Genomic DNA, 72,089 nt, shown 5'->3' with positions numbered 1-72,089 from the left:
GGGGGGTTTATCGGAATAAGGGGGCTCCCAGATCCCGGCCCCCCACCCTATGTGAATGAATATGGGGTATACCCATTCACCTAAGGGGAAAAAAGTGTAAATAAAAAAAAAAAACTACACAGGTTTTTAAAGTAATTTATTAGGCAGCTCCGGGGGTCTTCTTCGGACTTCGGGAGTCTCTTCTGACTTCTTTGCTCTCTTTGGCCTCTTCTCTCGGTGTCCGGTTCACCGGGCCACCGCTAGCAAAAGAGCTGGAAGAAGATAGAGGAGGAGCCGGCAGAAGAACCGGAGAGCGGGAGAAGAGGTCGGAGAGCGGGAGAAGAGGCCGGACATCGGGAGAAGAGGCCAAAGAGAGCAGAGAAGTCGGAAGAGACCCCCGAAGTCCGAAGACCACAGGAGCTGCCTAATAAATGACTCTAAAAACCTGTGTAGTTTTTTTTTATTGACACTTTTTTTCCCTCAGGTGAATGGGTAGGGGTACGGTGTACCCCATACTCATTCACATAGGGTGGGGGGCTTGGATCTGGGGGCCCCCTTATTAAAGGGGGCTCCCGGATTCCGATATGCCCCCCCGCCCACAGGCCTTTACAAACAATGACCAGGGTTGTTGGGAAGAGACCCTTGTCCTCATCAACATGGGGACAAGGTGCGTTGGGGTGGGGGGGGGAGCAGGGCGCTCCCCTTCCCAAAAGCACCCACCCTCCCATGATGAGGGCATGCGGCCTGGTACGGTTCAGGAGGGGGTGCGCTCGCTCGCTCGTCCCCACCTCCTTTCCTGACCAGCCAGCTGCATGCTCGGATAGGGGTCTGGTATGGATTTTGGGGGGGCCCCATGCTGTATTTTCAGCATAGGGGGGTTCCCCTTAAAATCCATACCAGACCTAAGGGCCTTGAGGGGAACCCATGCCGTTTTTTATTTAAAATTTGGCGTGGAGTTCCCCCTCAAGAGCTGATTATTCTGTGATTGGCCACAGCCAAAGTTACCTGGCCTGGGGGCGACTTGAAGTTGCGTTGTAAGTCTCCCCAAGTTGCGCTGTGATTCATACTCAATTCGTGTCCAAGTTGCCACCCAAAGTCGTGTTGCCCCTGTGTGAATGGAGTCTTACAAAAGATAAGATTAATAAAAAAATTATATATTAATATAAGTTCTGACAAACTCCAAGCATTAATTATGCAATAATGGGCTGCCATCAGTCAGCCCAGTTGATTGACAGCATGCCAGGACGAGGTCTTGAAAAAGAAGGGTCAACACTGCAAATATTGACTCTGCATAAACTTCATGTAATCGTCAATAAAGGTCTTTGACACTTATGAAATGCTTGTAATTATACTTCAGTATACCATAGTAACACTTGACAAAAAGACACTGAAACAGCAGACTTTGTGAAAATTAATAATTGTGTCATTCTCAAAACCTTTAGCCACAGCTGTAGATGAGATACATATAGAGTGATATATTTGGAAAATGTCTTTCTTTTAAGTTTGTTGATTATGCCTAAGGCCCGTTTCACACTGGGCCGGTTTTCAGGGGCTACAGCGCTAAAAATAGCGCATGTGTAGCGCTTGAAAAAATCGGCCCCTTTCACTCCAGTGTTGGCAGGACGGTGAAAAAAGTCCTGCTAGCCACATCTTTGTGGGCGGTTTTAACCTTTTTTCAGCCGCTAGCAGGGGTTAAAACTGCCCGCTAGCAGCCGCATACCACCGCTAAAATGACGGTAAAGATTTACCGCCGACGCCCGCACCGCCCCAGTGTGAAAGGGGCCTTACAGCTAGTGAAAACTCTAATTTAGGATCTCAGAAATTGAGATTACAGAAGACCAATAAAAAATAAAGGGTTTTTAACAGAAATGTTGGCTCAGTGAAAAGTATGTCCATGTACCGTCATCATCATTGTGGAAAATTTTGCATTTCATTGGAAACAAAGGCCCCAGAGTCTGGAGGAAGAGTAGAGAGGCACAGAATCCAGGTTGCATGAGGTCCTGTGTGAAGTTTCCACAGTCAGTGATGATTTGGAGAGCCATGTCATCTGCTGGTGTTGATCCACTGTGTTTTATCAAGTTCAAAGTCAGCGCAGACCTTTACCAGGATATTCAAGAGCACTTCATGCTTCCCTCTGGTGAATAGCTTTATGGAGATGTCGATTTCATTTTCCAGTAGGATCTGGCACCTGCACACACTGCCAAAAATACTGATACTTGGTTTAATGATCATGGTATCACTGTGCTTGATAGGCCAGCACACTCGCCTGACCTAAACTCCATAGAGCAGGGATATGCAATTAGCGGACCTCCAGCTGTTGCAAAACTACAAGTCTCATCACGCCTCTGGGTGTCATGCTTGTGGCTGTTAGAGTCTTGCTATGCTTCATGGGACTTGTAATTTTGCAACAGCTGGAGATCCGCTAAATATCCTTGCCATAGAGAATAGGTGGGGTATTGTCAAGAGGAAAATGAGACATCCCAGATCTAACAATGCAGACGAGTTGAAGGCTACTATCAAAGCAACCTGGGCTTCCATAACACCCCAGCAGTGCCACAGGCTGATCTCCACTGTACTGCCCTCTCCCATTATACTGCCCTCCACTGCCCCCTCCCATTATACTGCCCTCCACTAACCCCCTCCCATTATACTGCCCTCCACTAACCCCCTCCCATTATACTGCCCTCCTCTAATCCCCCTCCCATTATACCACCCTCCACTAATCCCCCTCCCATTATAACGCTCTCCACTTCCCCTCTCCCATTATACTGCCCTCCACTAACCCTCCTCCCATTATACTGCCCTCCACTACCACCCCTCCCACCATACTACCCTTCGCTACCACCCCTCCCATCATACTGTCCTTCGCTACCAACCCTCCCACTATACTGCCCTCCACTACTACCCCTCCCATCATACTGCCCTACACTACCACCCCTCCCATCATACTGCTCTCCACTAATCCCGTCCTATTATACTGTCCTCTCCTGCCCCCCTTCCATTTACATTTTACTGCCCTCCACTGCCCCCTCCCATCATACTGCCCTCCGCTACCACCCCCTCCTATCATACTGCCCCCCTTCCATTATACTGTCCTCCACTGCCACCCCTCCCATTTACATTATACTGCCCTCCACTACCCCCTCCCCTTATACTGCCCTCCACTGGCACCCCTCCAATTTACATTATACTGCCCTCCCTCCCATTTACATTATACTGCCCTCCACTACCCACTTTCCTCCACTGCCACCCTCTCATCATACTGCCCTCCACTGCCACCCCTCCCATCATACTGCCCTCAACTGTCCCACTCCCATAATACTGCCGCCCGCTACCCCCTTCCCATCATACTGCCCTCCACTAACCCCCTCCCATCATACTGCCCTCCAATAACCCCTCCCATCATAATGCCCTCCAATAACCCCTCCCATCATACTGCCCTCCACTAACCCCTTCCCATCATACTGCTCTCCATTACCACCTCCTCCCATTATACTGCCCTTCACTACCACCTAATCCTATCATACTGCCCTCCACTGCCACCCCTCCCATGATACTGCCCTCCACTGCCACCCCTCCCATCATACTGCCCTCCACTACCCCCCCTCCCATCATACTGCCTTCCACCCCATCATACTGCCCTCCACTGCCTCCCCTCACATTATACTGCCCTCCACTGCCACCAACTCCCATCAAAAACTGTAAACAATTAAAATTGTAAAATAAAATATAATGGTAAAAAATAAAATAAAAATTAAAAACTACTGATCCCATCCACTGCTCTACTGATTATGTCCACTGCTCTACTGACCACGTCCGCTGCCCTACTGACCACGACCACTGCTCTACTGACCATGTCCACTGCTCTACTGACGACATCCACTACCCTACTGACCACTTTCACTGCCATATTGATGACGTCCACTGCCCTACTGACCACTTCCACTGCTCTACTGACCATGTCCACTGCCCTACTGACTGACACCATTCACAGTCCACACTGACACCACTGGCGGAACTACCACTAAAGGTTGCACTTGCAACTGGGCCCTGGCCTTATGCCACCATGGCGGGGCCAAAGACTGCAAAACATGTGAAAGGGATCCGCTGTGGGACCATGAAGAGTGGTGAGATCAGTGGGAAGGGCTCTGGGCTCGGAAGGAATGGCCCAGGCCAGAGGTTAGGGGGCCTTCATGGTTTCTTGCACCAGGGCCCTGAAGGTTCTTATTACGCCTCTGCTACACCCTGTATAAAGCTCTTCCCAGAACTCCGTATATAGCTCATCTCATAACCCCACACCCCGTATATAGCTCATCTCAGAACCCTGCACTTTGTACATAGCTGATCCCAGAACCCTGCACTGTGTACCTATCTCACCCCAGAACCCTGCACTCTGTACACAGCTCACCCCAGAACCCTACACTCTGTACATAGCACATGCCAGAACCCTGCACTGTGTACTTATCTCATGCCAGTACCCTGCACTGTGTACTTATGTCATCCCAGAACCCTGCACTCTGTAGGCAGCTCATCCCAGAACCCTGCACCCTGTATATAGCTCATCCCAGAACCCTAAACCCTGTACATAGCTCATCCCTGAACTCGGCACTTTGTACATAGCTCATCCCAGAACACGGCACTCTGTACATAGCTCATCCCAGAACCGTACACTCTGCATGCAGCTCATCTCAGAACCCTGCACATAGCTCATGCCAGAACCCTGCACTCTGTACATAGCTGATCCCAGAACCCTGCACGGTGTACTTATCTCATTCCAAAACCCTGTACTCTGTACGCAGCTCATCCCAGAACCCCTCACCCTGTATATAGCTTATCCCAGAACCCTGCACCCTGTATATAGCTCATCCCAGTACCCTGCACCCTGTTTATAGCTTATCCCAGAACCCTGTATATACCTAATCTCAGAATCCTGCACCCTGTACATAGCCCATCCCAGAACCCTGCACTCTGTACATAGCTCATCCCCGAACTCTGCTCTCAGTATATAGCTCATCCCCGAACTCTGCTCTCTGTACATAGCTCATCCCCGAACTCTGCTCTCTGTACATAGCTCATCCCCGAACTCTGCTCTCAGTATATAGCTCATCCCCGAACTCTGCTCTCTGTACATAGCACATCCCAGTACCCTGTATATAGCTCATCCAAGATCCCTGCACTCTGTACATAGCTCATGCCAGAACCCTACACTCTGTACATAGCGCATGCCAGAACTCTGCACTCTGTACATAGCTCATCCCAGAACCCTGAACTCTGTACATAGCTCACCCCAGAACCCTGCACTCTATACATAGCTCATCCCATAATCCTGAACTCTCTACATAGGTCATCCCATAACCCTGAACTCTGTACATAGCTCATCCCAGAACCCTGCACTCTGTACACAGCTCATCCTACAACCCTGCACTCTGTACATAGCTCATCCTACAACCCTGAACTCTGTATATAGCTCATCCTATAACCCTGCACTCTGTACATAGCTCATCCCCGAACTCTGCTCTCAGTATATAGCTCATCCCCGAACTCTGCTCTCTGTACATAGCTCATCCCCGAACTCTGCTCTCTGTACATAGCTCATCCCCGAACTCTGCTCTCAGTATATAGCTCATCCCCGAACTCTGCTCTCTGTACATAGCACATCCCAGTACCCTGTATATAGCTCATCCAAGATCCCTGCACTCTGTACATAGCTCATGCCAGAACCCTACACTCTGTACATAGCGCATGCCAGAACTCTGCACTCTGTACATAGCTCATCCCAGAACCCTGAACTCTGTACATAGCTCACCCCAGAACCCTGCACTCTATACATAGCTCATCCCATAATCCTGAACTCTCTACATAGCTCATCCCATAACCCTGAACTCTGTACATAGCTCATCCCAGAACCCTGCACTCTGTACACAGCTCATCCTACAACCCTGCACTCTGTACATAGCTCATCCTACAACCCTGAACTCTGTATATAGCTCATCCTATAACCCTGCACTCTGTATATATTTTATCCTACAACCCTGCACTCTGTGCATAGCTAATCTCAGAACCCTGCACTCTGTACGTATTGCACTCCAAACACTGCATGCTTTTACCCTCTTTTTAAAATTAATGTGCTGGGGTTTATATGGATCCATGAGACCCTTGCTTGTGGAACAATAAAAGCATATTTTATAGGTACAAGGAAGCCCAAGTTTTGTTTTATGATGTCCATTAAGCTCCTCCCACTGTCAGACATTTGACCATGCCCACATTTGCCGCAGCGCACTATGCAAGGTTACTTCCTTCCTCAAGTGTCCCTCATTCTGAAGTTCAAAGGTTGGGAGGTATGGAATTTTATGTGATAGGCCAAACCAAAGTGATACATAGTTGTGAAGTGAAAAGAAAATTATAAATGTTTTTCACATTTTTTTACAAATAAACATGTGAAAAGTGTGGCATGTATTTGTATTCAGCAACCCTGAGTCAATACTTTGTAGAACCACCTTTTACTGCAATTACAGCTGCAAGTCTTTTTGGAGATGTCTCTACCAGCTTTGCACATCTAGAGAGTGACGTTTTTGCCCATTCTTTGCAAAATAGCTCAAGCTCTGTCAGATTAGATGAAGAGCATCTGTGAACAGCAATTTTCAAGTCTTGCCACAGATTCTCAATTGGATTTAGGTCAGGACTTTGACTGGGCCATTCTAACACATTAATATGCTTTTATCGAAACCATTCCATTGTAGCTCTGGCTGTATGTTTAGGGTCGTTGTCCTGCTGGATGGTGAACCTTCGCCCCAGTCTCAATTCTTTTGCAGACTAACAGGTTTGCTCCTAAGATTGTATTTGGCTCTAGGGCTGAAACGATTAATCGATATTATCGATAATAATCGATAATGAAAATCGTTGTCAACGATTTTCATTATCGATTAGTTGGTCCGCACCATGCGATCCACGGAGCGGGCCACGGCCTTAGGAAAGGCCGCTGCTTCGGCCTAGCTCCGGAGCTGGCGGCCATCTTGGTACACTCGGCGGCGGCGAGCTGCGCGCTGGGGGTGGCGTTCAGCCTGTGTCAGCCCAAGTGAAGGAATTCTGGAGGGGTCACGCTGGATGCCTTGCCTGCCCTCATTCAAAACTTATTTTATGCAGGTACCACTACGTTAATTATTACCTAATCTAACCTAATAACTAACTACTATCTATTAGATAGTAGTTAGTTATTATCTAATCCTATCTAAGCCTTTCCACTTGCCCGGCACAGCCACAGTTGATTTAAATAAAAGGTACAACACTATCTCTCCCCCCCAATAAAATGCAGCTTATTACAAGCATAAAAACATAGCATATCACTGACGATTTGCGCCAATAGGCATCCCGGGACTCCTCACGGCGGTCTGTTTGAAGGAACTTTGATCGGTGGTGAGCTTGGCGCAAATCATCAATGATATGCTGACTATGTTTTTATGCTTGTAATAAGCTGCATTTTATTGGGGGGGGGGGGGGGAGATAGTGTTATACCTTTTATTTAAATAAACAATGTGGCTGTGGGGGGCGGGGATAGTGTTATTTTTTTTGCTGATCCGAAAATTGATCCGATCCGTCACTCTGATCCGAGGAACGATCCGATCCATGAGTTTTTTGATCCGTTGCACCCCTAGTCTGCACCTTCCCCCCTGCCGGTCCGTTAGAATCCTGTTTATCCTCCCGTGTCCTACGCATGCACCACGTCCATGACCACGCAGCTACGCCTGCTTGCATTCTCCACCCAGCTGACATCCCGCCAGCAACGTGCCTGTGCTGCTTTCAGCTCCTCCTCCCCCCTCTACCCAGCAGCCTTCTGATAGACCCGCCGCAGAGCGCAGGAGCGTTAAGCCCTCGCCGGGCCGCTTTCCAGCGCTGCCGTCATTGGAGGTTGTGCTCTGCACATGCGTGCATCCATCTCCCGGCTTCGGGGTGCCCTTTGCTCCATTTGGAGGAGTCGGCCGAGTCACGTGTGGCGGGTCCGGACTGAGACTTCGCCCCACACCACCCCGGCACACTGAGGAGGAGCCGCTGTCACCATGAAGGGGTGAGAAAACCCGAGACACCGGAGGGGGGAGGGGAGCACTGAGAGGAGGGGGGCATTGACACCATGTGAGAGGGGAGGAATGTGTCATCTATACTGGGGGGACACGTGTGTGTGTGTGTATATATTTCTCCCCTTTTTCCGTTTATTTTTTATCCGATTAATCGAAAAAATAATCGGCCGATTAATCGATTATGGAAATAATCGTTAGTTGCAGCCCTATTTGGCTCTATCCATCTTTACATCAACTCTGACCAGCTTCCCTGTCCCTGCTGAAGAAAAGCATCCCCACAACATGATGCTGCCACCACCATGTTTCAGCATGGGGATGGTGTGTTCAGGGTGATGTGCAGTGTTAGTTTTCCGCCACACATAGCATTTTGCTTTTAGGCCAAAAAGTTACATTTTGGTCTAATATGACCAGAGCACCTTCTTCCATGTTTGCTGAGTCCCCCACATGGCCTCTCACAAACAGTAAACAGGACTTCTTATGGCTTTGTTTCAACAATAGCTTTATTCTTGCCACTCTACCATAAATTCCAGATTTGTGAAGTGCACAACTAATATTTGTGCTGTGGACAGATTCTCCCACCTGAGGTATGGATCTCTGCAGGTCCTCCAAAGTTACCATGGGTTTCTTGGCTTCTCGGATTAATTCTCTCCTTGCCCAGCCTGTCAATTTAGGTGGACAGCCATGTCTTGGTAGGTTTGCAGTTGTACCATACTCATTCCATTTTCGTAAAATGGGTTGAACAGTGCTCTGTGAAAAGTTTTTTTTATAGCCTAACCCTGCTTTAAACGTCTCCACAACTTCATCCCTGACCGGTCTGGTGTGTTCCTTGAAATTAATAGAATGGTGTAGAAACGGCGCTAAACCTCTGGTGGGTAAAGGTATGTGGTTTATTAGGTAATATACTTAATGTAAATAAATTGTAACTGAGTGCTGGGAAATAAAGACTGTAGCAAAATCCCTTGACAGTATCCTAATATGAAGAAATAAAGAATTATCCGAGGTGGGAAAAATAAATATGAAAATCAAAAGCTGCTGTGTTACACCCTCTGTCTGGTGTGTGAAATTATAGCAAGAAAAAAAGGGGGATGCTGATGTGCTTAGAAAATACCACCAAAAACAATTAAAGAGAAAATAAAAAAGGAATAATTATTTTTAAAGAAGGGAGAAATAATTGTTTTAAATTCAATGTGAATTGCGTGTTAAAATGTGTTACACCCTCTGCGTTCAAGAATCAGAGGTTTATCATAACGTGTTAAAGCGGGAGTCCACCGGGACTCCGCGTTTTTTTTTTTTTTAAAAGCCAGCAGCTACAAATACTGCAGCTGCTGACTTTTAAAACGCCCCTTACGGCCCCTTTCCGCAGAGAGCTATCCCGGAAGTGGGTGCAGTTACCTGGATTATCCAGGTAACTGCACCCCCCTCCCCCCTGAAAGGTGCCGATTGTGGCACCGGAGGGGGGGGGGGGGTTCCGATGAGCGGAAGGTCCACTTTAGGGTGGACCTCCGCTTTAATGACTAGAAAAAAAAGATAGTGACACCTGCTATTGCCATGTAGTGAAATTGTGGTGGCTCATGTGGTCTTTAAAACAACAGGTGTGTTTGATCCTCTGCAGTCAAAACTTACTGCAGCTATGCAATCATTAGCAGGAGGCAGAATCCAAAAAATTGTGATGAAAGGTGGAACAATGTGAATAACAGAAAAAAAGATGACACCCAACTGTTTATTGTGCTAAAATGTGTGTTAGACCCCCTGTATTATACAAATTGTCAAGTGTGTGTTGAATGTGTGATTGACACTGTGTTAATGTGAGATGAGGAAACCTCCAAATGGCATATAATGCTATAATGGTGGAGATATTACATACCTAATGTGTTTGACCCCCTGCAGAAATATTTACAATCCCTATAATGATTAACAACCACATCAGATATCATATATATATATATATATATATATTATGCCACTTAGATCCTTTAGGTGACAATGGTGCCAGTGACCTTATCCGTGCCGATAGTGATTTTGCACTCACCAGATTACCTTACCCCCCAGGGGTATCGTGCTTTCACAGTGTAAGCCCCTGTGAAGCTCTCTGGGATCAGCTGGGCACGTCTATTTATCATATGCTGGCATCCCGCCGGGTTTTCACATATAGGAAAGGAGAATGCTCATATCGTGATATTGTCTTAAAAATGGTAATATACGCACATTTCATATGTAAAATGCATGCAAATAACAAATATGGATCAGGCATCGATTAAAAGGAACTGTAACGGCCCTGACCGGAGGTGATACAAAGACGTGCTGTAACTTCACCCTACGAGTTTCATCATTCAAGACGTCATCTGGAGCGCTCTTTGGCCTTCATGATACTGTTTGTTCCCTATGGTTCTCTAACAAACCTCTGAGGGCTTCATAGAACAGCTGTATTTATGATGAGATTAAATTACACACAGGTGGACTCTATTTACTAAGTAGGTGACTTCTGAAGGCAATTAGTTCCACTAGATTTTACAGGGGGCTGAATACAAATGCATGCCACACTTTTCACATATTTATTTGTAAAAGGTTTTGAAAACCATTTTTCCTAACAGACTCCATGGCAGCCTACGTGTGGGTTAACCCTGCCTCCTCTCCAATGCTATAGGACCCTATTCAAATAAATGAGCACTCACCACTAGGTACTGCGTTCCTTTTTTGTCCTCCTCCAATGGACCTATACACACTGTTTGCAACTGGTCGGATGTTTTCAAGAGTTGGCATACCATTTCAGTGGTGCAGCTCAGGGCCCAGCCACGGGCGGGTGAGTAGCTTTCTCAGGCACTACCCACCCCAGCAGTGGAAGGGAGACTGCCTCTGTATGCCTGAAGGACCGATGCATCAACAGCTAGTAAGGTCTGCAACCCTCTTCTTCTACTTTACATAGCAGTCGCCTCTCTGTTTATTCATTTTGTCTGTAGCCCACAGCTATGTAACAATCCGGCTATCTGTATCCCCAATTTTCCTCATGGCAGCTGGAGCGTTTTGCGTTCCAGCCCTCCGCGGCGCATGCACAGAGGCCTCTGTGAGAGCGGAGCTTGGCTCGCACGTGCTCGGATCCTTCGGTGGCCGCTCAGGCACCATTCGGCTGCCTCCCCACAGCGCAGGCGCGAGATGGGGGGGCGGTGACGTCACGGCAGCGATTTCAAAAGCGGCTTCTAGCTCAGCGAGCAGAAACAGCAGCTTTTTCCCAGCCCTGGTCTGCCTTGGTAAGTTTTATTGCCTGGTGCCTTTCTGCTCTGAATTAAAATACATTAAGATCTTTGATGTGTTTTTTTTTAAAAAGGGGAAGGAATATCGAAGGCTAATGTTATATATGTATTTAGATATAAATGTTTATCCCATATTACCTGAAAAAGTGTGGGAATGTTTATACAATTAATTTTGTTATTTAAAAATAAAAAATAAACTGAAAAAAAAAGGAGGCAGGTAAGATCTTTTTCCTGTTCCTTGCTGGCTCCGGTTCATTTGGCATCATCAGGCCTTTGCATGCCATCTGTCTCGTGACATTTTCGTCCAGAGTTCATGGACAAGTCACCACCTTCATGTGGCCAGCCCTTACGCACAAGGTATGTGCAGGTGAGGGGAGGGGTTGAGGTACAGTTGCAAGTGTTGGCACTAGATGTCATATCTTACCCCCCCCCATTCCTTTTTCATTTTCATTCCTTTCAGGTTGGATTATCAGGTCATGGTCCAGAACGACAGAGACCTTGCCAGGCTACAACATTACGCCAACAGCCGAGGAGATGTTCCCATTCTTCCTCCGACAAGGAGACGTTCCCATTCCTCTTCCAGTCATCGCACACACCCCCATGGCAGCGGCTCTGGTTGCAAGTCATCGCGTGACCCATGTTTTGCCTGGGCAGTTGGAGAGAAAGACACAAAACAACAGATGGAGTCTCTTGTCAAGAGTGTGGTTCAACAATCCCTAAAGGAGTGGGATCCAACCAACATGCGGAGCCAGTCCACTACCCTATCTGGCTCCCTGGCTGACGAGGCCCAGGTAGATCCAGGCCGATTCCAGCCCTACGATGCCTTCCCAGGTTCTTCGGTCAGCGATTTTGAAGTAGATGAATTCATTGGAAGATTTGACTTGTCTCTGGTTTCCCCACTAGTCAAAGCGGTCAATGAGGCCCTGAAGTGGGAAGAGCTTTCAACTCTGCTGGGTAAGCAAAGGAAAAGCACCTGGGGAAGGAACACTCTAACTTTCCACTCCTGGTGGAGTTGAAAGACATTATTGATGAAGAATGGAGCAAAATGGAGAAGAAAACTATGTCAGATAGAACCTCTAGACTTTATCCCTTCAAGGCAGAGAGGTGAAACATCTGTAAAAATGCTCCCCTTGTGGACGCAGCATTGCTGGGTCTGGCTAAACACACCACCTTTCCCCTACAAGATGCCGTATCCTTTAAGGATGGGCTCGAGAGGAGATTAGACCAAGGTCTTAAAATTACGGGTTAGCCGGTATGGCTTGCAATCCCGTCCTGGCCCTAGCAGCCTCATCCAAGGCGATGGAAGCTTGGGCAGAAAACGTGGACTTCAAGAGTAATTGAAGCAGAGGGCAAGCGCCCTTCCGAAAGCCCGCAAAGAACCAGGTGTCCAGTGGACGCGAGCCAAGTCATTTTGCGATTAGGCCTGCCCAGGCGGGTCGAAAAAGGGCTCGTGGACCATCAAGACTGTCTCATCAGGTCACACACGGTCCTTCATCAGCACTCTTTTCCCCAGATTCATCTCTACCTTGCTACCACAGCTAGAAGAAATAAGTGTTGCTGTCCTACATGGTTTCGCTGAAAACACAGGGTAGCGGCTGTGCCTGTCCCGAACGGCAAGGAGTTCTGAGGGGTATACTCCCCCCTCTTCCTAGTTCAGGAAAAGAATGGTTCTTGGTGCCCAGTGATAGACCTGACTTATCTATCCAAATTGGAGACTCTCGTTACCATTCAGCAAGCTACACAACCAGGAGATTGGTTAATCTCAATAGACTTGAAGGTTGCTTATTTCCACTTTCCTTTACAGAGGTTATCCGCATATAGCTTTGGTTCCAAGCCAGCAAAAAAATATCTGCAGTGCACCTGCCTCCCCTTTGGGCTGACAACCTCACAGAGTATTCTCGAAAGTCCTTCGGGCTTTGGTGGCCCTCATCTGAACAAAAGGGATACGGTTGTACCACTACCTAGGCGATTTCTTAGTGCTGTCCCTAGACCAGTGATGGCGAACCTTGGCACCCCAGATGTTTTGGAACTACATTTCCCATGAGGCTCAGGTATACTGCAGAGTGCATGAGAATCATGGGAAATGTAGTTCCAAAACATCTGGGATGCCAAGGTTCGCCATCACTGCCCTAGACAAATAAGCAACTGCTGGCCCACAAGGAGCAAGTTACCTACATATTGATAGAATTCGGGTGGTTCCTAAACCAAGAGAAAAGCCAGCTAGAACCAGTCCAGCACTCTGTATACTTAGGGGATCAGTTCAACAAGATGTAGAACGCCATCTCTCTTCATGTAGAGAAGATTCCAGTCATCCGTGAGAGAATCTCTCTGGCTCTGAGCTCCGCACGCCTGAATGGTCTCTTCATGTACAGACATTTGAGCAGTTTCTGTCACTGAGAGTCAATCCCGAGGTAGATCTATTCGCTTTTCCCCTGCGATTTAAAAACAAAACAAAAAAACAAGTATTACACTCCGGGCCGTTGCAGCCAGACCTTTGGACCAGATGCCCTGTCATATCAGGGTTGATTCAGGAGGGAGTACCCTATTATTCGCAGGTTCTTGCGGAGGCTCCAAGCGGAAGTGGTCATAGTGGTAATGATAGCTCCCTATTGGCCAAACAAACCTTGGTTTCCCCTACTGATCCAGCTGTGCTTCCAGGTCGCGGTGCCTCATCCTCTCAGGCCGGACCTTCTTTCGCAGGGGGCCAGTCGTGCACCCTTGTCCGGCATTACTAAGACTATCGTCTGGTTCGTGAGAGGGAAGGACTAGAATCTATTGGGTGAGCCTTGAGAGTGATGTAACTATTTTTCCTTCATGAGTTCAAGGAAGAAGAGCTTGAATAAAGTTTATAGCTGAACATGGGCCAAGTTAGTCAAGTTCTCATAGTCTACGGCCAGATCAGGTAAAAATACAAAAGCTCAGGATATCCTCAGCTTCCTTCATTCCGGTCTAGATCTATCTCTATTCATCAGCTCTCCTAGAGTCCAAGCCTCAGCCTTGTCGGTTTTCTCTGGTACATCATGCGCTGTTCGCCCTTTAATCCAGCAGTTCCTTCCGGGGGGCGTCAACACTCGGACCACCAAGGAGACCAAGATTTCCCAAATGGGATCTTCCCCTTGTTTTCAGTAACACAGGGTCCTCCCCACTTTCCATTAAAGACCTTTCTGCTAAAGTCGCTTTCCTAGTAGCCATTATCTCGGCTAAAAGGGTCTCGGAAGATAGGGTAACTAGGTCACGAAGAACCTTTTCTGACATTCTTTCCGGACCGGGTGGTCCTTATTCCTATGCTCGGCTCAAATACAAGTTACCTCAGGGTTCCTTAAGATTCCAGAAATCATCCTGCCTACATTCAGGACCCCGGGGTCCACTAAAACTCATCCTCTAGACATAGATAAAATTCTGAAAGTATACCTGCGAGTTACTTCCTCCTTCACACACTCCAAGTACCTGTTTGTCCGGCACCCTGGCAGTAACAGAACGAGTGTGGCCCGGATTGTCCTGTTCAGCAAACAGGCTTATAGAGCTATGAGCCTGGTTTCTCTGGAGGCAGTAGCGGCACACTCTACCAGGGGTATAGCAGCTTCATGAACGGCAGCCCGGCACGTAGCTCCAGACATTATCTGCAAAGCGGCATCATGGGCCTCTATTAAAACATTAATGTGACATTACTATATTGAGCCTGCTTTACTATCTTCTGTGAACTTTGGTTTATAAATCCTGTGGGTTGACGGGTCAAATTAAATTTATTTCTATTCAGCATACCCACCCGTGTGGATTGGCTAGTTATTTCCCACACGTAGGCTGCCATGGAGTCTGTCAGGAAAAAGGAACATTTATTATCAAATACTTACCGTAATTTTCCTTTCCTGATGGACTCCATGGCAGACAGAGTTCGCACCCATTGGTCAATGAGTAGGCTAGTTACGGAACGCAGTACCTAGTGGTAAGTGCTCATTTATTTGAATGGGATCCTACAGCATTGGAAAGGAGGCGGGCTTAACCCACACGTAGGCTGCCCTGTAGTCCATCAGGAAAGGAAAATTACGGTAAGTATTTGATAATATTTTCCTTTATCATTTTCCTTACACTTTACAATTCATGGAAGTGACATCAGTGCGGGCGAGGGCGCAGCCTCAATGCATTTCGTGCTTCCATTACCTTGGTTGGCCATCACAGCCAATCGATTTTTAATGAATCCATTATTAATAAATTTTCGATTTTTGGCTTCCAAATATACAAATACAGTGGAACCTTGGAAGATGAGTGTAAGGAGATTCCATAATACATTGCATTATTGATTGTTGATTCTGATTATTGATTTCACCCTGAAGATATAAGTTCAGGATTGCTTATCTGCTTAGTGATTTAAAGAGACTTTCTTGATACATTTTAGAGAAGTTATCTCATGACAGTATTGCTTAATAACTGAATTATCTCATTGCCATGTCTATCTATTTCTGTTAAATGTCTTCATCTTAGGAAGCATCTGTTTGTGGTTTTCATCTCTGTACACTGTTACTGGGTATGAAAAGGCTAGAATTGGTTTTTAGGAAGTTGTGGCTGGGCACATCATGGTCAGCAGACGTTAACAGAAAGTAAGGAATTATTGAACTGTAATAGCTTTGAAATACAGAGGTTAAGATTAAGGTCACAAGACATTAACGAATAATATGCTAATGAACATTTATGTGTATCATTTTGATTGGCCCCCAAAATTGGGGCAGAGTTTTGTAAAAACAGTATAAAACGGCGAATCCAGTATTAAAGAGTTGTAACCATTTCAGCATACCCATTGTGTCTGTATGAGTCATTGGTTATCCGCCGGCGAGGACCTCCACTGAGCCATCTCCAAGAGCCTAGGCCACAAGGAGAAGACGGGCAACCTAACAGTTTTGGTACCAGAAGTGGGGTCTGGCGTTTGTTTGAACAGGTAAGACACATTCTGCTCCTTTTTACCTATTTTTGGTAACTGGTGTTGGTGCTTGCCTTGTTCAAATAACCTTGTATATCCACCCACTTACATAACTGTGCCTTCGCAACGGGCTAGGCTGGCCCCTTGGAAGGTTAGAGGGGCTCGCAGGTATTTTGGGTTTTTTGAGTAGTCTGACTAGGCTGGTCTGACTGTATTGAGTAGAGGTATATATATATATATATATATATGTGTGTGTGTTTAAAACTCGGGAAGTATAGGATACGCCCGTAGTATAAGGAGTGGCTGAGTGGACGCCCAATCTTTTTGGGGAAATATTGGAAAGTGCACTTATAATAACATGTTGATATAATGTAACTTTATTTGGCCATTGTATATATATATATATATATATATATATATAAGATTTTGCTTGTTTTTTCTTTTAGGTACCACCGTAAGTATTTAGGGTGTATAGAGAATTAGAGATAAGTGTATGGTATATATATGTATGACAACTGAATGTAAAGTACTGTATTGATTTGAAAGGTTTTATTAAGGCATTACACATATATGCACTAAATGAACAACATAAATCAGGAACCCGATTGTAGTGAAATAGCGCCCGCCTGCCCACATTGCACCTTTGGTTTACTGTTCCTTAGTGTTGACAGGACGTGGATCCTGCTTACCACTAGACCAACTGGGTTCTCATACCGACTTGGTGCAAGGGGAGTATATCCTACCACGAGGAGGGGTTTCCTATACCGAGTACTGAGGGTTAACCTTCATAGCTATATCAGCCCCACAGCAATAACAGACGAGGGGACTTATTCCCAAGTCAGGGAACAGATTATAGCACAAACAGGTTGCTTTCATCTCTGTCCCTGTACTAGACACACCCTACCAAGGTTCTTGGATGGGGAATTCTGCAGCAACCCAGACCACGGCCAACCCATCCCCCTATGAGTATGTTAAAAACACACTACCGGGGCCACAGGTAGAACCTTTTTGGACACAGGTCAGAGAACGGTGCCAACAGCTAGGAATACATGACCCAGGACCACTAGGTCCCTGTTCAGAGGATGATTGGAAAGAGGTGAGCAAGGTGTGTCAGGTGCACAAGCACTCTTATCCACCTGGGAAATGGGAAGACACCCAGTACATGAAAGATTGTTACAAAACATGGAATAAATGCTTAGCCAAGTATAAAACAAAGTATGTAACTAAAGTCCCCACAGTAAAGCCTGTAAACTCACCCGCCCTATCTCAGCAACCTGAGGCACCACCACCCCCCCCTTATGTGATGGTTAAACAGGAAGATGGAACATTGGGTCCATGTCTTCAGCTGTATCCATCTTTGGACCCAGCAGTGTTGGCCACCATAGTGTATGGGGCAGCTGATCAGGCACAAGTTACACGATGGGAAAACGAAAGTAGAAGCAGGAAAGAGGAAGTCCGGGCAGAAGGTATACAAAGAAGGGAAGAAGAGAGGATTAGGAGAATGGAACCAAAGGAAAGGGAATTAGAAGAGAAGTTAAAAGAGCTTAGAGAAAGAAAGGAGGAATTAGAGCAGAAAATGTCTAGAAGGGAGGAAGAGCTAGAAGAGTACAAAAGAGAGCTGGATAAGAGGGAAGGTGAGATGAGAGAATATTCTGCGATAACTAAGGGAGAAAAGGATGGAAAGACCCTGAAAGAGGGGGAAGAGGAAGAAGTCAGGAAGTTAAGCCCCAGGGAAAAGGAATGGGAGGAGAAACAGAAAGAATTTAATAAGAGACAGCAGGAAGAGGAAGAAAGGATACAGAGGAAAAGGGAAGATTTAGAGGCATACGAAAGGAAACTAGAGAAAGAGGCAAGAAGGATTGAGGAGGCCAAGGGAAAGATAATTTCACAGCCATCCCCCACACTCAGAAGCCAAACGAAACCGGCCATAAGCCAGAAACCCCCACAGGAGGAAAGGGAGCAGGGTGAAAAAGAAATAGACATGGAACAGGAAAGTCTAGGTGCCACCTTTAAAGCACCATTTATGCATATAGGGGAGACGGAAGTCCATATTCCCCTACCTTTAGGCACACTGTCAAAAATAAAGGAATTATGCCCCAGCCCAAAGAAAAGCCCTAGGGAGGCTGGCGCTTTCCTTGCAAAATACAGTGCAGGGACAAGCTTGGATAAGGAAGATATAAAAGGGATCCTTAGTATAATTGACCCTGACAGTCCAGAAGGGCATCCCGTAGAGGCCTTATGGACAACCCACATAAAGGAAGATAAAGATTGGGTATCTTTTTGGAAAAGCATGGGGAATCACTGGTCTACTATATACAAGGGTTCATCCGCACTCCAGGAACTTATCCTAGCAAAACAGGGACCAAAGGAAAAATTCTATGAATTTTGTACCCGGGTATATGGCTTGTGGAAAGCAGTAGATAACGCCACCCCCCAATTGTTCACCACCACCATTATGGCTGGTGGCGATACGAAGGTGACACAGCTGCTTAAATTCACTAATCCAAAGTGGGCAGAACAAGCCCCAGATGAATTTATGAAGGATACTAGATCACGAGAAACATCAGGGGTATTTGAGCAGAAGGGTGGCATTTTTCCCTCCCTGACACCAACCCAGACTCCGCCCACCCACATAATGACAATGCAACCTTATCCACCAATGCAATCTTATCCCCCAGATCAGGCTTACCCACCAGACCAGGGATGCTTTAACTGTGGGGAACTGGGACACTGGAAGTCCCAATGTCCCTACAGAATTAGAACAAACGCTCAGAGAGGAAGAGGTAGAAATCTAAACACCACCCCACATCGCCTTCAGGATATCAGGTATCCTCACCCACCACAACCCCCACGCATCCCGATGCAGTGGCCATCCGCTCGGCGGACCCCACAATAGGGATGCCAAGAGAATGTCCCGTCCCTCAGCCTTGTGTGTTACAATCCATCGTGGAAAAGTCTTCCGCAGGTACTATTGCGGGTAGACAATCACCTGATATGTCTATTATTAGATTCAGGGGCTACATTCAGTAGTTTGAATGATGCCATATATGACACACCGCACTGTACTGAGGGAAATTCTATTGGTATAAATGGGACATCAATTACCCACCCCATCACTCCACCATTGCCCGTGGCTACTCCAGAAGGGCAGGAACTATGTACCCAGAGTTTTGCTGTCCTTGTGGATTGTCCAGTATCTTTAATGGGGAGGGACCTACTCTCAAAACTGAATATCACCATTAAATTTGACAGAGGGGGCTCCCTCACTGCCAGCTCACCATTTTGCGATTTACATGCTCCAAAAAGACACACTTACAGGGGACTCTTTGCATCATTACCACTCACTCTAGAAACACAGAAAACAAAGGGAGTGTGGGTTTTATTAACTGTACACCTTACACACCACAAATGCGTCCAGACGCCAAAGTACAATATCATAAGCAATACCCCCTGCCACTCGAAAAAATTGAAGGCATCACACCATTAATCGATGATTACATAGCAAAAGGGATTCTGAAACACATTATAAGCCCCTGGAATACACCAATCTACCCTGTGAAAAAGGCAAATGGGGAGTGGAGGCTTGTACAGGACCTAAGGGCCGTCAACAAGCAGGTTATACCTCTGCCACCTTTGGTAGCAGATATTTCTTTCATCTTTTTGAAAATACCTGCTGATTCCCTTTGCTACACAGTAGTGGACCTGGCAAATGCATTTTTTAGCATCCCGATCGATGAAAGGGTATTGCCCATGTTTTCATTTTCATGGGGATGGGGGAAAAAGCAGCAGTTGACCTGGTCAAGATTACCGCAGGGGTATGTGGACAGTCCGGCAGCCTTCTCCATGGTCCTTAATGAGACAATTAAGTCATGGACTGCTGAGCGCGGGTCGGTACTAATACAGTATGTGGACGACTTGCTTCTGTGCAGTCGATCTGCTGAAGATTGTGCGGTCGATTCCACATCTCTGTTACATCACCTGGCCAGGTCTGGCCACCTAGCATCGCGGAAGAAGATACAATGGTGTCAAAGTCAGGTAGAATACCTGGGATGCATTCTGAAGGAGGGAACCAGGCTAGTATCCCCCAAACGTGCCGCAGCCCTGCAGGCTCTCAGTCCTCCGAGAGACAAAGTAACCTTGCTGTCATTCTTGGGCGCAATCGTATATTGCCGCCAATGGATCCCAGATTGTTCATATTATGATGGCATTCTGAGGGAGGCTACCTTGTCCACCGCCCCAAAGACAATAGATTGGACAACAGAAAGGCTCCATGCTTTTCAGGCCTTGTTAAAAAGTCTGACTCAGGCCCCCGCCCTGGGATTGGTAGAATATGGCAAACCTTTTCAATTATACTGTGTGGTGTCGGGAAATTCTTTTGCTGCGGTTTTAACACAGCAACATGGAACCGGGTACCGACCAGTCTCCTATCTCTCAAAAAAGTTGCCTACCCAAGTACAAGGGATGCCATCTTGTTTACAAAACCTTGCTGCTTGTGCAATGGCAGTTCAAGAAGCTAACAAATCAGTATTAGGCCATGAGCTGACTCTCTACACTACTCATTCAGTGACTCACCTCCTGCAAAACATGAACACGCAGCATATGACAGCACAAAGGCTTAGTGGGTATGAGATCACACTTCTGAATACTGATAACCTCACCCTCAAACACGCACCACCAAGTAATCCCACTGTCCGCCTTTTGCATTCTTTGCTCAGGCTGCCACGAGACCCTGATCAGAAACACAATTGTGTTGAACAGGTTGCAGCAATAACCAGCCCTCGCCCAGATCTCACTGATATTCCCCTACCAGGAGTACAGGACGTTTTCGTAGACGGCAGCTGCTCCCGCCCCTCTGATGCAACATTCCTGACAGGGTACGCCATTGTCCAACTCCCTGATATGGTGTTGGAAGCAAAAGCTTTACCACCCTCCTCGGCACAGGTAGCAGAATTGGAGGCGCTCACAAGAGCTTGCATACTTTTCTCAGATCAGGAGGTAAACATCTACACAGATAGTAGGTACGCTTTTGGGGTCACGCATGACTATGGCGTAATATGGGCAAATAGAGGATTTAAAACTGCTGACAACAAGCCAATTGCTAACTCTACGCAAATTAAAGCACTCTTGCAAGCGATTCTTCTCCCAAAGCGGATAGCGGTCATCAAGGTAAAGGCACATTCATCAAATAACAGCAAAATTTCCAAAGGAAACGCGCTGGCAGACAGAGAAGCAAAAAAGGCCGCTGCCCTATACATTGGTCAGCCAGCCCCCACAACAATGTTCTTCAAAGAACATTTTACATCACCCAACTTTAAAACCATTGTGGCACAAATACAGGGATTAGCTACAAAGGAGGATGTTTCTTTTTGGGTCAAGGATGGCTTGACCAAGGACCAAGAAGGTCTTTGGTCAAAAGAGGGGAAGATATTGGGCATACCAGAATCAAGCAGTGTTCTCATACTTTCCTATCTCCATGGTCCAGGACATATAGGTACCACCGCCCTAACGAACATATACACAAAGTCTTTCTGTACAAACAACTTAAATAAACAGGCAAAACTCCTCACCAGCAGTTGTATGACCTGTGCACAAAACAATGTCCAAGGGAAACATCATGGATTACATGGCCACCTGCCCCCACCCCTAGGTCCCCTAACAGATTTACAAATAGACTTTACACACATGCCCAAACAAAAAGGCAATTTGAAATGCCTTTGCGTGATCGTATGCAAATGGTCAGGCTGGGTTGAAGGTATTCCGTGTGCGGGTGAGACTGCTAAAATTGCTGCCAAATGCATACTGAACCATTGGGTTTGTAGGTTTGGAATACCAACGGCCATATGGTCAGACAGAGGACCTGCCTTCAGCTCCTCTGTTACACAGACTTTAGCTAAGCTACTAGGCTTACAGTGGAAACTGCACATCCCTTACCACCCACAAAGTGCAGGGGTAGTGGAAAGAATGAACAGGAACATTAAAGACAAGTTAAAAAAGGCTACGGGGGGCACCATGAAAGGATGGTTGGATTACCTTCCTTCTGTCCTATTTCAGATCAGAACAACACCACATGCCAGAACAAAACTCTCGCCCTTTGAGATTTTGATGGGAGTTCCTGCAAACATAGAGCTGCCCCTCTTAGATCAAAACACTGACATTAACATCTATTCCCAACAGGAAATGTACGTGAAAAATCTGGTAAGTATGCTACAGGAAATGAACGAACAAGTCTCTGTCACCTTTTCTCCTATTTCCACAGAACCGACACACCCCTTCATCCCAGGAGATCAAGTGCTAGTCAAGCAACTGGCCCACAAAAAGAGGATCGGACCAATCTACTCTGGACCTTGGAAGATAGAGAAGGTTTCCAGAACTGCTGCACTGACCGATCTAGGAAACACCTGGATCCACGCCAGCCGGCTAAAGAAGTGTCCACAGCAACCCCAGACCCACCTCCAGCACCCCAGGACTCCTCTGACCAGGAACAGCAACCAGATTTGAAGGACGTTCAAGAAGGCATAAAGCAAATCTCTCTGAACGACAAGACAAATCCCTCACCCACAGGAAGAAACGAGTAGCAGAACTTTGTACACAGTACCTGACGAAAATGATTTCCACTTTTGTGTCAGGAAGAACATTATGCTTCTGGACATGTCTGATTCTGATAGTATTCATACCTGTTTGGTTAATAGCAAATTGTGTGTACCATCCAGAAGATTTAGGGCTACTAGAAGGCATATGTGGGAAAGCACAGACAGCCAATGCACCTAGTTTAAAATATAAAAGAAGTATACACCCCACTGAACCCCCTTCAGGTTTCACCGACAAAATGTTGTTGTTAAAGTTTAAGTACAGTTATGCACAAAAGTCTGGTTTTGAGAAATGTTGGATATGCAGCAAACTCCACCCTAGTACAGCCAGAATCCCATTAATGGCCATTACCTTAAACATCACTCCTTTCCTGAATGGAACACCCCCTATTGTTCTTGCCAATGTCATATGAGAATCAGGAACATGAGGCCGGAGGATATGAATCCTTGAGGCGTGACGAAAAGGTAGAAAATGACCATTTCGATGATATCGAATGGTCAAAGGGAGGATTGTAAGGAGATTCCATAATACATTGCATTATTGATTGTTGATTCTGATTATTGATTTCACCCTGAAGATATAAGTTCAGGATTGCTTATCTGCTTAGTGATTTAAAGAGACTTTCTTGATACATTTTAGAGAAGTTATCTCATGACAGTATTGCTTAATAACTGAATTATCTCATTGCCATGTCTATCTATTTCTGTTAAATGTCTTCATCTTAGGAAGCATCTGTTTGTGGTTTTCATCTCTGTACACTGTTACTGGGTATGAAAAGGCTAGAATTGGTTTTTAGGAAGTTGTGGCTGGGCACATCATGGTCAGCAGACGTTAACAGAAAGTAAGGAATTATTGAACTGTAATAGCTTTGAAATACAGAGGTTAAGATTAAGGTCACAAGACATTAACGAATAATATGCTAATGAACATTTATGTGTATCATTTTGATTGGCCCCCAAAATTGGGGCAGAGTTTTGTAAAAACAGTATAAAACGGCGAATCCAGTATTAAAGAGTTGTAACCATTTCAGCATACCCATTGTGTCTGTATGAGTCATTGGTTATCCGCCGGCGAGGACCTCCACTGAGCCATCTCCAAGAGCCTAGGCCACAAGGAGAAGACGGGCAACCTAACAATGAGCATAATCCGTTTCAGGAGAATTTGGAGACAGATATGTTGTAGCGTGTGTCTTTGACCACTAGATGGTGTCACCCACTCACTGTGTGATCCAGCCAATTGTTATGAATTTTTAAAACGAATTATGTAGCTATTAGAGTATACCAACACTTTAATTGTTAAATGTCCCTAATAATTTGCTGATTAGAATTATATATGTACTGATTAATGTAATGAAATACTATTCAATATTGATATTTAAAGATTATATATTACTCTTTGGTGGGTTGTTTGCGCAATTGTTGCATAAATTAGAAATTAATATGTAATTGTATTACAAGTATATGTATTTGGGGTTATTTTAATATAAGTGATGTATGATGAGTGCCAACCAATTAGACTGATCTGTTTTGGGCTCATTGTGATGAATCTTGTTTTTCTGAGTTTTTGCCTTTACATAAGTCTAAGGATATACCAACTGATGAGATTAAAGGTAAATGAATATCTCTCCTTGATTTCTACAAAAGTTCTAGTAATCTGGGGAGTTTTTTTTTTTTTCTGCTACATGAATGGTGTAATTGAGCACAGATAACCAATAATTATTTGTTATTACACTATTTTTCTTTTTGGTGTGTGGACTTTTTTTTTTTTTTGCTTTGATAGTACATGCATTTACTCAATATGGTCTATTTATAGGATTTGTGATAACATTTATATTTATCACTTCTGAATTAGCACAGACCTTCTTACTTTTTGTCAAAATTTTTTATGGGCGAGTTATTTACTGGATGGGGCAGCTTATTGTTTTGCACTTAGATTGCAATATAATGTTTGGCACCATCACTTGTTAATATAACTTTTTGATGATATTCTAACTTTAGGAGATTCATCTATATATAGATTTTTTTTTTTTAATAATAGAAGCAATGCTACGCTGGCTTGAAAGCACCCCGTCATAAATTTGTATCTGTAAAATAAAGAATCCGTCCAAAATAATGAAAACAGGACATATCAGTTTATAAACCTCAAATTGTAATTATCTCAGCCTACAGTTAAAGGGTCTATTTAAATGGGCAGCATTCATTCCCGAGCAGGGAATCCGTGAACAGATGAATGGACCGGAATGGAACCAATGTCACTTTTGTGACAGGCGCCTGTGTTCAGTTTCTTCTCCATCTTGTGATGGAGGAAAAAAAAAAATTGCTTAAATGGAGAAGTAGAGTCAACGTTCTTATGGATCACAGGAGTTAGCTCGTTCTGCACTCCTGGGTACCATTTTCTGCTAACAGCAGGCTAAATTCTGACATCACTCAGCCAGTCCAGACACTGGATTGATCCCAACTCTACAGTCAGGATCCACTCAGATGCCTAGACCGGCAGCTGGCTCAACCTCTTAGCACACGGCTGTGAGACTAAGGTCCCATACACATAAATATGTAGATGTCATGAAAATGTAAAGCAAGCATGTAAAAAAAGGTGTTAATAAAAAAAAAAAAAAAAAAAAAAAAAAAAAAAAAAAAGAGGAAAATATTTCGAATAGATTTATGGTATGTTTATTATTATTATTTTTTATACTAGTAATAGTGGCGATTTGCAATTTTTGTGACTGCGATATTGCAGCAGAGAGAGCGGACACTTTTGACACTATTTTGGGACCAGTGACATTTATACAGCAATCAGTGCTATAAAATGCATTACTGTATAAATGTGACTGGCAGGGAAGGGGTTAATACTAGGGGTGATCTAGGGGTTAACTCTGTGTCCTAAGGAGTGGTTCTAACCATAGGGGGAGGAGACGCATAAGGGGAGGAGAACGATCAGTGTTCCTCTGTAATGGGAACACAGGGATCAGTCTCCTCTCACCTGACAGGACTTGGATCTGTGTGTTTACACACACAGATCCCCGGTCCTGCTCGGTTAACGGGCAATCGCGGACACACGCATCAGGTCCCCGAGCAACGCGGCCAGAGCGCACGCGCTCTCCACAATGCAGGGAATCCCAGGACATCATATGACACCCGCGCGGAGGGTTCCTGCGGGCATCATATGACTATACAGGGGGTAGGGAAGTAGTTAAGAGCTGCTCATGAAACATCAACTTTTACCAGTTGCAGGATTTCACACACATATATATATATATATATATATATGCAATGGCTAAACATGGCAGATAACTTTTTACTCCCTTCACAGATGCTGCCTTGGTAGGTTTCAGAACAGTTTGGCCAATGAGGCTCAAAAGCAGGCAAAGGACTTTATCTCAAACCTGAAAAACAAGTATGTGAATGGCCTGGGCTCTTTTAACGCTTGGATTTGTGTGTAATAACATCTACAGCAAACGGACAGAATAAAGCCTCATGCACACTGGATTTTTTTTGGATGTTTTTACAGCTGCTGTTTTTGGCTTTAGAAAGGTTTCTACATCATGCTATCCTATGTGTCCATGCACACATAGGCTGATATTAACCGTTTTGGGCAGGGGCGTTTTTGGGCTGTAAAAAAAACACTCCAAAAATTAGTGGGTTCTGAGAGGCATTTTTCAACTGTTTAAAAAAAAAAAAATAAAAAAAAAAAATAAAAAACCACACCTCTCTAACGCCGATAAATGCCCAAAAGATACCATACATATGTACAAACTTTACCCCGATCTACTTCAATGTATGCATGCAAACAAAATCTTACTTTGAGGTTCACTGAAAATTGTAAACAAATAAAGCTGCTTTTTACTAAACCCACAACAGTAAAATCAGTCTGTATTTGCAGTAAAGCATGCTTGTTATACTCACTGTGGAACGTAAGGGGATTAATCCTTTTTGGAAAGGGGGGGGGGGCAATGCGATCAGCACGGGGTCATGCAGCCTCATAGGACAGTCAGAGGAGAGTGAAAACCCCTACAAGCTTTAACCAGTGCTCAGCTGGACACTGAAAGAATTTATAAGACTGACATATACTGGTGCTGAGAAAAAGGTATTTAGCAGTTTATATTTACTAAAATAATTGCATTCCCATGTTTTGTGGGAGGCCAGATATAGTGAATGCAGGGTCCTGAATTTAGTAACACTTTAATGGACATGATTCTTCTAAACACAATAGTTGATTCAAAATGTTATCCCAATAGAGCATGGGTCTTCAAACTACGGCCCTCCAGTTGTTTAGGAACTACAATTCCCATCATTCCTAGCCATGTCTGTGAATGTCAGAGTTTTGCAATGCCTCATGGGATGTGTAGTTTCGCAACAGCTGGAGGGCCGTAGTTTGAGGATCCCTGCAATAGAGTGTACAAATCATTATGCATTTATGGAATGAATTAGTAACTTCACAAGTATCTGCAAGTGTTGGGAGACATCTGGCACATTAAAGACAAATGGCACTTCACCCCTTCTTATTGTTTATTGACACATTGTATACAGGAAGCAATTTCATGGCTGTTCAATAATTTTTCAGCATGTTGAAAGAGTCTCAAAAATCACAGAATAGCAGTAGTGTATGCCTAAGAAAAAAATTGTGTGGTGCGATAGCCATCAATTATCATATATTAGTAAAATAGTCTCAATTCACAAAGCTAACATAAGGATTTTTTTTTGTTTTAATACTTTTTCCCCCTCGGAGTCTAATCAGGTTTAAAATTTATAGGCACATGGCTTCAAGTGGTTATGAACCTCTGAAATGAAAAATGAACAAAGCAGATAGTTCTACAGCATGTGCTAGCTTCAATTTAAAGGACCTAGCTTAATTTGTAGCTTCTCTCTCCTACCTCTGAAATCATTTATTCTGACACCAAACAATCCCAGGAGACAGCCCCGCCCCCTCCACCAGATAGCAGGCGATTGACAGCTGTCAATCGCCTGCTATCTGGTGGAGGGGGCGGGGCTGTCTCCTGGGATTGTTTGGTGGCATCAGATTTTCAGGATCACCCACCCCGTCTTCAGCAGCACAGAAAAGCTGTTTAAACTGTGCACTTCAGCAGCTGTAGAGAAGAAAGGGTAGCAGATAAGAAGGTACAAAATTATATGGGAGGATTTGTTCGATCCATGTTTATCACCCTTGGCCAGTCACTGATATATACAGTGCCTTGCGAAAGTATTCGACTCCCTTGAACTTTTCAACCTTTTTCCACATTTCAGGCTTCAAACATAAAGATATAAAATTTAAATTTTTTGTGAAGAATCACCAACAAGTGGGACACAATTGTGAAGTGGAACGAAATCTATTGGATAATATAAACTTTTTTTAGCAAATAAAAAAAATTGAAAAGTGGTGTGTGCAAAATTATTTGGCCCCTTTACTTTCAGTGCAGCCAACTCACTCCAGAAGTTCAGCAAGGATCTCTGAATGATCCAATGTTGTCCTAAATGACTGATGGTGATAAATAAAAATCCACCTGTGTGTAATCAAGTCTCTGTATAAATGCACCTGCTCTGTGATAGTCTCAGGGTTCTGTTGAAAGAGCAGAGAGTATCATGAAGACCAAGGAACACACCAGGCAGGTCCGTAATACTGTTGTGGAGAAGTTTAAAGCCAGATTTGGATACAAAAAGATTTCCCAAGCTTTAAACATCCCAAGGAGCACTGTGCAAGCAATCATTTTGAAACTGAAGGAGTATCAGACCACTGCAAATCTACCAAGACCTGGCCGTCCCTGTAAACTTTCAGCTCAGACAAGGAGAAGACTGATCAGAGATGCAGCCAAGAGGCCCATGATCACTCTGGATGAACTGCAGAGAACTACAGCTGGAGGTGGGAGAGTCTGTACATAGGACAACAATCAGTCGTACACTGCACAAATCTGGCCTTTATGGAAGAGTGGCAAGAAGAAAGCCATTTCTCAAAAGATATCCATAAAAAGTCTCGTCTAAAGTTTGCCACAAGCCACCTGGGAGACACACCAAACATGTGGAAGAAGGTGCTCTGGTCAGATGAAACCAAAAATCGCCCACAATGCAAAACGATATGTTTGGCGTAAAAGCAACACAGCTCATCACCCTCAACACACCATCCCCACTGTCAAACATGGTGGTGGCAGCATCATGGTTTGGGCCTGATTTTCTTCAGCAGGGACAGGGAAGATGGTTAAAATTGAGGGGAAGATGGATGCAGCCAAATACAGGACCATTCTGGATGAAAACCTGTTGGAGTCTGCAAAAGACCTGAAACTCGGACAGAGATTTATCTTCCAACAAGACAATGATCCCAAACATACAGCAAAATCTACAAAGGAATGGTTCACAAATAAACGTATCCAGGTGTTAGAATGGCCAAGTCAAAGTCCAGACCTGAATCCAATCGAGAATCTGTGGAAAGAGCTGAAAACTGCTGTTCACAAACGCTCTCCATCCAACCTCACTGAGCTCGACCTGTTTTGCAAGGAAGAATGGGCAAGAATTTCAGTCTCTCGATGTGCAAAACTGATAGAGACATACCCCAAGCGACTTGCAGCTGTAATTGCAGCAAACGGTGGCTCTACAAAGTATTAACGCAAGGGGGCCGAATAATTTTGCACGCCCAACTTTTAAATTTTTTTTTATTCGTTAAAAAAGTTTCAAAAAACCAATAGATTTCGTTCCACTTCACAATTGTGTCCCACTTGTTGGTTATTCTTCACAAAAAATACAAATTTTATAATCTTTATGTTTGAAGCCTGAAATGTGGCAAAAGGTTGAAAAGTTCAAGGGGGCCGAATACTTTTGCAAGGCACTGTACATACATACACAGAACTAATTTCAGTAAAAGCCCTATCCTCGTATTAACGCTTTTCAAATTGAGCCTTCTATACACCTTATGAAATGCCCTATTAGACTCTATTCCAAATTTGATAAATAAAGATATCCCAGCAGCTCTGTGTGAATAACATAGCCTATATAATCTGTAAGATTAAAAAAAAAAAAAAAAAAAAAAAAAGTATCTATAGGGAGCTACTCATCAGGAGCAAAAAAAAAATAAATGCTATATACATACAGTTTTTACAAAAGTGAGTACACCCCTTACATTTTTGTAAATATTTTATTATATCTTTATGTGACAACACTGAAGAAATGACACTTTGCTACAATGTAAAGTAGTGATTGTACAGCTTGTAAAAACACTGACAATTTGCTGTCCCCTCAAAATAACTAAAACACAGCCATTAATGTCTAAACCGCTGGCAAAAATGTCCAGAGGTTGTCTTTGGGAAATAGATGTACGAGTGCTGCCAGAATTTCTGCAGGGGTTGAAGAGGTGGGGTCAGCCTTTCAGTGCTCAGACCATACGCCGCATCAAATTGGTCTGCATGGATGTCATCCTAGAAGCAAGCCTCTTCTAAAGATGAAGCACAAGAAAGCCACAGTTTGCTGAAGACAAGCAGACTAAGGACATAGATTACTGGAACCATGTCCTGTGGTCTGATGAGACCAAGATAAAAACTTATTTGGTTCAGATGGCGTCAAGTGTGTGTAGCGGCAACCAGGTGAGGAGTACAGCAAGTTTCTTTTGCCTATAGTCAAGCATGGTAGTGGGAGTGTTAGTCTGGGGCTGCATGAGTGCTGCCAGCACTGGGGAGCTAGTTTGAGGGAACAATGAATGCCAACATGTACTGTGACACAGTGAAGCAGAGTATGCTCCCCGGCCTTTGGAGACTGGGCCACAGGGCAGTATTCCAACATAACCCCAAACACACCTCCAAGATGACCACTGCCTTGCTAAAGAAGATGAGGGTAGGGGTGATGGACCGGCCAAGCATGTCTCTAGACCTAAACCCCATTGAGCATCTGTGGGGCAACCTCAAAACGGAAGGTGGCTGAGTGCAAGGTCTCTATCATCCACCAGCTCCGTGAGTGGAAGAGGACTCCAGTGACAGCCTATGAAGCTCTGGTGAACTCCATGCCCAAGAGGGTTTAACGCAGTGAGGGAAAAGAATGGTGGCCACACAAAATATTGACACTTTGGGCCCAATTTGGACATTTTCACTTAGGGGTGGCTGTGTGTTTATTTAAATTAATGGCTGTGTGTTGAGTTTATTTTGAGGGGACAGCAAATTTACACTATTACACTGTTATACAAGCTGTACACTCCTTACTTTGCTATAACGTAAAGTGTAATTTCTTCAGTGTTATAACATGAAAAGATATAATAAAATATTTACAAAAATGTGAGGGTGTACTCACTTTTGTGAGATACTGTACACACACAGTCATTGCCAAAAATATTAGCACCCTTGCATTTGTCAGATAATGCAGTACTTTGCCCAGAAAATTGTTGCTATTACAAATGTTTAGGCATGCTCATGTTTAATTTATTTTTTCTTTTGTTTGTATTAGTATGACAAAAAAAAGTGGAACAAAAAGCCAAATCTGACACATTGCACGCAAAAAACTTCCAAAAATGGACGAAAGAACTGCAACCAGTTAGAATGGCGAAAAATGGACTCAACCTTTCTGTTGTGTCTGTGTGCCACACAGAGCATGTAGAAGAGAGAGCAACAAAGAATTATCTGAGGATTTAACAACAAAAATTGTAAAAAGGCATGGATAATCTCAAGGTTACAAGTCCATCTCCAAAGATCTTAAGGTCCTTGTGTCCATTGTGCACAACATTGTCAAGAAATTTAAAGCCTATAGCACTGTAGCTAATCTCCTTGGGCATGGACAAAAGAAAAAACTGATCAAAGATTGCAATGAAGAATTGTGGATAAAAAACTTCTATCAACTTCCATACAAATTGAAGCTGACCTTCAGGCACAGGGTACAACCGTGTCAGCTCGCACTATACGTCACATCTGAATGAAAAGACACAAAGCACAAAAAAGCCAGGATTGGAGTTTTACAAAACTTACCTGAGGAAATCCTTTTGCAGGGATTGTGCTGTGGGGACAGACAAAACAAAAAAATTACCACTTTTTTGGTAAAGCCCATCATTCCACTGTTTTCAGAAAAAATAAATTAGGCCTTTAAAGAAAAGAATACAGTCAAAAATGGTGGCAGTTCACTGACATTTTGGGGTTGCTTTGCTGCTTCGGGCACTAAATGTCTTGAGTGTGTACATCGCATTAGGAAATCTGAAGACTACCAAGGAATTCTGGGGTGCAATGTAGGGCCCAGTGTCAGAAAGTTGGTTCCCCATAAGGAGATGGGTCTTACAGCAGGACAATGACCCAAAGCACACACCAAAAAGCACCCAGAAATGGTTTAAGACAAAGCTCTGGAGAGTACTGAACTGGCTAGTCATGAGTCCAGATCTAAATTCCATAAAGAACCTGTGGAGGAATTTAAAAACAGCAGTTGGGAAAAAGAAACCCTTCCAATCTGAGAGACCTGGAGCAGCTGGCGAAAGAAGAGTGGTCCAAAATTCCAGTAAAGAGGTTTAAGAAACCCATTGATGGGTATAGGATGCTATTGATTTCAGTTATTTTTTCCAAGGGGTGTGCTACCAAATATTAAATTGAAGATGCCTATCAATTTGTCCAGTCCATTTTTGGAGTTTTGCATGGAGTGTGTCAGATTTGGCTTTTTGTTTCTCCACATGTGTGTTATACCACTACAAACAAAACAAACAAGAGAATGCCTAAACATTTGTAAGTGCGACAATTTTCTGTGCAAAGTGGTGCATTATCTGACAGAAAAGCAAGAGTGCGAATTCGATATTTGTACTCACTGACAGAGGAAGTCTTCACATTCAGGTTCTGTCTACAGGAAAATTGTCAAAAAAAAAAAAAAAAAAAAAAAAAAAAAAGCTAGGCCAGGATAAACCCTCATATTACAGATATGCCTCAGTTTTGAGCAAATAAAAAGAACAAGGGACTGTCAGCAGCTCAAAGATCCACCTGAAGGACCTTATGTCTGATGCTGGAACCAGAAAAAGCCTGAATATCCATCTGGTAGAACTTAGAAAATGAATAGAACATGACTTGGCAGCCTTGAAAATCTGGGAAACAGTAGTCCGATGCCTACTTTTTTTTTTTTTTTTTTTTTAAAGACCTTAGACTAGGATAATTGTCTGCCTGAGCCACCAAGAAATAATAGAACAGCAAGCTTATTCGGTTTTATGAGGACAATCTAGAATAAGCAAGAAAGAAAGAGTTGGTCTTTCTGAAAGAAACAATGATCGAGAGGTAGGCACTCACAGCTCCAAATACATCTAAGCAATAAAAGGGAAATCTTATAAACTAAAGTCTAACAGAGGGATGGAAGAGCAAAGTCCTAGTTGAGGTGAGAGGCCAAAAATTACCTTAAGTAGAAAAAAGCTTTAGCCCTCAACACTAACCGGTCCTTGTGTAAAATAAATTGCTGCCAGACTCAGATACTCGCCTTCTAGAGATGGCTGCTATAAGAAACACCATCTTATGAGGGGAGCGAGGCATATCCCTTGGCCAGTGTTTTTAAGAGGCAAGGAAACCACAAATTGAGATTTATCAAATTGAGACCTATGGAGTCACAGGGAAGAATCCTGAACAAAAAAGTCATAATCAGGGAATGGGAACCAATGATCTCTGGAAAAGGTTAGCAAGAGCAGAAACTTGACCATTGATAACGCTAAGGGCCAATGTTGCTCAAAGCTCAGCTGCAGGAAAGCAAGGATTTGTACCACAGAATATTTCTTGAGGTGAAAACCTTGCACTTCCCACCAAGCTACACATAGCTTACACATACAGCAAAATACTTTGCAAGAAGTAGACTTCCTAGCTTTTAACACCGTGGGGATTACCAATTCAGAGTTGCCATGTCTCAGAACCTGGGCTTCAACAGCCATTCTATTAAAGCCAACAACCGTGAAGCAGGATAATAAACCAGTGCTTGAAATGGAATCATATTTCTATTTTACATAAAGGACAACTAAAAAAAAAAAAAAAAAAGTGCACTGGAAAGGTCTTGGGGGTCTCAGGAGCTCTAAAGGATTCCAGACTGAGAACAGCGCTGACAGCAGAGACAGGCTGACCCTCTAAATTCAAAGTGTACTGTAAATGTACTGTATCAGAGACAATGCGATCTCGATTTGACAGTGATGACAGAAGACAGACCCCTCTGAGTCAGATTAGTTCAAAAAGGACTGCAGAGATCCAATATAAAAAAATAGTCTCAGTGGATGATAGCTCAGAGGCAGCTAAAGCCCCAGTTTTAATATAGAATATGCAGGGGAAAGTGAGGAAACAAACTTGTGGTCTCTGCGGTCAGAATCCACAAACATCTTACTTGAAGCAACAGTGAAAACTTCCTTGGAAAGAGCAGAGGCCATGGACCTGACCGACATAGCTAGAAAAGACTCTGAAGATGACAGACTATAATAGCAAAAGACATGATTTTGGTTGATTGGAAAAAAAATAAAACATTTGCAGAGCTGAGGAAAAAAAAAAAAAAAAAAAAACACCACCACAACAAAAACAACTTAGGCAAGCTGGTAGTATGAAGTTATCCTGGGCATGTCCACATGGCCAGCATCTAATCAATATAACCCAAAAGTCAACACTCATTTATGACCCTCATTTAAAAAAAAAAATAATAATAAAAAAAAAAAAAAAAATAGGAATAGGAAATACATGATTGTCCCATCAAAAATTCCCCCTTACCCAAATAAAAAAACAAAACTAAAAATGTATTCCTCATGCATAGGAGAAACACTATGCTGTGTATTTTGCTGCCAAGTATAGTTGTGATTTTGAGACAGGAAAAGCACAGATTCATATGGATACAGCAGACCATGCTGCTCAGGCTCAACCTACACCATCATATTGGTGTAATTGGTAATCTGGTTTTGCCTGGCTGCATAATGAACTCGCAAAATTGAATGGTTCTGTACAGAGCTTACAGGTTCTCCCCAAAGCTGAACTCCAGGAATTCAGCCATTTTGTAAAATTTTTCAGCTTACTAGGCATTAAGTTTTACAAGGTGCATGCCACCTTGTGAACTTCACTCAGTTAACAAAATTACAGTTTTACTGCGTGCTGGAAATGCAGCCATCACTAAAACTAACCCCCAGCTCTGACAAGAGATACACAATCTTATCATAAAGCATCTGCTCTGCCAGCCCCTCCCATCTGCTGTTGATTCACAGAAGGCTTTGTATTTTGCCAATGGATTTACAAAATACAAAATGCTCTGTGATTGGGCAGGAGAATGGGAACAGACGTGGGCACAGCAGCTGCATGCGACTCTTCAGCTGGGGGGAGCCAAGACCAGAAGAAGGTCCAGCATTAGAGCATGGGAAATATAGCAATAGCTATGCTCCCGACATTTACTAACAATGTAAACTGGAAGTTAAACAAAGCAGAAGAAGTCCACAAAGAGGCATGCACATCATTGGACCTAACCCATAGTAATCCAGTACAATTTACAAAGAACAGTCTAGGCCAGTGATGGCGAACCTTGGCACTCCAGATGTTTTGGAACTACATTTCCCATGATGCTCATGCACTCTGCGGTGTAGCGGAGCATCATGGGAAATGTAGTTCCAAAACATCTGGGGTGCCAAGGTTCGCCATCACTGGTCTAGGCCATAAACCCCCCCCCCCCCCCAAAAAAAAAAAAAAAAACACGTTAAAAGAAATTAACTTAAAGCAGAGGTTCGCCTTCCGCTGCAAAAATTAAAAGCCAGCAGCTACACAAACTGCAGCTGCTGACTTTAAATACTAGGACACTTACCTGTCCTGGAGTCCAGTGATGTCGGCACCGCAGCTTAGGTTTCCATCAAGTAAGGGAAACCAGTAGCGAAGCATTATGGCTTCACGCCAAGTCCCTACTGCGCATGTGCGAGGCACCGCTGCGCTCTCCCCTACTGGTCCGGTGGCAGGGGGAGCCGAGCTACTGATGTAGTTTGCTGCAGCCCGGTCTTCCAGAAATGGGGACAGGTATCCGCTCCCTGCTGAAAGGTGCCAAAGTGTGGTACCAACCAGCTCAAATTTTGGGCTAGAGTATAAATGTTCTGTGTCATAAATAACAGACTTTATAAAAGGGTCATGTGAGCGATTTCCACTTATTCATAAGGTTTTAAAAACTACAGCTAGTAAAGCAAAAAGAATGGCACAGATCAGGAGGTATGTACAGAAAGCATTCGTTTACGGGGTCATGTTTGGAGTACAGCATTGATAAAAAAAAAAAAGCCCTTATATTGTACTGCCATCAAAGTTTATTAGTGAGCTGGTATACATTCTTTAACATAGTCACCTGCATGATAGACCGATAGTTACATTTATTAATTTCCGAATATATATTAACATCCCAAATACACTTCGTAAAAATATCATTCAGTGCATCATTTTTAACTCCCACCTAGCTCACTTTAGATTGTACAAGTACTGAAAATGTACAGGTTAAAGGCTTTGAAATAAATATAGTAGCCTGTCAATACTTTGATGTTATGTTCAACTAAGATATGCAAAAACTTTGAACCTTAAATAAGCAAACTTGTTTCTCTCAATCAAAAGAACAGGTTTATGAATTTGACAATCTTCTCACGCAACGGCTCATTCCAATTCCAATATGTACTGTTGCTCATACAAGAAATGCGATCATCCTCCCCAACAAGAACGATTGTCTTCAGGGCCATTAAAATCAGAGTCCTTTCGGCAGAAGACTTTTTTTTTTTTTTGAGTAAACAAAAGCAATAGAAACTACCAGGAGATTAATTAATACAGATTGTATTAATTAATGCAGATTTTGTGATCTGGTTATATTAGCTAAACAGTGTTCAGATAAAGCCTTATAAGGGAACATTCAGAAAACAGCTTAACAAGTTGTAAAAGCAACAACAAAGACTTTATTCAGTGTCCCACTGAAGCTTGATTTTCTTCTACAATACGCCACGTAATTCAGGGGAAAGGAAAATTTCAAAACCTTTAACCAAGGTGCCCGACATGCTGATATCCATATTGACACCATAAGGATGGCGAACGTACGACCATGTAAAGACCAATACTGGTGGTTCTGCCCTTCCAGCTTTGGAAACAAAATATGCCAGACAAGCTTGTAATCATTAATCAGAGTTGGCTTATTAATACAGTTTCCGCAAAAGATAATGGTGGCAACAGAAAAGTATTCATTCATACTTTTCACTGTACCCTAGGTCTGTAGATCAGTGCATATGCAGTGTTGTGGCAATAAATAGACCTTCAGAAAGCTGTTCTGGCTCCATCTCCTCTATAAAACTTGGACATTACTTTGCAGTCGCTCAGGATGACCTGTAGAAAGGAAGAAGTGATAAAAATTATATTCAGACACTTTTAGTCTTCTCTTTCCCCACCTTTAGATGAGTTGGCTGTAATAGTTTTATTTCCAGCCTTTTTTGTTTCCCCTTTATTTTTAACTGTTGAACCAGTTAGTAATACACTTCCTATCCTAGGGTGACAGCACTAACTAAATGTACTCTATCCATGAAGGCGCAGCATGGTGGTCCTAGGACAGGAAATGTGTTCGTACAGAACATCCCCCCTCTACTGTTCTTCATTAAAAAAAAAAAAAAAAAATTAAAAAAAAATGTTCTATAGTTCAGTGATGTAAAGTTGGCAGACCTGATAATTGTTGAGATAACACTGCAAAGTATGCCAAAAACACAACAAGGGACCACTTGGATTCTGGTAGAATCACCAGGTATGTTTATTGCAAATATAACAGTTTCTTTTAACTGTAAATTAAAGGATACGTTCACTTTTTTTTTTTTAAACATTTTTTTTTTTTTATTAATGTACATTTTTTGTAGGTAAAGAAAATGTGCATTTATTTACTTATGTTTCAGGGAGCCTAGAAAGCATTGCACCAGCGATCAGCAGATGGCAGGTGCCAAGCAGGACTCCTACAGACTTCTCAGTGCATCTGTCTGCTCATACCTTGTATGGGCAGGCAGATAAGTTGTGCTCATAAGTTTACATACCCTGGCAGAACTTATGATTTCTTGGCTATTTTTCAGAGAATATGAATAACACAAAAAAGATTTTCACTCATGGTTAGTGTTTGGCAGAAGCCATTTATTAACTCTTACATTATATAACGGCAACAAACTACCCAAATTACCCTGATCAAAAGCTTACATACCCCAGTCCTTAATACTGTGTATTGCCCCTTTAACATCAATGACAGCTTGAAGTCTCTTGTGGTATTTGTGGCTCTTTATCTTCGCAGATGGTTCCTGGAAATTCTTAGGCTGTCTTGCATGAACTGAAGGTTTGAGATCTCCCTAGAGTGGCTCAATGATATTGAGATCAGGAGACCGAGATGGCCACTCCAGGGCCTTAATTTTATTCTGCTCTAGCCAATGACAGGTCGACTTGGCCTTGTGTTTTGGATCATTGTCATGTTGGAATGTCCAAGTACGTCCCATGCACAGCTTCCTGGCTGATGAATGTGAATGTTCCTCCAGTATTTGATAACGTACTGCATTCATGTTGCCAGCAATTTTGACCAAATTTCCAGTGCCTTTGTAGCTCACACATCCCCAGGTGGTTTGAGGCCAGTCTCTGTGCTGTTTGGTGTATTGGAAGCGGGATACTTTGTGGCATTTGCGTAGTAATAGCCAACTTCTGGTGATTCGACCATGCAGACCATCTGCCTCCTTATTGTGCATCTTGAAACAGCCACACCACATGTTTTCAGAGAGTCCTGTATTTCACCTGAAGTTATTTGTGGTGTTTTCTTTGCACCCCAATTCTCCTGGCAGTTGTGGCTGAAATTTTAGTTGGTCTACCTGACCGTGGTTTGGTTTCAACAGAACCCCTCATTTTCCACTTCTTGATTAGAGTTTTTTCTACACTGCTGATTGGCACTCTCAATTCCTAGGATCTCTTTTTATATCCCTTTCCTGTTTTATACAGTTCAACTGCATTTTTCTGCAGATCCTTTGACAATTCTTTTGCTTTCCCCATGACTCAGAATCCAGAAATGTCAGTGCAGCACTGGATGAAAGATGCATGGATCTGTCAGGAGTCCAGAAACGCATTGACCTTTTACACACACACACACACACACACACTAATTACAAGCAAACAGATCACAGGTGAGGATGGATACCTTTAATAGCCATTCAAACCCCTTTGTGTCAACTTGTGTGCATGTTATCAGCCCAGGATCACCAGGGTATGTAAACTTTATGATCAGGGTCATTTGGGTAGTTTGTTGCGATTATGATTTCTGTTGCGATTATGATTTAAACACAGTTGATTGATAATAAATGGCTTCAGCCAAACACTAACCATGAGTGAAAGAAATTAAAGTAGTGTTTGTGTTATCATTCATATTCTCTGAAACATGGCCAAGAAATCAAAAATTCTGCCAGGGTATGTAAACGTTTTGGCACAACTGTATACACTGACAGAAGAATCAATGAACTACCTAGAGCGATCAACAGCTCCCTGGTAGTTCATTGAGACAAAATTGACAGCTGCAAAGGCTGTTGGTATTTAGAGTTTCCCATTCACAGAAGATCCCCCCGCTTGCTGTCACTAGATGTAGCATCTCCCTGATCTGCTGCAGAAGTGGGAGCAGGTTACATGTTCAACCGTAAAAACGGGTGGAGCATGTAACATGTTCCCAAAAGGTAAACTCATCCCTTAACAGACCAAGGAGGATAAACAAGGTCATTTATAGGGTTAGCATACACTTCATGATCCGGAGTAAACCTGTGACTGAAAAACAGAAAATAAAAAATGATGCAACATTCAGTAATGTATAAAAGGGAAACGTTTGGCTGAACAGCAAAAGGTACACAAATATGTTTTATACCCAACACTGACTGAAACACTGGGGAAAAGAAGGTAACAAATAAACTGACAAGAACACAGAACATTGAGTGGTATATCAGGAGCTGACAGTTACATAGTTAATAAGGTTGAATTAAGACACCAGTTCATCCAATTCAACCTGAGTAAGTGTCTACAATTGTCCCTATCCCTGTGCATTGCACACTCACATCAGTCCCTACCCTCAAGGAGCCCACAATCCAAGGTCCCCACTCATACTAGGGCCAATTTTGGACAGAAGCCAATTAACCTACCTGCATGTCTTTGGAGTGTGGGAGGAAACCCAAGTACCCGGAGGAAACCCACGCAGGCACAGGGAGAACATGCTCCAGGCAGGTAGTGTCGTGGCTGGGATTCAAACCAGCGACCCTTTTTACTGCTAGGTGAGAATGCTAACCACTACACCACTGTGCTGCCCACATAGTGTAATTATCACGTACCTAAGTGCAACGTCTGCAAAGAGTACTATTAAATAAAAGGGAGGGTTAAAAAAACTTTTATGGGGGTGGCGGGTACTCGTAATTATGGTTACACTCCCAGTTCTTAACCCTCCCCTTTATTTCGTAGTACTCTGCAGACTTTGCACTTAGGTAGGTGATATTTACCCTATATGTCAGCTCCTGATATACAACACAATGTACAGGGTGTATTCTGTACCGGTCACATTTTACACATTGTATACATGCAGTATATTGCATCTTACCTCACATAAAAAAAAAAAAAAAAAAAAAGAAGATCAAAATCATGATATCCCATATACCCATCCCCTTGACTACCTAGTTTCTCATACATAAATAAAATTACCCCTTACCACTACCAATATAGAAAACAAAGTGGCCCCCTAACAATCTATAAATTGCATCCCATAATTTATAGTTTTAACTAATTGCTATAATATTATATATATATACATATATATATATATACACACACACACATATATATATATATATATATACACACACACACACATATATATATACACACACACACACATATATATATACACACACACACATACATACATACATACATACATACATACATACATACATACATACATACATACATACATACATACATACATACATACATACATACATACATACATACATACATACATACATACATACATACATACATACACATACATACATATACATACATACATATCAAATTGAATCCGTTGTTATAATCGACTCCATCAATTGATTTTATACGCATTGTAGTATCTTAAGCATGAATCTTACACACAATTGTGTACACTGTATCTCGCCATTCATCTGAGAAGAGTGACCTATTTGGAGGATCACCCTTATGGTGACGGGAGTGATTATCACCCGGGAGGAGTAACTCACTGTAGAGGATTACTCTTAAGGTGACAGCCAGCACCAACCACCCCTACATCTATACAACCTTTTAATACATGTGCTTTAATTGAAATCCCCCAGGGGAGGCAGCAGCCGAGCCTATACCCAAGCACGGAATACAATAAATTTATAAAATCACCACGCGTGTGTGCGCGCGTGCGTGCCTGTGCGCGTGTACGTGTGCGCACGTCTGTCTGTGCCTGCATGTGCGTGCAGCATGCATTTGTGTGTGTGTGTCTGCATGTGTGTATGTTAAACTGCTGCTCCTCAGAGGCATTATGTTGCTTCCTCACCACCTGTTTTAAGCCCGTAAATGCAGCATCGCTATACCGCAACTGTGTGTACTTGAAGTGCAGGCCCAGGCCCATTCACCCTGGGTACACCCCCAGCTGCTCCCTCTGCAGCTAAAGGGGGAGAATTTGGGGGTGGTAAAACAGCTTAACCATGTGGTTTTACTGCCCCTCCAACCTGACATGTGAACAAGCCCTTGGTTCACATCTGTGTGGCTGTATACTGTGTGTAGAGCAACCCATTAATTTCAATGGACTTCCCTACTCACAAAAATGCAGGGAAAGAAGCCCCCGAGCTTTTTTTTTTTTAATTGCACTGCACCAAAAGCACCCCATGTTTTCCAATGTGTGGGGTACCATTAAGAATTAACAGTACCCCCTAAAGTGCAGAGCATTCGTCTGTGTGTTGGGAACGAGCCCGACAAAGGCAAGAGAATTCTTGTTGGGCCGTGTATTAGTGCTCGGATGGACCCACTTAGACTGATTTTTCAATGGTTCAAAGAATGTCAGGCAAAATGGTCGGCCCTCACGCATGTTCACTTCATCAAATCCCTCTTTGAAAAGTTCAGACACCCCTGCATAACAGGCAGCAAAATACACACAGCTATTCCTTTCTTATTGTAAACTTTATCCAACACTACTTATTCCGGTCCTCAAGTTTACTATCAGCTGGGGCACTACAAGATCAGATTCAACAACACGCTACAAAAAAATTACAACTAGTATATCAGAATGATCAAAACCAGTTTTACACATAGCTGCCAGGAGTAGCTTTTTGTAGTGTTATTTAATCACCATATAGTTTCAGCCCCTTCATTACCAGGCCATTTTTTTCAGTTTTCAGTGCCGTTTCATCACTGCACCCAAATTAATTGTATACGATTGTTGAGAAAGATAGAACACTACATACATTAAAATGTACAGGTCATAGAATAAGGGATTGGTTGGTGAAGGCTCACATACAGTGGAAGGATGGAGATGAAGGGGTAAATGTACAAATTATGCAGGAAAAAGGGAGGTGGAGGTTAATATACAAAGTCAGATCAGAGACAGGACGGGTCCAACATACTATAGAGAAGTGGATTTTAATAATGTTCACAATGTTAATGTTAACAAATTGCACTGGTTCTGGGCTGGTAGTCTGGGGGCTTGCTTTCCTCTCACACACCAAATCGGTATGTGAGAGGAACGAATGCCCCCTGATCACCAGCCAGCAAATGAAATGCTAATGGCAGCCCCTCTTTTCTTTATGCAACACCGTAATTGTTCACAGCGAAAAATAAATAAATAATAAAATTCGTACCTATAAATGCAGCACAGTACAGGACAATAGAACCTGGGTTGTAGGCTCCTACCGTCTTGGACACTAGGAAGCTTTTGAGGACACACTCACTGGGCAAGTAACCCTACTCCACTACATTAATTTCCAGTTGTGTAGCATGCAGTGTAGCCAAGGAATGGAAAGGAGGGTGGCCTGTGCCCCATACTGTAAATTCTCTTATCGTACCAGTACCAATAACCCCTTGGGAAGAAAGGATGGTCTTGGGCATAAAACAACCTAATCTTTGTGAAGTATGAGGAATGGCTCCGTAAAGGACAGGTCACCTAAGGGAATATTCCTGATGGGTTCAAAGGGTTGTTTCTACAGGGCAGAGAGAACAAAGTTGAGATCTCAAGAAGCACAGGGTGCTGCAATGGGGGCTTTATGTGACTTACACCTTGAAGAATACTTTTTACGAGAGCGCAAAGCCAGAGGTCTTTGAGAAAGAATGGACAAGGGTACAACCTGTCCTTTCCGACTGCTTAAGCCAAAGATCTGTTCCATGAGATTATCTGGTTTGCTTCCTTTAAAGCTGCATGATTCATTGCTTTCTGTGTCTGCCTTATCTGGGGCAGGAATATCGAGGTCTGACTCAGGTAAAGAAACGGGAATAGGAAAAAAGATGTGGCAATTCTGAGCACTGGACAAAGATGGCTGTATTCTAGCCATTATTTGTCTGAGGAATTGTGAATGCAGAAAACTCTGCTTTTGTTAGGTAGGCTGTTGTGTGCCTGAAATAGATCTAGAATCAGATGCAGAGACTGCTGTTAGAGTCAGCTCCTGCTTTGGTACAAGGGGGACATTGTCTATCTGAGACTGTGGTGTAACACCTGGTCACCCACCAGTGACTAAGCTCTTGAGTTTTGGCATCAAAATGTAAAACGTTTACAGTGCAGTGAATACAATTCAAATATTACCCTGGTCTTTTACATTAACAGTTAGAGATACAAGGTGACCCTGACTTGCCCATCCATGATGCTGGACTGTATATAAAGTTCAGGCTTTGTCCATCTTGTTAGGCATACCCCTGAAAGGGTCTATAGAGACTTGGTTCCATATGGATGAACAAGTAACTGTATAGTACCCTGTGGCCAACTACACGTGTTGTACCACGTGCCAAGATGAGCATCATGCAGAATCTGGAGCAACATTACAAGCAATACCCAGAGTAATGTCTGGGTATGCCTCCCAAGGTTTACGGTTTCTTCTGGTAACATGAGACAATTTGATGAAGGGAATTCAGAGATAAAATAACAAAAAGGACAATAAAACCTCAAAAGCTTAACAGTGTCTAGTCATTTGAAGGTAGGCAAATAACCCTGGGTCCAGTACTGTACAAATTAAGATTAATAATTTTGGTTTTGACTAAACCATACCATTAATTCCATTGAGGGACACAGGAATTGACTTGGGTTATACTGCTGCATTCATGAGTTGGGACACAAAAACACGATTTAAATATCATCACCTTGTGTCCCTCTCAATGGTCTTGCATAAAAATATTTTGCAGCAGTAGAAAAAGCATTTTCTTTATCATCAATTGAAGGACTTAGCAACTCTATTACAAAGCAGTTCAACTGATGGTCCCCTAAATTGTATTGAGTCTAACATTTCAGAGGTAGCTGAAGGAGCCAACACCAAATTCAAGCTAAATTGGGGGTGGGGGTGGATGATTCATAACCCATGACAAAAAACACAAATCCCTAAAAAGGGAAGCTTGGAAAACATCTTCATCCACAGAAATAAAAAGCAGCAAGTCAAAAATGTAAGAGAGAAAGCCTAAGTCATGTTCTCTTAGAATGTAAGAGGTTCCATAATCTGGAAAGGGCTGTGCAGCCAGGCAACCAATAATTTAATAAGATGACAGATGTGAGATCACTCACTGCATACATCCCAATAAGGAGACAAAAGAAAAAGCTTCCCAAGCCTGAAGTAATCTCAGGAGAATTGGCCCAGAACCCATTCTGAAGTGGAAGGCATATCAGGTAAGCAGAATCCTTACAAGACAGGCGATTGTCAGGGCATAACACTTCACACCTGTCTAACCAGTTCCACAACATGATATATAGGGCCATCCAGCAATGTATACTACATGCAGGAGAAAAACCCTCATGCAGCGGGAATGCGAAAGAGAAAGAATTGATAAGCAGGAAAAGCATTGTGGCCAATAGGGATTCAGCATAGTTGATGGGAAAGTTCAAGAACCTTTCCCAGAGGAATATGTCCTGTAGTACGTAAGAATTGTCCAATGGATTTCCAATCAGTATATCAACAGAAGGATCCTCCGTAGAAGCGCAAAGTGTCTTTTTTGGTGAACTACATGGAAGCCCAGAGAGACCCAACAAGGAAGCATTCCCAGGGTGGTTTAAAGGTACAACCAACATCCCCAGCCAGAGACTGCAAAAAAGTATCTGAGACTTCTTGATCCAAGTAAATCGAGTCCAAAAACTCATTGACAACTAAATGGAGGAGACCAATGATGGATGAGCACCTCCAAAAGAAGAGGAGAGAGCATGAGAGAAGGGCAAATCCCAGATACACAACAAACTCCAAAGGGAGGAGAAGGGACAAGTTTCAGGCAGGTAAAAGATGATACCAGAAGGGGACCCCCTATAGTGGAGGGGGGCAGGGAGTCCATTCCAAACACTATTGGTCTTAGGTGAAAATGGGTCCCAGAAGATGCTATCTCTCTATGTAAGCCCTAAAGGGAGTAGTGTCTAGCAGAAGGACCCAGATTGCCAACGTCCACCAGACAGACCCACTTTGGGAACGGATTTTTAAGTGTTTTATAGTGGGGATGCCAGAAGAAGACACTAGGGTGAATGTCAGCTCCAAAAAGAAACCAATGAAGGGGAAATTATATATATATATATATATACACACACACACATACACACACGCGATAGAGTCTTGCGAGCGACCCAAAAAACAAATTATATGTACTAGAAAGTGTGTGAGAGAAAGGTATTCAAAAGACCCTCAGGTTACTTGTCCGCTCACTAAAAATTGAACGTTCCACCATTTACAGTCAAGGAAAGTAGCAATGAACCCAGAGTGCAGGGAACAAGACTGGGCATATACACAAGAAAACCACAAAAGAAAACCTAGGCTTCAGAGCCCTTCCCAGGGTGGTATGGATGTCTCCCAAGAGATCCTCCACCCATCAAGGGAAAGCTTGTAGCGAGAAGGTCTAGACCAGTGATGGCGAACCTTGGCACCCCAGATGTTTTGGAACTACATTTCCCATGATGCTCATGCACTCTGCAGTTGTAGTTGTAGTTCAGCATCATGGCAAATGTACCAACCCCTCGACCACCAGAGGTGTCTACACCCATGGAGCTGTTGGGTAAAAGGGAAATTAAATACCCACCCAGGTTTCCTCTCACCTTAGTGGCTGGTGCTGGCATTACCAGGAGTAGTCTGGGCCGCCTCTGCCCCGGACATCTCCCGCTGAGGATCGTCGTGGTCCTGCTTTCCTGAGCCGCTTGCAGGCTTGCACCAGCCAGAGCCTGGCATCCTCTCATAAACCGTGGCTGGAACAGAAAACTGTAGCCCAGGCAGAAGTGCACGCCCCCACCGGACGTGACATCACTACGTCCTCCGGTCCAGCCTCGAGCCCCCTCACTGGCCACACAGAACGAGGGGAGGAACGGGGCACCTCCGACGCTGACTCCCTGGACAGAAAGAAAGTGGGGCCCCCAAAGCTTCTGCTCCACCCTCAGAAGAAGCTGGGGTGGCTAAGCAGCAGCTAACGGTACCATCCCCAAGGCCCAAGGCTCCGTCAACCCAAAAATAGAGATAGGGAGAGCTTCTTCCCACAGTAAAAACTGGCTTCAACCTCCCCAGCTGATCAGCCCTGGTTCCCAGCGATGTCTCCCCGCCGGAGGAAACACCGAAACAGAGGGTCCAGTAGGGCATGCAGGGATACATTTTGAAGCCAAGGTGGTGTTTCCAGTGAAGGGAGGAGCCAAGGTCTCTCAAAAGGTGGCTGTCCTGAAAGATATTCAGTGAAAAAATAAATAAATAAGGGAAAAATCTGCTGGGTAGTGGAGGTGTTATAGAGGGGTTGTTATTCAATTTTCTTCATCTGTTTGCCAGTCAACCTCCTGTGGCAGGCAGTATAATCCCAGGGTAAAATATAATTCCTTTGTCCCTCAATAGCCGATAAATAAAAGGATTTAAACACATTCACCATCTTGAGCTTCTCCTGACTGAAAAAATTAGTGTACATTTTAATCTAAAGAATGGTAATGTCATCAGTATACAATAATGTAAATACATTTTTTAATAATTAGGTCAAAAAAGGAAAAATAGTTAGTTAGACTTACCACTTTCTCTGGAATCCTCCATGAAAGCACCAACAACATGAGTGCCCCATCCTACCTATTGGGACAGGAAGTAGATAGTTCAAAAAGCCCTCCCCTCCGATTCACCTTGGTGTAAAACTTAAAGAACAACTTCACACCCAAATACCCATAAATATATAACTTTAACACAATACCCAGATTGATCTTGCATGCAATGCCAAATAGTCCAAGTCATAGAAAGTCGCTCTCCTGTAAATGTTAAGACAACATAGGTGGTCTGCATTTAACCTATGTTTGAATGCGATAAAAGTATGTGATATGGGCATGTATAAACGCCAAACATTTCTAAAGTGGTTATATTCTCTAACAAATGATTATAACCCAAAGCCTAGGGCTACCTTTACTATAAACTTATTGTAAGTCGGGGAGAAAATGGGTGCTGCCATGGAGGATTCCTGGAAAAGGAATTCTTGATAAGTCTGCATTTCTGTTTTATAATTCCTGAAAGCAACAATATAACTGATGTTTTTTTTCTCCAAATTCTTTAAAGATGCTAAGGAAAAAAAAAAAAAATGAGAGTCCAAGAGTTACAGTTGGTACTATGTTCTCATAATAAACTGCTGGCTTCCATAAGATAGAACTGCAAGGCATCCATGCTACTGACTGAATATTAGTTCATATTTTACATTGTGGGGCTTGTAAATAAATATTACGGCTGCCATACTTAGCTGAAAAGAAACTAAAAAGATGAATCTGGCTTAGGCCCCTTTCACACATTGTTGCCCATTTTCATGGACTCCGTTTGCTCAGCGGGGATCGGATAACAGGTCCGTCTCTGCACACTGCCAGATCTCTGCTCTGCTCTATGGAGGAAATCGGATGAAAACTGATCCACCTGTCCATTTTCTTCCGATCCACCAGACGGATGGAAAACATACAAGTTTTCTCCCGACTGATAAATTTCCTTAATTTCGTCAAAAAAAACAATGGTAAGTAGTTTAAGCTTTACAAAGCTTGCCAAAAACTGGAAACAAAGCCAAAATTCAGGCAAATAGCCACATACATTGCTGAAATACATACACAAGTACAGTTTGCATGCAAAAGGAATTTAAAAATATGATTGTGTTGCAAAAATACACACCCCTGCCACACAGGAATGCGATTGCTCAAACCCCACTACAGCAGCAGCACAGCTTGGTCAGGAACATTGATCAGAACACCACCAAGTCTTGAGTGAACAGCAAGTCAGCACACATCTGTTTGCTCTGTTTTCGTCCGTCAGCAAGTGTATTTGCATCAAAGTTGCATTTAAAAAATGGCTTGAATGGAAAAGCGATTTTATCACTTACCTAGGGAGTGCATCCCCGCAAATTTATCACCCACCGCAAATAGTGCAAACTGCTGAATGAAATCTCATGTGACCTCTCTAAATGGAAGGTCAGGAAACGGTCCTATTTTGGCCATATAAAAACGCCTTAAAAATTACATTCCTAACCACCTATACATTTTCACCTCCATTCCAACATATTCACCTAAAATATTCTTCACACAACTTTGCTCCCAAACTACAGAGTTTGTACGAGGGAATGAAAAACCCAGACTGAAATTCTCAGCCCTTACCAAACCTAAACATGAAAGGTGCTTGGGGCTCCATGATTTTGAACTCTACCATCATCACATCTCCTTAAAGTGATAATAAAGTCTAATGTTATTTTTTTTTTTGTTTAAAAATAACAAACATGTTGGTTTTGCACAGAGCAACCTAGATCCTCTTCTTGGGTCCCCATTTGGCGCTGCTTGCCGCTACCTCCTGCCAAGTGCCCTCACAGCAAACAGCTTGCTATGGGGGCACCCAAGCCGAGCAATGCTCTGTGTGTCCATTCAGACACGGAGCCGCAGCTTGGTCCTGCTCCCTCTCTCTAATCATTGGATCAAGTACTTTGATCGGGACTCCTCATTGGCTGAGACAGCAGAGGGAGACAAACAGACGTGTCTCTCATGCAACATTGCTGGTTTGAGATGAGGCTCAGCTAAGGAGGAGCTGGGCAGGGCTGCTGAACAAAGAAGGTTTGTTATCTTAATGCATAGAATGCATTAAGATAAAAGAAACATGTCTTCAGAACCACTTTAAGCTGAAGTTAAATTCGTCAGTTTTACTGCCCAACCCTTCCATCTGCTGTTCATTTACAGCGAGGAATGCTTTACCCAATTGCGCATTTGGTGGGGCCTGTCACCTACTCCTCACATATTGGAAGGCTGTTTTTACCACATACAATATGTGCAGATCAGATATTTTGTCCTTCCTTTGAGTGGCTCTGCTACAGAGGATTCCATGGGTTCCTATCTAAAATGAGAAAAGCACTCAGACACTGCTTCCTAGGGACGTGTCACTTTCTCCCAAGCCCCCCCCCCCATCACTGGAAATTAACTTCTCCTCTACATAATGTAGAATGGAGCCAAATATTCAATGAATTCATGAATATGGAAACCGTGGAGACATTTGACAGCAGACACGCATCTCGTGTACCAGTTGGCTGGCTCAGTCACTCAGATTCTTTCTGCACCATGTATTCTCTCTCTGAAGCATCTGAACTACACCCTCTGTCCCATTCACCTTTTTCTACTTATCCCCTATCTTTTCCCGATATCTTGTTACCAATTAATGCATATTACAATTCTATAAACTGATAAAAACTCAAGAAAGACATATTTGAACTAAAAATTTCTTTACATTTTTTTCCCTCCTGAAAGCACAATTAAATTAACTGGTGTTTTTAAATTAGATTTGTGTGAAACTTAAAAAGGATAAAGTTAACCTTTCATAATGGGTTACATCCATATTCAGTGAAAAATTGAGATTTTTGGGACTTTGAGTGAAGCACAAAATTGTGCCTCCATCCCGGGTACAAGAAATAAGAGGAAAGACATAGGGACTTTGGGGTTGAGATGTAATAATTTTTTTTTTTTTTTATCTCAACCCCAATCTGTCAACTGCTTCATTTAAAATCCCTAGGTCTTCCCTCTTTTCTTGTACCCGGGATGGAGGCACAATTTTGTGCTTCACTCAAAGTCCCAAAAATCAAAATTTTTCACATATACCAGGGATGGAGGCAGTTGACAGTTGCTAGGCAGTTATCCTCTGCCAGCTGTATTTGGGGTTGATCTGTGAGTTTGTGTACCAGATTGGTCCACACACACACAGTTTTTTGTAACATGTTGTTTAATCCTGGGCGCACTAGACATATCCTAGCATTGGTGGTTATGGCAATCAGTTCCTGGGCCATGTCTTGTTCGAGACCCGGAGCTGCGATGCGCTCTGCATGTCCTCCCTTTCCCCTCTACTTCCACCCCATGTAGGGCAGGAGGACGAGGTGGATCGGGTGGGTGCCCACATCGCATCGGCGTCGCGCACCGCCCCCTCACACGCCGTCACTGGTTGGCGTCGTTGTGGGGGCGTATATTTTCCATCTTTGCCGGCATAGCTGGACGTGGTGGCCTCAGTCATGGATGGGTTCCACTGCCCTGGCCGGGGCCACACCCCATGCATTGTCGGTTCAGCGTGACATTGGTGGCGTTTGCCGGCGCAGGCGGGATTGCGCATAAGGCGGCTCCTCGGGTGCTGTCCTCGCTTCCACACACGTGCAGACGCCACAGCTCGGCAAAGCTCTTGTTTTAAGCACACCTAAGGTAATACTTTGTGGCTCTATTACGAAGTTGCTTATCCCTTTTACCCTTATTTTTGGTATCCATCCATTAGAGACATTCATCTACTACTTTTATCAACCATTGGCTGCAATGTGGAGGTGATGGCTTGTGCTTTGGGGATGATGCCAGTGTGTGCCTGTCTTGTGCTGGACTTTTTGCCGCCTCAGCTCCGGGAAAGGACATTTCCTTTGGCCCAGTTTTCCACCCTACACCATAGCTTGGTATACATCGTAAGTATCCAGAATTGACATATTGTCTTTTCTGGTTGTACTTTTTCAATCTTTTGATGGTATCATATTTTGTCATTTCAGACACCCTAGCATCCTCCCCCGAAGAAGTGTATTCACAGAAACGCGTCGGGCACCAAGGATGCAGCTATTATGCTTCAATAGGATTTTACTCTGATGAATTTTTATGAGTCACATCAATTTATACTTGCCTTTATATTTTGTGGTTATGTGCTTCCCAGTTCATATACGCAATCATCTTAGGAAATTTGTAAATGTATTAAGTTATTACTCAGATATCAGGTTTTGTGTGTTGTGTACACATACAATTATGTAGGTTATGTCACGTGCGCATGCAACCTTTCATGTGTGTTATATATCAATATTATTTACATGTAATAAATTAATTTTTTATCACCACCCCCAATCTGTCAACTGCTTCATTCAAAGTCCCTATGTCTTCCCTCTTTTTTCTTACATCCATATTCAGGGGGTAACATTCTGAAAGGACTGGCCCCTACCCCCACCCCCCTGCTGTGCTAGCATGGGGGGGGATCTTTGCCCCCCTCTGATCATTTTAATCCTTATGTTGCTAGCATTAGTAAAAATCGACAGGAAAGTATATATATTTACTTGTTTTAAACTTTATTTACATCTCTTAAGTTGCTTCTTGTTTTTTTGCCTAGGCAAATGATGTCATACATCCCAGGAGTCTTCAGGGGGAAAGGGGGGGAAGAGAGAGAGATTTCTCTGCTAAGCACACTCTGCTGCATGCATGAGCAAAGCAGATGGATTCCAGGAAGTAAATGCTACATGAATCATTTGCCCTTACTCAAGATGGCCAAGTCCAGAAATGCCTCGGGACGTTTTTCAAAGCGATTTCTCAACAAACTAAAGCATAGAGACATGGATGGTTGAGTTTGCTTTGAATATTAAAAAAGGAATTCGTGTTTTTGGTTTATAGTGCTCAGATGCAGTGAAGATCTGGTTTAAAAGAGAATTATTGATAAAGTAGTTAAAAGGGCAATATTTGATGTATAGGAAACTGGTAAATTTAGTTACAATACAGCAGTGTGAACCGTTTTAACCTGCCACAAAACGTGCAATTCTGTTCAGCCATGTCTAACCCAAACACTCTAGGTTATGACTCGCTTCTCTCAGTTAAATAAAAGCTAGGTCCAAGATTGTCCTAGCCTGTGAATTTATCGTCAAGATGCAGCAAAACACTGGTGATGTCTAAATTGGGGTATTTTATATTGACCTTATATTCTACTGTAATAACAGAATTCAGAAAAAGCTCACAACTCTCACCATCGTTACCATCTGTGTCCGTTATATCTTGCATCTCCTCATCTTCATCTTCTTCATCTTCCTCATCTTCTTCATTGCTTTTTTCTATTAACTGCCTACCGAGCTTTATATTCATGCCTTCATTGTAGTGGTGTTTTCTTTTCATTTCAAACTCCTTTTTCTTTTCTGAGTTTAACAATACAAGATTCTGAATAAGTTAATGCATCAGTAAAAAAATAGCAAACTATAAACTGAGGCTTCACAGTAAATATCTTACTCTACAAGTACTCAGTAGAACCAAAAATAAATTACATGCAATGGGAAAATGCAGATCAGACGTCTGAAGGTAAACCTGAGGTTTACTCAGGTAAACTACTATTCACAGCTGCTATTGAGGATTGCTAGAAAGCTGTGACAGATGAGACAGAACAGTAAAACCCCATACATGCTATCAGATTTTCTGCCGATTTTTGTCTTCAGATTTACCAAAACCATGTAGTGCAAGGGCCTGCCTGATTGCATACAAATTGAAAATCCTAAGGTTTGACCTCATAGTATATGGTTTTCGTAAATCGGAAGGAAAAAAATAAATAAAAAAAATCAGCAGAAAATGTGATAATGTGTATGGGGCTTTACAGTTATAAGGAATAGCCCTTTTAAAGCCTTACCTCAATTTTTACTCTTTATTCTAACTAGAGGTTACTGTTAGAGTGGTTGTAAACCTTAGTCATGAAATCTGAACAAAGCACATACTGTATATCTGTAGTGTTTGTCTATCTCCAAAGCTCTGTCATTTCTCTCTGGGGCTTTGCTCCTCTTATCAGCACTTCACATCACTTCTGACAAGTTGTCACGACATGAGATAAAATGGTGATGGGGAAGAGCTCAGCACACAGCTTGTCTATTTACAATACAGCTCTGCATTGTTCCTGTGCCGTGTGTGAAGGAGGATGCATCCCTTTCCTCCAGTCAGGTCTCAAACAACTGGACAAGAGCGTTAACTGCAGCTCTCCATCCCCTCCTCTGTGCTCCTGACAGACACAGAAGGATTTTCAGCACTTGGAGTCTGGGTTCACAGTGTCTTCGGATGAGGCTCACAGCAGGGGTCCGGTGAGTACCTGTTCTCCATTTCAGGCCTGAATTTTTTCCTGAATTCGGACCTAAAACAGAGCCAAAGACAAACAGGACCCTTGTGCAATCCGCTCCATGGCCGCCATGGAGCTGTGTGAACCAGCTCCATTGAGAGCCGGTCAGTCTCCTGTCATGCGAATTGGATGCAGGGAACCCCCAAACCAATTTGCATGAGTGTGAACCGAGCCTGAAGGGATGTAGAAAAAAGAGAAGACTGCAGATAATTAGATTGTAAGCTCTAATGAGCAGGGTCCTTGGATTCCTCTTGTACCAAATTTTATTGTAACTAATGTCTGCCTTCATTTTGTAAAGTGCTGTGCAAACTGCTGATGATAAATAAATTCTATATAATTATAATAAACACGTATAATGTAACAGAATTCGTTTCATTTTTATCATCGGATTCTATTCATTTCACTGGGTATATTTATTATATACCCAGTTATTTATTTATTTTGGATAGTTATTATAGAAAAAAGTACAAAATATTGTTTTTTTTTCCAAAATTGTTGCGCTTTTTTGTTTATAGCACAAAAAAAATAAAAAAACCACAGAAGTGATCAAATACCACCAAAAGAAAGCTCTATTTGTGGGAAAAAAGGACAATTTGGTTTGGGTAAAACGTTGCACAACCGTGCGATTGTCAGTTAAAGTGACGCAGTGCCGTATTGCAAAAAATGGCCTGGTCAGGAAGTGGGCAAATCCTTCCAGGGAGAATATATATATTTATAATGTTTGTGAAGTCTTTTTTTTTTTATTTTTTATTAAGTACCTCTTTCCTCTGGTGTCAGCTCTTCCTCCTCTTCTTCACTGCTCTCTTCTTCAGTCAGGAATTTTGGTTCCATTCCTTCTGCGGCAGCTAGCCTAAAGACACGCAAAGCTTTAAAAAACAAAATAGGACCATCCTTTCTATATTTAACATCACACATCATATAGAGCAAACAGACATGTTCAAAGCCTTAAGCTTAACTATAGAAAAACAGCTAAATACACAAAGATATATTGCTTCTCCTGAAAAATGATTTATAAAAATTACTGCGTTTTGTATAACCAGTTTAAAAACTATACCTTTTCTCCTTTAACAGGTTGGTAAATGCCTGCTGGCATGGATACTAGGGAGTGAGCTATGTGTACAAAGGTGTATTTTCCACCATCTAGTATTTTGACCTTAACCACTTAAGCCCCGGACCAATTTGCAGCCAAAGGACCAGGGCCCCTTTTGCGATTCGGCACTGCGTCTTTTTGACAATTGCGCGGTCATGCGACCAAACAAAATTGGCGTCCTTTTTTCCCATAAATTGAGCTTTTTGGTGATATTTGATCACCTCTGCGTTTTTTTTTTTTTTGCGCTTTAAACAAAGAAAGAGCAACAATTTTGAAAAAAAAAAAATCCCATTTTTTTTCCTTTTTGCTAGAATAAAGATCCCCAAAAAAAAAAAAAAAAAAATTATTAATATATATAAGCAATTAGTGATTGATTGGTTTGTGCAAAAGTTATAGAGTTTACAAAATAGGGGGTAGTTTTATAGCATTTTTATTAATTTTTTTTTTTTTTACTAGCAATGACGGCGATCAGCGATTTTTATTGTGACTGACATTATGACTGACACATCGGACATTTTTTGGGACCATTGTCATTTATACAGCAATCAGTGCTCTTTAAAATGCACCGATTCCTGTGTAAATGACACTGGGAGTGAAGGAGTTAACCACTAGGGGGTAGTGTAGGGGTTATGACGTGATTATACATACACACACTTTTTTTTTACACTATGTTTAAGATAAAAGACATAGCTGGGGATTATTCTGGTAATTAAGACACACCACACATACTGTGGTGAAAAAGGTTGGAATTGTGTCAGAATCAAGCACAGAAAAATTAAAATAGAAAACAATCATGTCCGTTTTAAAAGCAATATCCTTCAATGGTTACTACATAGATTGCAATTCACATTAGAGGTTTAACAAAAAAAAATCTTACTTCTGTGCCAAGACATCTGCTGTCAAAGCTTCATTTGACTCTGAATCACTCATGGCTCCTTCATCATCATCGTCATCACCAACCATTCTGTGAAAAAAAAAAAAAAAAGTTATACTGTTGTCGCTTTAGAATTAGATGCTGTACAAAAGCATCCCATTTAGTAGGCAAATTTGCCAAAGCCTTTAAATGGATAAGCTGACCTTTTAACAAGTTACATCTGTACTCAGGGTGTAATATATTACTAAATCAGCAGCCCTGCACCCCCCCCCCCCGTGACCCTGCATTGTGACAGCAGGCAGGAGATCCTCTCCACTGCATCCACTGTCACAATTGGATAACAGTGCGGCTGTGCGGGACTCCGCCCACACAGATGCAAGATTCATTCACACAGATCTGCAAATGACAGCCATGGCTGGCAGCTTGTGGCTCTCAATGAACTGTGAATGCACTGGCAAGGTGGTTCATTGATTCTTTATGCAGTTCAGAGAGGTACAGACAGACAGCTATACTTAAAATCTGCAGGAGCCTGACATTTAAAGTGGTTGTATACCCAAATTTTTAACTTTCACCTACAGGAAAGCCTATAATAAGGCTTACCTGTAGGTAAAAAAAAATATCTCCTAAACCTGTACGGTTTAGGAGATATTTCCCTCGGTATGCGCCGCTGACTGCAGCGGCGCATGTGCACAAGGGGATTCTCGGCCTGAAAATCCGGCAGTGGCCGGCCGGGAATGAAATCTCCCACGCGCATGCGCGGGAGTGACGATATCGCGGCTCCGGCCACTCACAGCGCCGGAGCCGCGATACCCGGAAGAAACGCAGAGGGAGCATGTCAGCTCTCTTGGCGTGGATCGGGCCAGATGTCGGGGCCTCATTCTAAGGTAAGTATTTCATAATGAGCTAGTATGCGGTGCATACTAGCTCATTATGCATTTTGCTTTGCAGGTTAAAAAAAAATAAAAAATTGCGGGTTTACTACCGCTTTAAGGTGTAGAATAGTGCAAATGGCACTCCCACTACAGCAGACCACTGCACTTGTAGTCCATTGACACTTAATCTGAAGCTGGAGGAAGAGCCTGCAAGAGCCCAGCATTGCACTCAAGATTGTTTGCTTTAGGCGCCATGCACAACTGTGTTTTTCATGCTTTTTGCATTAACACAGGACATTATGTTTAACATGGGCTCCAATGGAACATGTTCACATCAATGCATTTTTATGTCTCTGCTTTTTTGGAAGGGGTCAATGACCTTTTTAAAATGCAAAACGATGCTTTTTTATTGCTTTTTTTGGTTCAACAGTCTTCAATGGAGACGCTGCAGAAAAGCATGCAGTGCGTTTTTTTCCACAGCAAAAATCACTGCAGAATCACTGAAAATCAAACTGCATTGGTAGGATTGGAGCCTTAAGCCCCATACACAATATCAGATTTTTGTCTTCAGATTTACCAAAACCAAGTAGTGCAAGGGCTTGACTGCATACAAACTGAAATTCCTAAGGTTTGACCTCACAGTATATGGTTTTGGTAAATCTGAAGACAAAAAATCAACAAAAAATCTGATAGTGTGTATGGGGCTTTAGGGTACCAAATCAAGCGAAGCACATTTGTAAAGCATACTACTGGGCTTTATATACAAAAGCCTTTTATAACCATTACTTTGGCTTTATAAATTGGTCCAGGTATACTCCGCTATATATCGTTACATAGTTAGTCGGGTTGAAAAAATAAATAAAAAAAAAGACAAGTCTATCTACTTCAACCATATAAGCGACATTACATTTTAGCTTGTGTCTTAACCTTTGAAAAGAACCAACCAGCAAAGAAAAACACTTGCCTTGCCCAGGGGTTGACAAATTTGCTTTGAATTTAGGAGCCAGTTAAAAAAGTTAGGAGCCAGTTTTTTTTGTTTTGTTTTTTTAAGAGCGTTAGGGATTGTCAGCTCCTGGGGTAAGGCCACTCATTTTAACCCCCTATCCCTAACTCACAATGGAGCACCCAGTCAATAACTCCATTGAAACGCTGTTACATCAGGGTTATGGGCTGACCAGAAAGAGTAAGGCTGGCAACAGATGGAACTGGCTGGCACTGGTTGCCACTGGCAGGCACGTGGAACTGCCAGATGGCACCGGTTGCCACTGGCAGGCACGTGGAACTGCCAGATGGCACTGGTTGCCACTGGCAGGCACTGGTTTGGAACCGGCAGGGGACATGTGGCACTGATTGGCAGGTGGCACTGGTTGGCGGCACTGGCAGGTGGCAATGACTGACGGTGGCACTGGCAGGTGGAACTGATTGGTTGCAGGTGGTATTGATTGGCGGTGGCACTGGTTGGCGGTGGCAGGTGGCACTGATTGGCGGTGGCACTGGTTGGTTGCAGGTGGTATTGATTAGAGGTCGACCGATATATCGGCCGATATTTGCAGTTTTTTAAATAATCGGCATCGGCCGATTGTGCTGATAAAAAGCCGATTCTACAGCAGGACTTTGAAATGACTTCTGTAAGAAGTCAGTGTAAGTTGCCTGAGTCCTCATAGCAACACTTTCCTCCTCTCTGGGCAGACTGCCAAGAAAAGAACTAAATGATACAATGTTTACACTTGAATGAATGAAGTCATCTCTGTGTGTAGAAGTTCTCAGTTTAACCATTTAAAGACTAAGGGCCGGCTCACACTGCGACGCGAGGCGAGGCGACACGGCTCGCCTCGCCTCGCTCCCGCAAGTCGCCCCCATTCAGTGCTATGGAACCGTTCTGAGAGGAGCGACTCGTTTTGCTCCGACTCAGAAAAAAGGTTCCTGTACTACTTCGGGGCGGCTTCGGGGGCGACTTGCATTGACTTCTATGCAGAAGTCCTCTGCAAGTCGCCGCTGACCCCCCCTGCAAGTCGCGGCGAGGAAGTCGGAGACGCCTCGCCGCGGCTCGCAGTGTGAACCGGCCCTTAATCTTTTCTGACACTTGTTGCTTACAAGTAAAAATCCTGTATTTTCTGCCAGAAAATCACTTAGACCCCCCAAAAATTATATATATTTTTTTTAGCAGAGATCCTAGGGAATAAAATAGCGGTTGTTGCAATATTTTATGTCACACGGCATTTGCACAGAGGTCTTTCAAATGCATTTTTTTGGGAAAAAAAATACACCATTTAAAAAATAAAATAAAAACAGTAAAGTTAGCCCATTTTTTTTTTTTGTCCAAAAGTTTTGACTACCTGTTTTTATTTAATATATAGGGTTTTTTTTTTTTTTTTTATCTAGATCATACATACAAGTAAACTGATTGGAGGTTTGTTTTGTTTAATAAATGTTTAAATGTAAGAAATTTTCTGTATCACTTATGAAGGCTGCTTTCACACTGGAGCGGACAGGCGTTGATGGTAAAACGCAAGTTTTAGCGGCTCTTTACCATCATTTTAGCGGTGCTATTTGGCTGCTAGTGGGGCACATATGACCCAGCTAGCGGCCAAGGAAGAGGTTAAATGCGCCCATGAAGCACCGCTGCCAAATCGCATTACATGCGCTTTGGCAGTGGTGCCCATTCATATCAATGGGCAGGAGTGGTGGAGGAGCGGTATACACCACTCCAAACGTGCTGCTTGCAGGACTTTTTTTTTTTTAAGATCCTGCCAGCGCATCGCCTCAGTGTGAAAGCACTCTGTCTTTCACACAGACTGCAGGGGAGCCATTTTGCAGGCACTTTACAGGCGCTATTTTTAGCCCAAAAGCGCCTTAAAAAACGCCCCAGTGGGAAAGGTGTGTTAGATCAAGGGGGATTAAAAATAAATAAATAAAATAAAATCGGCCTAACATATCGGCCCAAAAAAAATCGGCATCGTATATCGGCTATCGGCCGCCATGATTTCTAAATATCGGCATCGGCCAGAGAAAAACCCTTATCGGTCGACCTCTAGTATTGATTGGCGGTGGCCCTGGCAGGTTTCACACGGAGCACTCTGTTGCTGAAATGTAACAGAGGAGCTGCCAGAATTGAGATTAATGTCGGAATGGGCGGGACCCAGCCGGGGTGTGAAACTGACAAGTAACAGAGGCGGATATGTCAGATTTGAGCTTGATGTCAGGGTGGGCGGGACCCGGCCGGGTGGGCGGGACTCAGCAGCTATCAAACACTAGCCAACGATTGGGCTGCTTAAGAAAAGGGGCGGGCCACATACACGTAGCGGCCCGCCCAGATCCCGTTGGCTGGTGTTTGATAGCTGCTGGGTGCCGCCCACCCGGGTCGGGTCCCGCCCACCCTGACATCAAGATGAAATCTGGCAGATCCTCCCCTCTCCGTTGCTTGTCAGTTTCACACACTTAGCGGAGGGAGGACGACGGCAGTCAGTGTTAATGCTGCTGCATTTCAGGGGCATCAATAGTGAGTGGGCTGGTGGCAGCTTAGGCGCCTGGGGTTTGTCGAGCCCTGGCCTTGCCGTTAGCGATTTAAAAGGTTAATTCTCCTTTTGCATCCAAAAAATAAAATGTTACCAACCAACACCCTAACCATTCCTCTGGTCTGCCCTCAGAACTTACATTACAAAACAAGGAAAACATGGAAGGGCGACGCATGTCAAAAAACAACTTATCAGCCACCTTACCAGGCTGGCAAGTGAGCTGGAGATTTTTCTTTGCTGTTTGATGTCCTAGAACAGTGATGGCGAACCTTGGCACCCCAGATGTTTTCGAACTACATTTCCCATGATGCTCATGCACTCTTCAGTGTAGTTGAGCATCATGGGAAATGTAGTTCCAAAACATCTGGGGTGCCAAGGTTCGCCATCACTGTCCTAGAACTTGCTTGCTGTTGAACAAGTTATCTGACATCCCCATCTACCCATTTACCAATCCGTACACTTTTCACTCTGTACACAGCAACTGCATGTGTTGATTGGTCAGTGCAGTCACATTACTGTTACGGCAAAGCAATTATGTGAACAGGGCCTAAAACTTAAAGTCACCTGATCAATACAACAGCCAGAAAGTTAGCGTTTTCAAGAGAGGTCAACAATAGCAGTCTACATAGTTCTCTTGGTACATTTATAAAATGTGCTAATTTACAAGGATTTTATATTAATCATCTAGAGTCATCTGAGTGGTTGTCGTACTTTATATATATTAAGAAATTTGTCTGACATCCTTACCTGTGGAAGGGTGTGCTAGGCTCATCTATTTTCATTAAGCCATAGTCTTTGTCAGAAGGGTGATATGTTGCCAGAATGTTCATTTCATCCCACTTCTGTGACTTCTTACTAGAAGCAAATACAAGTAAAACTCCAAGTCAAAACGTTTTCAAAATAAAAACAATTCAGCCTCACTTTGAATGACGATATATTCAGTAAACTGCCTAGTCATACCCAACCACTGCCAGATGCCTCCCAACAACCAGCATGCCTAACACCTGGATACAAATCTCCAATGTATTTTTTAGGCTACTATAATTGATCATTGGCTCTAGAAAAGCATAAGCATAAAAAAGCATAAAAGTATGGAAACATTAAGGCAAAAGACATATTTAAATGAATATGGCATAGGGTAGGCAAATCTGTCTTTAATAGAACCAGCAATAATTGAACTAGGCAAGCATCTGAATATTCAGTCTTAGGCTTTTTACACCTATGCAGTTTTAGTGCTTTTTGCATTTTTCAGATTTGCACTACAGTCCATATAACATTGTTTCCTATGGAACAAGTTCTGTGGTGCAAATCTGCAAAATGCTAAAAGCACTAAAACTGCATAGGTGTGAATCCAGCCTTAAAAGTGGCTATAAATAATTGCATATACCCAGTGAAGTGACTATCCTCAGGTGATACACAGATTAAAACAAATCCTCTTACATACAGTAAGTTGCATCTGTTTATTTGCAGCCTTCGCTTTTTTATATCTGTTTAAAGTGCAGAATTTATAAAGCTTGTCTGAGCTGTCAGAAAACAGAGGGTGGTGAGCTGAAGTTACACTCTGTAGAGCTCAGTAAGGAGATTTTTGAGAGCTGATTGGAGGGAAGGGACACACCCCACTTCACACAGGAACAGAGATGAGGCCGCCAATCAGCTGGAGGTCCCTCTGTTCACCTTTTTTCTCTTGGTGTCAGGAACATGTCAGAAGTGACTCCTGCTGACGAGGAATGAAGCAGCAAAACAGAAATTACATTTAGTGCTCTTAAAGGGTATTGTAAAATAAATACAATTATATATATTAGAGCTGCACAATTAATCGTTAGAAAAATAAAATAAAAATTGTGACCTCGATTCAACCCTCCTGGTGATCTCTATTGCAGAGTTTGCCAATTCTTTCACATAAACAAGTAGAGAGACTTAAATACTCACTTAGCTGTAAAACAAAACAAAAAACAAAAAAAAAAAAAAACATCTGCCAAGTTTAGCATGAAACATTTTAACTAAGGCCTCTTTCACACGGCCGATCCGTTCAGGTCTGCCTGTCAGTTTTTCAGGCGGTTCTGAACGGATGTGCCATAGAGGTCTATGGAGCGTTGGATGTCAGCGGCGACATGTCCGATGACATCCTACCCGTTCCAATCAGAAAAAGTGTGATGGAGGAAAACCTACTTTTCCATCTGTCTTGGGATCGGATGATGATGGAGCGATCCCCGCTGAGCAAGCAGATATCCACGGGGCAGATCATCACTGATCCGCCGTGTGAAAGAGGCCTTACTCTTCTTAGATCAAAGGGAGAAAGTTGTGTGATAAAAAAAAAAAAAAAAAAAATCTGGGCAGTCTGCCAAATTTTTAAACAACCTGTAAATGCAGGAAGATTAACCACTTAAAAAAAGTCTAAAATCTTTTTTTGTCCTGACACTTGTTTCTCAAGCTAAAATCAATATTTTTGCTAATTACTTGGAACCCCCAAACATTACATATATTTTAGCAGAGACCCTAGGGAATAAAATGTCAATTGCTACAATATTTTGTCACACTGTATTTGCCCAGTGGTCTTTCAAAACGCAATTTTTTGGGGAAAAAATACACTTCAATTAATAAAAAAGCAAAAACACAAAAACAGTATAATTTGCCCAGTTTTTTTTTTGTTTTGTTTTAATGTGAGAGATGACGTTACGCGGCAAGAATCATGAGAGAATCGTGATCTATCCTCCAAGAAAAAAAAAAAAAAAACATGATTCTCATTTTATCCAGAATCGTGCAGGTCTAATGTCAGCCCCTCTATTAGAGGCTGGAATAGCACTGTAAATACTGAATTTGAGCTGTCATTGGGCCGGGCCCATCACTCGCGGCCACTTTACAGCTCTGATACATTGCTTCTGAGGGAGGGGCCTGATGTCAGCCGGGGAGATCAGGTGGCTGCTCGTCTCCTAAGCAGAAGCCCTGTCTTATAGCTGTAAAGGGGCCGTGAGTCACGTGACCAGCCTGAAGACCACTCAATTTAGGTATTTGCACAGCTCATTTTTGAAAACTAAATGACATGGTGTGCTATGCCAGCCTCTCTGAGAGGTTGGCAGTGAAAATTTTTGAATTATATTTTAAAAGAAGGGTGGCAGGAGGGGGAGGCCAGAGAGACACAGATAGGGGTGACAGGCAGGAAGGAGGGGGGAGAGGAGAGCGGAGTAGGGCAGCCTATCACGGAGGTAGGCACTTTGACCACAGTGATCAGGGCGGAGCTGCCCCGATTATTGTGATACGTTTAGAGTGAGCATACAGGAAGTGCAATGTTCAGTTTTTTGTTTTTTTTTCAGTTTAGAGGGGGGCAGATTACATAGCAAGTGTTGTGCAGTGTAATCTACTTTTAGGGACCAGGATCTGCATTTTTTTTTGGTTAAGAACCCTTTCACACTGAGGCACTTTACAGGCACTACAGCACTAAAAATAGCACCTGCATAGCGCCTGTAAAGCCTCTCCTGTCTCTCCAGTGTGAAAGCCCAGGCTTTCACACTGGAGTAGTGTGCTTGCAGGGCGATTAAAAAAAAAAAAAAAAAAAGTCCTGCAAGCAGCATCTTTTGAGCGGTGTTATACACTGCTCCTGCCCATTGAAATGAATGGGCATCGCTGCCGATCCTCCGGGTTGTTTTAACCCTTTTTCGGGTTAGCAGGGGTCAAAAGCACACGGCTAGTGGCCAAAAACCCCATGCAAAAACAATGGTAAAGCGACGCTTTACCGCTGACGCCTCAGTGTAAAAGGGGCCTTAAGAAATCACTTTAATTGAGACAAGTACAGATAGAGGGATATCCTTTGTCGATATTTTCTGTCTGGAGGTTTAATAACCACTTTAAAATAATTACAATTATGCAGGCCTTCCTATGAAAAATGTATACTAGTTTTTCGTTAGTCTAGGGACACCTCAGAGTCAGATGTGAGAGCACCTCTAAAGCACGACAACTGTCATCAACTAACCAAATTTAGTCACATAACACCAGCTGTAATCACGTTGAAACATTAACAATAACAGCATTGAAAACAGTTCTTACATTCCTATAAAATACATTACTCTATTATGCAATATTGTTAGGCAGGAGACAACATGTTGAGCAGCATATTAATCCGCTGGTAGAATGTGAACTGTCAGACTCCGGGTGACCTCTCAACTAGAACTGGTAAAGTGGCTGTAAAACTAATACACAAAATATAAACAAAGCAAATCCCTCTATAGTGTACACTAGAGCTGCATGATTCTGGCTAAAATGAGAATCAGATAGATCACAATTCTTGCAGCGTAACATCTTTCACATAAAAAAAAAAAAAAAAAAAAAAAAAAAAAAAAGGGCTAACTTTACTGTGTGTTTTTTTTTTTAATTGAAGTTTATTTTCAATATTTAGACTTAACTAAAACTGGAGCACTCTGAATCTGCGAGCCAAACAGCTTCTAACTTCAACTTGTTCAATTAAGCTTTGACAATATAACCTGGAAGCCGATTGGTTTCTATGCAGAGCTGCAAGCTCTCCCCCTAAACATCAATTATGTCTGCAGCTCCGTTCCTCTGCCATCAACATGAATCACTTCTGACAAGTTTTCCTAACACCAAGAGAAACTAAGTGACTAAGTGACAGGGGAGGGCAAATCCTGTGATTGATAGCCTCAGCACTGTCCCTGTGTGAAGGGGGGAAATCAGCTCTCAGTTCTTCTCACTGATGTAATGTCAGCTCTCCCCCCTTTTCAGAGCTGAGAGGTCCTGTGCAAATTCTGCACTTTGAATGGATGTAGGAGAAAAACAGCTGTACATAAAACAAGTACAACTTATGTTAGGAGGAACTGTTTCATTCTCTGTATCATCTGAGGCCAGTCATTACACTGGGTATATGTAAGGGTTTACAACCACTTACAGACACAAGAGTCTTCCTCAGACAGTAAGCTAATAAAACAAGAGATGAAAATTATTTCATGGGTGAGCTGGTACATTTAATTTCAAATTGAATATCCCATTTCCTGGATGAGCCATTTTGACTGATCCAAGTTCAATAAATTACTGTGAACACAGGAAGTACCACAGGTCCACTATTCCCATTCCCCCCCCATTGAGAGGACCAATGTCACATCCCATGCAGTAGTGAAGACCCTATATACAGCCTAAATCAAGGGTCCTCCCCAGACACACAGAATACACACTCAACAGGACCCGATAGGCTGGATTTAAAGCAAAAAATAAAAAAGGCCCCTTTCTTTGCAGTGCCGACACCTATTCTGCAGAATGCCGATGTTGTGCCATATAGTGTCCGGCCATCATATAGCGTCCGCCTGTGTGCGCAGTACGGAGCAGACAAAGCTTCAGAAAATCTCAGAAGTTGAACGGCGCCTGCGCCGTGAGTGGAGGTGGTGGCCCCACCATCCAAGCGGACATAGGGTTGTGAATATTAGAGGGCCCCTCGGGGGCGAGCTTCGCTCGCCACGCTTCGGGCTCGGCCTCGCTGCACTCGGCTCTTTTATATTTCTACTCCATGTCCACTTGGATAGTGGGGATGGAACCTGGACTCACGGCGCAGGCGCCGTTCATCCTCGGCAATTTTCGGAATCTGTGTTGCTGTGTACTGCGCATGCGCAGTACACAGCTGACACTATCGGATGGGGGACTTTATATGACAAGACACCGGGAAGCTGCAAAAATGATCTGGCCAACTTTCTGATTATCAGCTCTGCACACCACTCGCACCTCACTGTTGGCCAATGTGACGGTCTATCACAGCAATAAGCCAACATTGTGGATGAGGAGGCAAGAAGTGGTGGTCATTTAGGCATCAGTGCATTTTGGTCTTGAGGCTCTCCGCAGAGAAGCAGATCAAATGCGACAACATAGGAGGATATTTTGAAAGGTTTTCTGTAGCCGCAGTTACAAATCTAAACCTGAAGTCCAGGAAAACTAGACTGGGCCAATGTGGTTACACCCGATTGATATGCAACATCTGGAGGGCTGCTGAGGCTTCTCAAATTGGCAGTAGTAACCCATGCTTCATACAGTCTGAGCCGGGATTTTCCATGTGGTGCTGCAGTGACTTCCTTTCCTTTACACTGAGGATGGAAGGGTTGCTTTCTTGGCACTTCCTCCAGCTAAAAAAAAAACAAAACAGCTTGTATTCTTTTCAAAGAATAGACGACATCTGACGATTGCATGAGGGTAGAGTGACATCCGCTCACCTCTGCTCTACACCTTATCCAATCACAGAAAGTCTTTTATTAACTGAAAAGAATACAAGGACTTGGAGTGAGCTATACTAACTGTACGTGATGGCAAATCCTTGCCGCACCACCTGGATGATCACAGTAGGAACGGACAACCACTGAGAATATGAGCATCGCCATCAGCCCCTTGGATGCGTGCACCCGTGGGAAGTCCTCTGAGCCCATCTTTAGCTGGGTGTCGGCGGAAGCTGAGGGTTCAGAGTCCTCTCACATGGACACACTGGCTATGCCCACAGCCCCCTGGATGTTACACAGAGGTAATTATGCTGGCCCAGAAGTTTAAAAAGTGTTTTCCCGAAGTTCAGCTTTGAATATTAAGATATATATGCAAATAAAATGCCCACCTCCGATTTGATGTATTGTCAAAAGATGCAACTGCCATAAAAATTTACAAAAGCAATGAGGATACACTGTGTGTATTTTAATTCATTACACAACTTGAGTGGAAGGACCAAAAGTAATTTCCATTTTTAATGAGATTTGAAAGATCAATCTTGTCATAAATAATTTATCTAATGGAAGCATGTACTCTACAAAATGTAGTATATAGCAAATTAAAGTTGTTCTAAAGGCTTAAAGTGATTTTAAAACCTTTAGATTTTTTTCTCTTAAAATATTAAGCATCATAGATGTCTCTGAACCGACCCAATCCTCCTCTTCCCAGGTCCCCCTGCCAACACATCAGGCTCCGCTTTTTCTCAACGTTCCCCCATAGCAAGCTGCTTGCTCTGGAGCTGGTCTGAGTGGGTTTATAGAAGCAGTGTGGCACGGTCCAATCCTCTACTAAGAGGTTTTGACTTTTGGCAGCAGGAGCCAATGGCTTCCTCTTGACTTGGTTAACAATGAATGAAGGCTTTAGAGCGATTGCTCTCAATCCGGCACACACGTTTGCTTTTGTATGTAAAAATATGTGTGGAGGTGAAGAAAGAAAGCCAGCAGTCAGGAGGTTAAAGTGATTGTAAAGTCTCTTTTTCCTAAAAAATAAATAAAAATTAAATAATAAACACGTCACACTTACCTGCTCTGTTCTAGTGGATTTGCACAGAGCAGCCCGGACCCTCCTCTTCTCGGGTCCCTCTTCTGTGATCCTAGCCCCTCCCCCCTGTTGACTGCCCCCAAAGCAAACAGCTTTCTTTGGGGGCCCCCCCAGCCAAGTCACAGCAACCTGTGTCCATTCAAACACAGAGCCCTGACCCGGCCCCAACCTCTCTCCCGATTGGCCAGCTGACTTTGCTTGACAGCAGTGGGAGACAGTTTTAGGGGTGCTCATGCACATATAAAGGCTTTTTATATTAATGCATTAAGATAAAAAAAATAAAAAAATAAAAAAACTTCTGACTTTAGAATCTCTTTATCCACTTCCCACCCAGCCTATATCAAAATGATGGCCGGGCGGTGGTTCAGTTATCCTGACTGGGCGTCATATGATGTCCTTGAGGATAACAGCCACCACGCGCTCATGGGGGGGGGGGGGGGATCGTGGCGATCGGTGGAGCTGTGTCAGTCTGACACACCGCTCCATCGATCTTGGTAAAGAGCTCTTTACCATGTGATCAGCCATGTCCAATCACGGCTGATCACAATGTCAACAGGAAAAGCCATTTATCGGCTTTTCCTCACTTGCGTCTAACAAACACGAGTAGAGGAGAGCCGATTGGTGGCTCTCCTGACAGGAAAGGGGTCTGCACTGATTATCAGCACAGTCCCCCCTCGCATGCCCACACTAGACCACCAAGAGAGCTGCCAGGACCACCAGGGAAGGGGGCAACATGTGGATGGCCAGGTATGTACCCCATGGCCATCCACATGTGAAAAATATTCCCAATCCGTGCCAATCAGTGCCCACAAATGGGCACTCACTGGCACCATTATATAACAGATGCCCAGAAATGCCACCCATCAGTGTCACTGGTATCCATCAGTGTTCAACCTATCATTGCCACCCATAAGTACCCATCAGTGCCGCCTACAAGTGACACCTCATCGGTGCAGCCATATCAGTGCCCGTCATTGAAGAAAACGTACTTATTTACAAATTTTTTTTTAACAGAAACGAGAGGAGAGGGGCAGTCGGCCGGGAGGGAGGGAGGGATTTGCAGTTTGGCGATCCCTGATCTAAATCAAATCCATTAGGTATTTTTAGGCAAACAATTGTGCAGCTGTAAGATGCATGAAAATATTGACATTGTGGGATACTGTTATCCACTTATAACGGCACACCAATGTACGTGCACTGCAGCACAGTAACACACTACACACGTGTTGTGGCGTACTGCATTATAAAAAATAAAATAAAAATGACATCCGCCTTTTTGTTGTATGAGGCTGCACATTGAAACAAATAGGTTGCCCTAACAAGACGCACAATAACATGCACCACACCACTGTGAACCAAGAAAACAAAGTAATAGATTCACTACAGATGTGTCAGGATTCCCTTAGTAATGAGAACCCCTTCGTAACGAGAGCCTCTTTTCCTTTAGGGCTCATTCATAACTTCACTAGTAAAGTGAAACTAGTTCCAGAGGAGTGCGCAGTGTGGGATTAGCAGTGTAGAGACTGCCGTTCTACTCAGAACATGTTATACTTTCTGTCAGTGTGATTTCTAGGTGCAGCAAGGTGATTATCTAGCTGTGAATCGGATGGTATGTCTCTATGTCAGGTGTCAGCAGTGACAGGTTGATGTACGCAGTTATCTGGAGAGCCCCCCTCCCCTCAGTATCGGCCCCCTCCCACCTCTGATCGTCCTCTCTGTCCTGGACGAGCTCATCCTTGGTCAGCACACGGACGCCGCTCTTTTGGGAGCTCTTGTTCTTCAGAATGCCTTTGATCGGCCTCTGTGTCTGCTCATCCATACTAATAATCGAGGCTCCCGCCTGCACTCAGCCTTCACCGGCCGCCTTCCCTCGCTGTCACCGCCCGGACGTCATCGGCGGTGGATTTCACGTCACATCCGGCCTGACAGGAGGACGCTAAAAAACGGCGCCGCAACTTCCTGCACGGAGGCGTCACTATGGAAACAGACGCTTGTGGGGCAGGTGGCATGTGCTTGGTTCTCCCTATATGAGCTAATGGATTAGCGCTGATGTATGGGGGCAATCCAGACAAATCCAAAACTACTGTTTGATGGCAACTTATAAAGCCTCATGTACACGGGACGCTGCTAAATGTATGTTCAGAGGCAGTTGGACCCTTTTTTCAACTGCCCCTGAACTCATTCAATGATATCTTGTGTGACCATGTACATAGTCTTGTTTATTGTCATTTTTAGGCAGTTGTGTTTAACAGTGTTTGCTTGAAAGCAAAAAATTGGGTTCAGACGCCAAAGTTTCAAACATTTTAGAAGCCAAACGCATCTAAACGCAGTAACTTGCATTTAGCCGCGTTTCATTTATAGGTGTTTTTCCTTTTGGGCATTTAAAAAAGAAAAATAAATATATATAGTGCCAGCTCCTGAAGAGCACACGCTATGTGTATTTGTCATTTAATATTCCTGGAACCGCAGTTTGGTTTTGGGTTCAATTATACTAAATTTTGATCTCAGTACCAGTCTAGCTGGATTGCATTGTGTTCTGTTTGACCATAGGTGGCGCTGTCATCTCTGGCAGGTGCTAGAACACAGTCCAGTTGGGTGCATTCAGTGCCAATTCTTTCTCGGAACCAGCCCAATGGGAGTGTCGTCCTGCTGTGCATTCTGGGAGAGGGTACTTGGGGTGCTGACGTCACGTGCTTCGGGGTTCCGGTCCAGAAGTGCTTTCTGTCTGTTTGGTCCTGGTCCTCCTGACCAACCCCCAGGGCTCTCATAGCCTGGGGTGCGGATCCACCCAATTTCGAGTCTTAAGGCTGGCTGGCCCGAGGCAAGGTAACTGGAAGGAGGATTTGGAGGTGGTCCGGTGCTGTCTCGGTTTGTGGAGAGGCCCAGCAACTGGAGAAGCATACAGGGGAGGACTCTTCGGGAGAAGGCCACGCAAAAGCTTGGCTTCTCAGAAGGAGCCTGGAGGCTTAGTTGAAAGACCCCAAGCGAATCTGATCTCGTATCGCCGGACCAGCTGCGAGATACTGGTACCATACGAGGGTTCTCTAAGTTTTTCTACATCCTTCAGTTATTCAAGTGTTCTAAAACAAGTCTGTAGCAGAGACTTTATTCAAGTGTCCTATAGCAAGTCTGTGGAAGAGACTTTGCTTTGTTTGAGCACTCTGTCGGCTGCTAGGCCTAGTGAGAGAAGGACTATCCGATAAGGGTGAGGATCCAGTTGTGAATGGCTATTCTCTGGATTTTCTAATGTGAGAGACTCCTTTTTCTATTTGATTAGGTTGCAAGAGTACCTGGACTTTCTACCTAAACCCTCTAACCTTTTTTGAGAGACTGTGTTTTGTTTATTCCTTCTTGCAAATAAAAATCCCTCAAGTGGATCTGGTGTCAGTCTCTACAGTTCTTGGGCCATCTACCTCGGGAAACCCCTAGACATACACGAGGTCAAGAAGGTAATGATAAGCCCAATAAAATCAGCCACTCCTTCGGGGTCAGTGCTATATATATATATATATATATATATATATATATATATATATATATGTTAGAAGGCTGGCTGCAGGCTAGCCTGGATTTGTAGGAGGAGTCTGAGGGTATATATATCTCTCCTCCTCCTCCATGAGATCCTTCATCGGATCGTTTCTGGGTCAGGAGGGGGCAGCTGAGAACCGACACATGTCACTTCCGGGTGCTGTGCGATGGTCGGCTGCTGTGGTGGTGGCGGCGGCGGTTCCTCTCTCTGTACTCATGCCGGGCACCACTGAGGAGACCGCCCGCCCGCCTGGCCACTCACCTTCCCTTCACCCCAGGGTAGATCTCCAGGTAGAGATGGTTGTTCACGCCGGGAGGGGGGGTTTGATCCCACCCGCCTGCTCCTCTCCCCATGTATAGCTGGTTCCACAGGGGGCCGCCCGTCCGCTTCTCTCGGTGTTAACGCCAAAAGGTGGGGCGGTTGATCGGCTGCCCACCTGCTCCTCTCCCTATGCACGGCTGGCTCCACGTGGGGGCCGCCCACCGCTTCTCCCAGTGTTACCGCGCGGAGGGATGGCGACCGCTTGCTCCTCTCTTTCTGCAAATTGTCATCACTGCAGCCTGTCAGTGGATTAGACCACATGTAGCAGTCATGGTACGGACAGATGTGGGCTTACTAGAAGATGTACTATGCTGGGGAATTGTTTGTGCTTTTTTTCAGGTAATGACAAATCACAGTTTATCAGGTCATTCATTGTAAGCAGGACTCGGCAAGACCTGGAAGGGCACAAGCCACACAACACTTGCTTGGTTACATTATTATTTTGCCTTCATTTGACCACCCAGGATTCATGTGGGCCATCAGCATCAGTGGAGGAGGGGGTGGAGGTGTACAGACCCACGGGACTAGGTGAGCCGCTCACCTCTCACTGGGCAGATCCGATTTCCCGTAGGGGCCACCTGCACGATTCTCCCGGTGCTCACGAGGGGGGGAGGGGGGAGCGCTCACTCAGCTCTCTCAATGCTCTAATATGTTTGCGTTGGAACCATCCCATAGGTATGTGGAATCTTTGAGGGGATGCCACCCGCTTTCTCTGGTGCTCACGCGAGGGGGGGGGGTCTGTTCTCCCTAGTCATACTAGTATGGGGGGGTGTATCACCAGGCCATCCACTTCCCCCAGTGTTGCAGTGGTCATTTGCTGGGAGGGGGGGGGGGCCTGGGTCCTCTGGCTTATGGGTAGGGTGCGGAGCTTCCTCCCTCCAGCCATGGCTTTTCCTGTCATAGCAGATCGGTCACAGCAGTACTTGTCAGCATGGACTGCAGTCCTGTAATTTCTGTCGATTTTCCTGTCGCAGTATTTTCCCGTGTAGCTTTCATTCGTTGCATTTTCCTGTCTTAGCTTTTCAGACGTATCGATTTTCTTGTCGCAGCTCTTTCCTGACGTTTTCTGTTTGTATCTTTTTCCGTGTAGTTTTCATTCGTAGCGATTTTCCTGGTTAGCTTTTTTTGTAGTATTATCCTGTCGTAGCATTTAGTTCATTGCATTTAGTTCATAGCATTCCTGTCAGCTAGTGCTCACAGCCAGGGTCTGTCACATCTACGGATCTATACGGGCTGAGGTTTCGTTTAATGGTTGACCACTATCTTCTCGCTCATATACCATACGTCATACGATGCACGTTCATTTCATTACATCTGTATGACTACCCACCACGGTCTGTGGG

At 43.6% G+C, this 72,089-nt stretch overlaps 1 protein-coding gene across 2 annotated transcripts; it reads right to left on the bottom strand.

Annotated features, from left to right (window-relative positions):
* Positions 1-35,985: 35,985 nt before the first annotated feature.
* Positions 35,986-68,813, bottom strand: PPP1R2 (protein phosphatase 1 regulatory inhibitor subunit 2). Of its 2 annotated transcripts, XM_077487459.1 has the most exons (7): positions 68,597-68,813; positions 60,363-60,470; positions 55,232-55,318; positions 54,023-54,114; positions 52,141-52,305; positions 46,919-46,973; positions 35,986-37,059 (listed from the first exon to the last, which is right to left on the bottom strand). In XM_077487459.1, the coding sequence occupies exons 1-7, from the start codon at positions 68,713-68,715 to the stop codon at positions 37,050-37,052; spliced, it is 636 nt and encodes a 211-aa protein (XP_077343585.1). In that variant the 5' UTR covers positions 68,716-68,813; the 3' UTR covers positions 35,986-37,049. The 2 variants fall into 2 exon arrangements, with proteins under 2 accessions (XP_077343585.1, XP_077343586.1); XM_077487460.1 differs by lacking the exon at positions 46,919-46,973 and having other exon boundaries at positions 68,597-68,810.
* Between the last annotated feature and the right edge of the window lie 3,276 nt (positions 68,814-72,089).

Source organism: Lithobates pipiens, unplaced genomic scaffold (genome assembly GCF_037356315.1).
Source record: "Lithobates pipiens isolate NorthernLeopardFrog02 unplaced genomic scaffold, aLitPip1_a1.2 Scaffold_18, whole genome shotgun sequence".
Classification (NCBI taxonomy): Eukaryota; Metazoa; Chordata; class Amphibia; order Anura; family Ranidae; genus Lithobates; species Lithobates pipiens.
This window is presented reverse-complemented; position numbering and strand designations above follow the sequence as displayed.

Excerpts from the sequence above, each read along its gene's own strand:
- PPP1R2 (XM_077487459.1), bottom strand. The coding sequence starts at position 68,715 with ATGGATGAGCAGACACAGAGGCCGATCAAAGGCATTCTGAAGAACAAG. Across the intron at positions 60,471-68,596 it reads GACAGAGAGGACGATCAGAG|TAAGAAGTCACAGAAGTGGG; the intron begins GTGGGAGGGGGC and ends ATTTGCTTCTAG. Across the intron at positions 55,319-60,362 it reads CCTAGCACACCCTTCCACAG|AATGGTTGGTGATGACGATG; the intron begins GTAAGGATGTCA and ends TTTTTTTCACAG.